Here is a 72,089-nt window from a genome sequence, read left to right on the forward strand (position 1 = left end):
TTCCCCATAATGAAAATAAAGATGGTAGATGTTTCTATCACTTGGTGACACTTGCCCATTCATTTCACTCTTTCTAGACATTGAATTTCACTAAGGCAACAACGATACACAACTAAAGTATATTCAACTCTGCTTTGCAATCAAAACAAAATAAAAAATAAAGAAAAAGTTATTTTAGGCATGAATTTCTGGGTAATGCTCATTCTCCTCATTGTCATGCAACTTGTATTTGCTTGATATATTTAACCACACTATGTATACTTAATATAAAATGGTATTTCAAAAAGCCACTCAATGGCTTAATTCATATTCTTCAAGAAAGAAAGAGCAAGGGAGTGAATTCCTTGAGCATCTATTCTGCTTGCATCTAGTTGAGTTCTCTGGGAGGATTTTCCTTCTCCATTGCTTTTTATGAACACATATGACGTGAAAATTTCAGAGGATTACACTTCAGGGAACTGAACCATTTTTGCAGTCATCCCAAGCCTATTCACTTTCATGGATGCCTAGGTATTATGTTAGGGGTTGAGCAATAGCAGAATTTATTTGCAAGCCTGAAATTTCTCTAGCAACCATTTGCTGGATTTCATTTAGTACATCTATGGGCCAGTAATTAATGGCATAAGTGTTATACAAAGGTATATGCACATCAATATATGCATATGAAAAAAATCTTACAATTAATAAAAGAGTTTAGAAAATGTCTAGATAGGAGGTAAATTAACAAAAACACTTTAGCGTTTTCTGTTCCTAATTCTAACCATTTATATAGTGCAAAAAAGGAAGACTTTATATTATGACTGTCATGATTTTTAGGAACACAGCTTCCCATATCGCTTGTTTTGTTTGGAATTCCTCACCACATAGGTCTTGTTTATTGATCTTGATACCCATCTTGTAGCTAAGACACAGGTGTGTACACTAGGCATACCCAACCTGGTCCATCTGTGCCAGCGAAAGCAGCAGTGCCACCTGCAACATACACACCTGAATGGCAGCAACCATACCTTCACCCGAGATGCTGCAGTGGCATTCTTTTCCTCTAGTCATGACTGACTCTGTTTCTGTTTCTGCTGTGCCTGTTTCTGTTTTCCCAGCTTAGTTCTCCAAGTTTCTAGAAAATTCTGTTACCCAGAATCCTTTCAATGATTGCTCCTTGTACTTAATTCAGTCAGAGTTGATACTTATTTTACAATTAATGCAAGTTCCTTAACACAGCAGCAATTCCATATAAAACTTGAAGAATATCGTTAAACACAAATGTGGGAACAGTATGGTAATAACCAAAAAAAGTACACTATAATTTGCATGTAGAATTGATAAACTGAGAGACATACACTGCTTGTGGATAAGAAGACTGACTGCTGGAATTATGTTAATTATTCACAAATTATACTTTACAGTTAGTAGAATTCCTATTAAAATAACAATGGTGAGTTGTACCCTAGTAGATTTATAATATATTATTAAGATAACATACAACTTAACACAAAATAATGGCTTTGAAAGAGACTGGATTGGCTAAAATCAGATTACTTAAATGTGTATATGTATACACACACACACAAATTTATAATTAAATGTATTAAAATAAATTATTTTCAACTCATATCACTGACTTAAAATATGAATGTATAAAGTTTAAGGGTAAACATTAAAACCATTCAAAACTGGAGGGAACCATAAATTAATATCCTTCTTATTTCTGAATGAAGACATATTAAGCTTAGAACTCAGAAAATAATAAAACTACAGAATACTTCAAAGACTATGAGTAAAGACATTTAGCAAAGAGGGAAATGCAAATAAATTACAAACATTTCAGAAGTGTTCTACTCTACAAGAAATAAGAGGAAAGCTCATTATTTCAGTAAGAAAATATCATTTTTTCCCAAAATTTGAATAGATAAGATGGAAAAAGGACTGAAATGAAGAGGATTTTACTCAAAATGCCTGAGAGGGTCCAACTGCAGGTAGTCTTATTAATGAAAGGCCAAAAGTGTAACATGTATACTCTTTAGAAAGTTATTTACTCAATATATCTGAAGAACCTTAATTTTAAGATACATTTATCCAGTTATTCCATGGCTAAGACCAATCTTAGATAATTATTATAAAAATGTACTTATATGAAAATGATCATATAGTATTGTTCATAAATTAAAAAGTATTCTAACCATAATAAATAATTTATGGCTCACCATGTAGAATTATTCAACTTGAAGTGTTAGTTTAAATAATTTAAAATAATGTATGAAAATGAACAATATAATGTAAAACTGCATATGAATTTGATATGAACTCTATAATATGCCTATCAATTCAGGGGAAAAGATCAGCATAAACTGAAGCAAAAAGAAAGACTGGGGAACAACTTTTGAGAAAAATGATTTGTAGAAATATTCAGATGGTAGGTTTGCATAAGTATTTTATTCTCTGTATAACTTTTTTATTTTTCATAGTATCATCTAGGAATCTGTATTTGAACAATATGTAATTTTACAATATGTATTTTACAAAGATATGTGTATATCTATATATACATGTTCGATGTAGGCATTTTTAATATTTTAGTGTATTTTTATAGACCATATTGAGCATTTATTGAAATAGAAGAATAGACAAGTCAAATGCCCTTTTGTTTAAATTTAAATACAATCACAAAAATATACTTACATTCAAAAATATGATATCTGTGTTGAGTGGTAATTTCTACAAGCTTATATGTGCTTACTCATGTTTCTGAACAATAACATAATCTTCAGAAAATTAAAGAGTGTCAACAGGGTCCAGGCAGACCAGGATATTCTAGTGTATGTCACATGCTCTTTTTTTTCAGCCAGAGTAATGAATATACTTGTTTTTTTTGTTTGTTTGTTTTAAAGGATATCAAAGGAATAAAGCATGCAATTGAAATCATTGGGGAGAGAAAGTGTCAAATAAAACAGCTATTAAATATTGGCTCTTACAGTTTGCTTAATTCCCATCACTTTATAAAGTGTCCTGGAGCATCTGATCACCACCCACGGTTAAATTTGAGGTCTAGGCCAGCATTGGAAATCTGGTAGCATATTCGTCTTTCTAACTATGCTAGACCCTGGTTCCAACACCAACCCTAAGGGATGAATATCATTTGCTGACCCTAGAAAACCATTATGTTCATTTTAGAGAATTGTTCACAGTTCTCAATAACAGATTATATGTGACTAAATTTTTTGTTCAGAGGAAGTACATTTTAAGCACAAGCTTCATGTCTATAGGCATCTTTTCAAAGGAGAGAAAAATAGAGCACTAAACAAAATTTTGATATTTTCTCAAGTTTATGAAAAGGGTGCAGGAAGTAAAATGCATAAAAAGAGAGCATAAGAAGGAACTCTTGGATAATTTCTAATGAAGAATTTTTGTTCACAATGTACTTATGTGGAGCTTCTTTTCCTGATGTCTTAGATAGTATACAATATTTTTTTTCAGTGAATGTAGCTATAACTTAGTATTATAGATCAAAGTTTAGGAACGTTAAAGTCAATCTGCTTTCTAGTTATTGAGCTTGACTTTCCTAGCAAGTGTGAGCGTGAGTGTGTGTGTGTGTGTGTGCCCAGGGACCCACCCCCTCCTCCATTATAGGAACAAGTCACTGCAGACAGCCTCCTACACGACTGGGGCAGACATGAAAGAATGGCATAAAAACTCTCCTCCCCTAATCAAATCTCGAGACCCTGCTGAAACTCTGTTGTCCAACCCTGCAGACCTCGCTTGCTCTGAACACTGACTTCCATTTTCCCACCTGCTGTCATTAGGCAAAGTCTTCTCCTGTTGGTAAGTCCCTAAGTAAACTCATGGGGAACTCTGTCCTTGGTATCTTCTTTGGGGTCCTTGGGACTAAGTTGGTAGGAACAGTGTGCTTGTGTGTGTGTCTGTGTGTGTGTGTGCGCGCGCATGTGTGTGAAATGACTAATTATATAGAAAATGCTAACACTGTTAAAAGAGTCACATGTATGTCTGCTGATTTATTTCCTTAATGTGCTAATGAGTATTCCAAAATGTATCCTCATATCCAGAAGAGGAGAGGAAAATCATTTTAATTGGATGGGGATTTACTGAGTGTCCATCCTGAGTAAGGCCAGTCACTACAGTTATCCAGCAATGAAGTCCTAGAGCCTGATGTCAAGGGCCCCACCGCCTGATTGGTGAGGAAAACTGCCAAATAATGTCGACACAATGTGAAATTAGCAATGGCAGAAATTTGTCTAATGTTTTTTCTATGAAACACAGCTCTGATAATGAGGAGGAGTGAGACCAAAGACATTATTTGAAGAATAAAATTGAATTTCCAGAGTTAAAAAAACACTGATAAGAACAGAGCCTTTGTAAAGAACGAGAGGGGATCCTTTAGGGATCTCATGAATTAAGTTTTCTTCGTGTGAAATGTATGATAGGGGTGTAGTAGAGTGTAGAAGGAAATTGAAGCTAAGCAGGTAGATAAGGGCAAGATCAGGGCTTATAACCCCGACTGAAGAGGCTGATCTTTTAAATAAAGTTTCAGAAAGTGAAACAACATTACCCTTAAGATGAAGCATTCATAATAAATTTCAAGGGATGAATTTGAACAACTTAGGGTTGGAGAGCAGGTAGCGTTTAGGAGGCTGTTACAACAATCTCTGTGAAAGGTTTTGAGAATCAAAACAAAGGAACTGTCAAGAAGAATGGAGAAGGGACAGAGATGATAGGAAGTAAAATCAATAGTAAATGCTATTTTGTAAGATATGGGATGATGATGAAAGATTTCTGCTTTTGGTGACTGAGAATTGGTGATGGTACAATTTGAGACATGGTAATAAAGTAACATGTTCAGAGGAAAGAGTGCTACTTTAGTTATGGATATGCTGTTGAATTTGAGGCAACTGGTAAATTAAATATAAAGCTCAGAACTTGGGGAAGTTGTTTGACTGGCTAGAGATGTTGTAGACACAAGTGTATGCATTAATATTTCATTAATTCTAATTTATTCAATTAAAAAATTAACTATGGTAGATTAATATGAACCAATATGAAATACATTAGAAGATCAAGAGCAAATAATTGCATTTAAAATAAAGTATTTTTAAGCATAACAGCTGTATCTTTTTGGACTCAAATTTTAAAAATTGAGTGTATAAAGAGTTAGGAATTGGCTAAATGCATCAAAGTTTACTATGCATCTATTGTGAAAAACAAAGGCCTGGTGTCCAGTTACTTTTCCTTTCCTTTCCAACCTAAGATCTATACAGGATACTGTGTTCAACAGTGAGAATTGTAGTTTTAGCAAAAGAAGTCTTGACAGGTGCTGATTCCTAGAAATTTGACAGTGGACAATGAACTTTAATCATGCTGAATGGTAAAATGAGGCGATTTGAATATAGGATCTCTCACACCCTTATTAGATTGAATATTCAACTTATTCATTTTTATCAAAAATCATAGAATATTTTAAATGAGAATATTATTTCTACTAATTAAAATGAATCCGTAGTTGTATTATTAAATTTGTCTCACTTTTGGAGAATGGAATGAGAGTTAAAATATGGTAATCTATGCTCTAAATTCATTATAAATGTGAACAGCCAAATAGAGTCCCCCTAGCCTCCTGCTACATATGAACTTAAAATCGCAAATGTGTAAGCAAGCTAAAAATAGACAGTCCCAGGCTATATAGCTTCTGATAGCCCATAATGCATAATGGATTTTTTTGGTCCCTCTTTTGAGCTAATTGCATTAGATTATCCTCTGTAAAAAAATCTTGCGTCCACACTTTCAGCCATGAAGTGACCAGTAAATACGTATAGAGCTGGGAAAGTGAGGATGCTGTTTTTCCTCTGTAGAGTGAATAAATCTAAGTAATTTACAATATATAGATATTTAACTTGAGACACAGAGAACTTAGTACTAAAGAACGTAGAACTTAATTAGGGCTTCTTTGAAATATCAAAGGGTTCAAGATCCGTGCATGTATAGCAATACAACGATCATATATTTCAAGACTTTGAGAAATATATCCTCCACCAACCCATCCTTCCTTTTAGGAGCATCTGGTGAACCAGAGAGATACCAAACACAGAAAAAGGATCAGAGACTCTCAAAAGGACAAGAAAGACAATTCACCAAATAGTAACAAAAAAAATAAAATGAAACAAGGGAGAAGAGCCTTGAATAAATCAATGGCTGGATGACTTCTGCATGATTTAGGAAAGTTATTCATACTCATTAGAAACCAAAATAATTTCATTAGCAGCCCTTATGACAGGCAGATAATGAAAGGAGTATAGATGGAACGTTCAAAACTCAGCAAGTGATTTAGTAACTTTTCTCACAATATACATTTGGGCAAAACAAAGAAATACCAAGTAATTGTTAAAACAGATAGGTGGATTAGTGATTGAGTACATACCTTTTTTTTCCCTGATGCACTCAACAGTACTGATGTGAACAGAATTTATGTGAACTAGAAGTTGTCATTTTTAGAAATTTGTGACGAAAGAGTTTTTATGTTGCTTTAGAGATATATTTCTAAGTTTTAGAAATACCTGCCACTGATGTGCTTAGCCCATTTATTAATGATGTGAATGCCTTGAATGAAAAGTTGAGAATATGCATATATATTTTGATGACTATTAGCTGAACCCAACTGACAAGATCAGAATGTATAATTATATATATTATATATATATACACATGTGTGTGTATGTGTGCATATGTGTATGTTTGGACACTGACTTGAAACAAAATATTAATTCAGTGTTGATTAGTATTAATTCATAAAATTGGATGCTAAGTTTAATCACAGAATGAGAGATACATGCATTTTGTTTAGAAGAAAGGTATGGAGTTAAGAGGTACATTAAGATGTTTTTTGAATTGAGCATGTGGGAGAAAATGTGGGTCTAAAACGTGCCAAAAATGAGAGTGAGATCATCACATGTCAAAGTTTGAAATAACCATCAAAGGGTTTATACAAGCTCATGTTGTAATTAAAATGAGAGTATCTAGAAAACTGCAGGGAGAAAGTCTTGAGCTTTTCTTGTTAGCTTAATCTATGCTTTGATTGTGCATTTTTAAAAATATTTCCTAATGAGGGCCACATTAGGCATCTGGTAGATTGTATCAAGTACCCCAATAGAAGACATGTTAGTAATATATTTATATTTCTGTGGGTGTGAGCCCATAGCCCATTCATACATAGGACCTCTGGAAGATGTTATGGTTACTTAAGGTGTGGCCAACAGAATTGGGGTGACTATTTATCTTTTTACTGGCAACTTTATGAAGAGACATCCACAGGGAGATGCTGGAGCAGCAGAAGAGTAGACACAGGAGAAGATCATCAACAACATCATGTGACAGAGGCAGAGATGCAAGTCAGGGAACCCCAGGGATTTCCACAAGCCAGCACCAGAATGCTCCGGACTTCAGGGAGATGGCAAGGCCTATGGACTCCTTCAATGTGGACCTCTAACCTCCCAACTGAGATCAATAAATTCCTGTTGTTATGTTAACCAGTGTGAGCATTAGTCACAGAAGCTTGGGGAAGTAAGAGAGCATCGTTGTGCTTTATCAGTAAACAATAAGGGTTATACTGGGGAGCTTGAAACCATCATAGATGAGGAAACTGGACATATGCCCTATAAAACAGAGAGGGATACAACTGTAGTTTTCAAATTTTGGAACGACTATTATTATGTGAAAGTGGACGTGTGAGCATGTGAGTGTGAGTGTATGTTTTCTCTATAATTCCTATGGATAGAACTGTTAGCAAGGAAGCTTCTGGAGGATAGATTAGTGAATTAAAGGTCTGGGGTTTAAAAAGATGAAAATGCACAATTATTATTCAATATTAGCCCAATATAAACATATGAAACATGCAGGCAAAAAAAAAACACTTTCAATTCAACAATAACAAAAATAAACAAATGCTACAAAAATATGGCAAAATAGGCATCCAACTATGTCTGAAAGAGTGAGGGGAACATTTATGGTGATGTGCTTGGATAAGGATGGGTTTTTCTTACTTCAAATAAATTAAAAGTTAATAAGTAAAAGAGTCTTCAATAATTTTATTCCTCAGTTACATCAACAGTTCCCAATTTTAGGATAAATTCAACAATGCCAGCAATATTTCTAATATGGAAACATATTATATTTTCATATATGAATAAGCATCAAATTTAAGTAAATATATAGAAAGGATAACATGTCAAATAGTCACTAAGTTTATTTACTATTTATTTAAATGCAGGACCCTTTTCAGCCTTTTAAATGGTATCTGGTCAAGCTCTGAGAATAATTTTGAAGCAATTACTGTTTTGCTTTATTTCCTTTCTTTCTAGCCAAATGCATTTTGTTAAGATGGCAATTTCCAGGTAGAATGAGTGCTAGAATCAGTATAGTATTTTCTCACATGAAATTACTCAAAAGAGAATGCTCAGGTGACAAAATTTATTTGGTCAGCTACATAATGAACTTCGATAGCAAAGAGCATTCAAAAGGGAAAATACTTGATGCCGCAAAGCGAAATATTTATTTGCCTATGGAGAATAAAATGGAAATTACGAAGTTATGGAAAAGTATTGATTTATAAACAGAGCTTTGCATTGCCTGTCAAAAACATTTTATCTAGTGGGATGTTCCATTTACTAGCTATAACTATGAGAATGCCAGTCTATTTTTTTCTTATGTTCATCTACAGTGCAAAGAAAAGCTATTTATCAATAAATTGTAGTTCATATATTTTTAAAGGTGATTTCTGCTTTTCAACTTGCTCTTTATCATTTGTCCTTTAAAAGGTAAAGGTCTGATGTGAGCATTGTTCTAAAACTACACAGCATGTTTGTCATAACTGCCACTGATTGGGACCTAAAAAATAAAATAAGAAACTGTCCTTTCATATTTATATAATTTCTCTGGATACTGCTTACCTTTCTTTGACCTTGGAGAGATGTACTTCTTATTTATATAACTTTGTATAGCTATCTTTAAGGCACCATTAGCTGCCTGTAAATTGTGGCTTTCTTTCAGGAAAATTCTATACAGACTTCAGGGATAGATCCTAGAAATATAGACTCAAATGAGACACAGTCGCAGCTCTCTAGGAACTCACAGTCTGACAACAGAGATTGGATTTAAATAAGTAAATTATAAAAACGTATAATGATAGGTTCAACTAAAATATGGAGAAGGCACAAGAGTGGTTCAAAAATGTGTACTATTAACACTGTCAGGGTCCATGGTACAGGACAGCTTTCTTTGTAAATAACATTGGAGATGAGTTTCACAAGATTTGACTACTGGGGGAATTCCCATATCAGGGGCTGTCAAGAAAGAAAGTTCTGCTCAAGGGTACAGAGTTTCTGTTTGAGGTGATGAAAAATTTGGGTAATAGATATTGGTGATGATAGCACACTATTGTGAATGTAATTAACACCACTGAATTCTACACCACTTAAAAATGGTTAAAATAGGAAATAGTGAATTCTGTATATGTTGTTACAACAAAAAGTTAGGGAAAGCAAGAGAGAGTGAGAAAGAAAGCAAAAGAAAAAATGAATGGAAGGAGAGAGAGAGAGGGAGAGAGAGAGAGAGAGAGAGAGAGAGAGAGAGAGAGAGAGAGAGAGAGAGAGAGAGAGAGAGAGAGAGGAAGGAAGGAAGGAAGGAAGGAAGGAAGGAAGGAAGGAAGGAAGGAAGGAAGGAAGGAAGGAAGGAAGGAAGGAAGGAAGGAAGGAAGGAAGGAAGGAAGGAAGGAAGGAAGAAAGAGAAAGAAAGAACTTTCCATTTCTCTCACTCACTTGCTCCCTCCCCTGGGATTCATGGCTAGAGAAATATGGGAGGAGTGGAGAACTAATGAGAGAAGCAGAGTACATGCTGACCACATCTCATGTTTCTGAAATCCACTTCCTGCCTGCAGCAGGTTCCGCTGCAGGAATGGATAGAGTCTTAAGTTAAAATACCATTGGGGTTTGTATTATTATTAAGCAAAAGCATCACTAAGCTGAGAATGTATTCTGTGACTTAAAATGAATGTAGCATGTTTTATTACAAAATACAGACCAGTAGAATCATGTAACTCACTTAAATTTATATTCAAGTGTGGGAAAAACTATCTCCACTGATAAATTCAAGGGGCAAGAGGAAGACAGGAATGGAGGTCCTTCACAATTCTTTTCCACAACTAATGCCTTTTCTTTTTTTTTTTTTGTCATTAACTCTTGTGCTCATCACTGAAGAGAGTTGATATGTTGGATCAAGCAGTACTTCTGATGTGTAGAAGCACACACACTTCTTTAAATTACCACATTTCAAATGTTTACAATATTAAATAAAATAACTTATAAATGGTAACTTGATGTAGAAAGTGTAAAGTGCATACTAAATGGTGTTAACACTCTACATGGAAGACACAGGTTCAAGAGACTTCTCCAAAAACCTGTCACAATGGTGTATGGTTTTGTAGGATTAATAAGAAAGGTTTAGATCTATGCAATAGAAAAGGCATGCAAAATATCATGTGCAAATCATAAAACACAAAAGAGGGAGGCACATTTCTGGAAATTTATAGGAATTTGCCTAGTTTGTATATCAATGTCTCATTAGAATAAATGATATGTTGATAGCAGACAGAGTCCTTAAAATAATAATTGACAACCGGAGGAATATTTTAATGAAAAGAATGGGAGAACTAAAATTTAGCCCTGAATTTTTCACCAGCTAGCTGTGTGTTTTGGAGCAATTTATTAAATATCATTGGGCCTTCATTTCCTCGGTTGAAAAGGAATCCAGCTCCATACATTCTCTTTCAGCTGTTGTTTTTTATGTTTGTGTCATTTACTTATTTACTTATAAGCTTAACTTTAAAAAAAAATGTTATCTCTGATATTAGTGAGATGTAGCCAATAAGAATAGGAATGGATAGGTGATATTTAAGAGAGAAATATATTTTATAAGCAATTATGCCTTAGTTTGCCAGAGTTGCTATTGCAGATATCATAAACTGGTTCCATTTAATGACAGAAATTTATTGGCTCATGGTTTTGGAGGCTAGAAGTACAAAATCAAGGCAACTTTCAAGACCATGCTTTCTCCCCTAAATCTACAGCACTTTGGTGCTGGGTTGTTACAATCCTTGGGGTTTCTTGAGTTGCTTCTCTGCCTCCTGCCTGAGGTCATCTCTTTCTCCATTTTCCATCCACTTGCTCCTTCTCAAAACCTTCTCTGACTTCTCTTTATACAGCCTCCAGTAATATGGATGCAGGTCCATCCTTCTTAGTTGGGCCGCACCTTAACTAAAAATAATTTCTTCCAAAGATCCTATTTACCATGGTTTCAAGCCCATAGAGACACAGATTAAGATTAACAACAGGTGTTTTGAGAGGCTACGTAATTCAATCCACCACAAACAGCATCATCATTTATCTAATAATCAAATACAAGAGTGATCAAAGGTTGATCAGTGGAATGGAACATATTGTGGGCGATGATATGGATATGAGGGTTGGTGAGAAATCTAGCACTACAGCCCTTGATGAGAAAATAGAATATCTCGAAGAAATTGGACCTGAAATTGAACTCCCATATGTTGTTGTTGTTATTATTGTTGTTTTAAGGAATAAAAAGAAGTCAAGAAAACTTTCTTGAATTACAATAAGGAAAAAATTAAAGGTAAATCATGACAGATTAAAAAAGGAAAATCCCTTCCTGGTTCAAGACAACAAAATAATTGTGAACATAGCAACATGACTCAGTTCTGTAGATATCTGCAAATAATTTAACTGCCTGGAACCGTGATTTACTTAGTACAAATTTAAAAGGGATTAATATACTTGTGTCACCAGAGCACACCTGAATTCAACCCAGCCGTTTAGAATTAGCACTTTTTCTCCAAACGTTTTATTTGTTTCACAATATTTTTGAGTAACCAACTTATGCCCAGTTCCAAGCTAGTGTTAGGAATATAATTGTGATCAAGACAAACATTGAGGAAGGATTAAATAACTAATTATTTAAATAAATAGATGGTGCAAATGCCCTAAATAGAACCTACCACATGGCATCCCTGGGGGTTGGTGCTTGGCAAAAGAATGTTTGAATGAGACTTTCCAGGCAGGTTCTCCTTGAGGAAACCTCAGTTCAGAAGGGAAACATAAGAGCTGAGGAGAAACAATGTGCTAAGAAAGAAATATAAAGTAGAAAGGAATCCAAATATAGGCTGGATCATAGGGTACTCTCTCTTATGAGGATAATCAGTAATTTATTCTCTATGACTTTGAAATTGGCAACTGTAGCTGATTAAGCTAATAGAAGAAAGAAAGAAAAAAAAAACCTCTTTGCTATCTCATTCTATTCTGACCATCTTCAGCTCCTAAGCAAATGCAATAATCAATTTAGATGATGTGTGTTTTACTCTATCGATTACACTCAGATCATTGTTAAAGCCAAATATTTATGACACCAAATCTCTCAAATAAAACAGTATAAACACATTAGACATCAGCTGTAAAGGAACTGTCTCGGTGCATGGAAAGAAAAATAGGGAAATATTTTAATGAGTCTTGTCACTAACCATGTAAAACTGCTGAACATGTTTTCCTTTCTCAGCTTAGCATTTCTGCTCTACTATGCTACTGAATCTGCCAGTTCAGTTGTAATTGTTCCCAAACAACTTTGAGCAGGGTCATCGATGTTCTGAATGACTTAATGTAACGAGCCACATTTCCACTAGGTCCGAAGTAAGCCTGACATGAATAAAAGGACACATTATTACTAGCTTTAATGAATCCAGGGTATAACTATATACAAGAGTCACAAACATATTTTCTAGTGTTCTGATAATAATAACCCGAGGTCTGTACATATGCCTGTAATTCTCATCCAAGCCAAGCTGGCATTCATAGATGATCATTTGGTATTTAAATGAGAGGGCCAATTATAAAAATATAAGCTGGGTCTGGGAAGAGTCACACATAACAATAAATGACACAGATGGTCAAAGAGATATCCAGCTCCCCTAATCACTAATTTTTCCTTCTCATTCTTAGACAATATTTACAAGAAGAAACACATCTTCAAAATGGTTTAAATATATGAACAGGCACGACAGGGTCTGTCCAAACTCATGCGGTGGATAAAGGTTGCCTTTCTGCTTCCAAGACTCTTTCTGTTGGATTTATCTTACAGCCCACACATCCTTTGCTTTGTAAATTTATTTCATTTTGTCTCCGTCAGAGATCAAATGAATTTTCACTATCTGTTTTTGAACACAGTGTATGAACTCAGTCACTTAATTATTTGCGTGAATTTTTGTCACAGTGATATTTTTTGAAGAGGCATAATTTAGGTCTTGTGGGTAGTAGTGCAAAAAATGTTTCCGTAAAAGGAGTGTGTACACTAGAAAACAACTCAAATATGTATTTGGGGGCCTGTCCCAGGTTCATGAAATAATTGTGGGATGAAGATTTAGATACCATTCATGTTAAGAAAATATTTTCAAACTTGAACAATTAAGTTTTAGAATTCAAAGACTATAAATAAAAGCCTGACACCAAGACAAAGAATAACTGAAGACATCTGATTGTACTCTGCCCCTCTCCAAGGAAATGTTTGTTCCTATAGGCATTCCTGAACAGGGATTTTCTGAGCAATTTTATTTAGCATCTATCTTTCTTGGAAGAAAAGTAGTAAAATGAGAGGCATTCCATGTAAGATAAACACTGATGAATTTGCAAATATACTGAGGAAGGCAGGCATATTTCTATTTTCTTCTGGGGTTTGCTGCCCCACAATTGCCATTTCAAATTATTGCCAACATAGGCATAGTATAAATCTGAATTTAATTATAAATACATTGTTCAATAAAACACTTTGGAATTATTGATGAGAAAAAGAACATTCTATAAAACTTGGGTTATAGTAAGTGTCCTTATTATTGATAATTTATGGGAAGGTATTTTGACATTTGATTATATCTTGTTGCCTTTTTTTTCAGAGTGGCAACTAAAGGTATGTGGTGAAAGCTGGATTGAGTAATATTACGAAGGTTTCATTTTATCAATATTTATTTGTGTCCTATATTTGGTAGGACACATTATAGAGCCATAATAATTAGCTCTTAATTCTAAGCTCATAATTACTAATAAATTATCTTTTAATTTTGTTCATATTAAGAGTAATATCAAAGAGGACAAGCATAAGACACATCATATACAAAATATTTTCCTGATGTCAGAAAAAATTGTTATTGCTTTCTGAAGGATGGGGAAACATACAAAGACAAACTACATCTAATTCACAAATTTTCCAAATTTAGAACCTATTTTTGAATATTTCATTCCTGGGTATGTGAGTCACTCAACAGGGTCTCTTCAGTTAACTAAAATTATACATAATTATATTCCCATTTAAACATTCATCCATAGTTTAAATTAAGAATTCCATGTATATATATTTTGAATAAGGAGAAACTGAAGGGTAAATTTAGAAATAACGTTATGACCTATATTTATTCACCTAATTAATGATTATTTCTTAAGCCTGCATTGTATTCTGGGCAAGTGCTAGACTTTGGGGATAGACAGGGCTTGGAGTTTACCACAGAAGTCAAGCCTTGAAAATAAAGTAGGGGGTGGGCCACTGTGGCTCAGCAGGTAAGAATGCTTGCCTGCCATGCCCAAGGACCCGGGTTCGATTCCCGGTGCCTGCTCACGTAAAAAAAATAATAATAAAGTAGGATACCCACTTTGAATTCCCTACATAGGGTAGTATCTCAGGTTCTCTCAGACTCGGAGAGATTTTTCTCTATATATTTTCAAGGCTTCTCAATAGACATGGTATCCAAACTGAAGGAATATTCTTTAGGGAGAGAATATGTGATTAAAGAATTTGAGCTCTTTGCTTTTGGCAAAAGAATCTTCTTCCCCTAAAGCAGGAAGAAGCAGCAGGAATCAGAAACCTATTAAACAATAAGCTATACTGGTCTGTACTTCCCTGACTCTAGTTTCCACTTGTGAATTCTCACGCCCTATTGCTTCTTGCTCCAACCACCCATTCCAACCACCCATTCTCAGATGATGAGTACTGATGAGAGCCCGATTTCCTGAAGCTTCAGACGGTCCAGCCCAGCCATCATCACAGCGGCACCACGGCCACCTGTGGACTTACACATCTCAGCTGAGGGCACTTTCTCTTGTGTCTGTTTCACTTTGTCAAAGCCTTGTCATGTTCCATTCAAATGTGAGAAAAAAAGTCTCTCATGTTCCTTTAGTATTTTGGTGAACAGGTATAAGGTATACCTATTAGTCTGAACATTTAAAGGGATGTTAGTCAAAATCTCTTCCATTTTTACTTTTTTGAACCTGTTTCCACAGGACTCAGCCAGGGCTCCATGAAAAGTGTGGCTCTGTAACAATTGTGCAAAGACAACATTCTGTTTCTTGTTATACAAAATCATCATTCTCCTAAAAATATAGTCTGTTATGCTGCAGAGTGTGTTTCTTTAAAGCTAAATTAACTCATAGGTGATTGGATCAAGGGTAAATGAGGTAACTGTATTGTGAAGGTTGTGTGGGTTCATACCTGATTTTCCCAAAATATTGGTTTGAAGTGATCAAGAGAAAGCATTTTCAGAATTAAAGAATGAATATCAGCCATAAATGAAGACATTTATTAGAAACCTGAAAGAACTGGAACTCTTACAGAAGTGTCTTTCTAAAGTTCAGGTAGAGTCTGGTTTAGTAGCTTCAAGAACTTCTGCAACTTCCATTGTGTCAATTTACTTGGGGAAATTATGATTGCAGATGACAAACCTACAAAGATGTTCTCTCTGTGTGTGTGTGTGTGTGTGTATGCATGTTTGAGTATGTGTGCGAGAGAGAGACTGAGACAGAGACAGAAAGACAGACTGAGGCAGAGAGACAGAGACAGAGAGAGAGAAAAGAGAGTGAGACAGCATTTTATTTTCAGCTTTGTTGAATATGTTCCTTTTAAAAGCAAATGCCCTCCAGGAGGAAATTGTTGGAGGACAGGCCGGTCTAAGGCTCCAAAATGCATGCTAAGTAAAGTCCAAGGAAGATTTCACTCCATATTTTATTGAGATTGTTCTTCTTTTTCTTAACAATTTGGGTGTAAAACTTGTATTTTTTGAGATGACTACCTCAGCTCTATATTTCTCTTAAGCCATGCTATTTTTACTGCTTGATTTTGCAGATTGCAAGACTATTCAGGAATAAATATGCAACATTAAAGCTGGTATGCCTGTACAGTTCATTACCAGCCCACTGTCTGCCTGAATCTCTCTTCTCTAGGGAAGACATCCTTCAAGTGAGGCTTTCCAGTCCTTTCTGCTGATGGACTCTAAAGCTACTTCCCCAGTGCACCAACAATGCGGGGGTATGTCTGACACCTAGCATTGTACTTCACTTGGTTTAAGATTTTAAACAAATGCCATGTGGATAAAAGGGGAAGCCTTGAAACAAAAGGACAGTGACAAGAAAAATATGCTTCTATTCCACCAACTTTGGTTTGGGTATATTTTGATCAGTGGAGTTAATGTCATTCCATTCCCCAGCCAAGCAGGCCCAACTTAAATATCCCCTAATTAACTGAAATGTAGAGTAAGCTGCTTTGAAACAGTCCATACCAGTGTATGAATTAAGTTCAATCCAAGCCATTCTGAACCGAGATTGAAGATTTAGTTTGTATAACATTTACCACCTGAATTATGCTCAGCATTTTCTATACCATAGAACACTCCATGCTACCAGGGTCAAAACTCAGACCGCACACTGTTCATGGTCCCAGATCTACTAAAAGTCTTTCGTTTTTTTTCCCTGAGCCCTAAGTTTTACTTTTTCTGATTTATTTTTCAATTTGTTTAGTCTATTCTCCAAATATTGGTGGCTGATAACGATGCACTTCCCTCCACTGAGTACTGACCGAATTGAGGGAAAAAACAAGAGTAAGATCTGTGAAGGTCAAATAAGTGCTTATGATAAAGACACATAGCTTACATAGAAAGTTTTTCAGTGCCAAGCACTTCTCCAAGTCCCTTTATATCCATTAATTACATTGATTCAACACCCAGATATTAGCTATTGTGATTATTTCATTAATACAAGGAAAAAACTGATGCATGACTTTTTAGGTAACTTACTCAAAGTCACCCAGGAGTAAGTAGTGGAGCCAGGATGGAAGGCAAGCTGTCTGGCTGTCAGCAGAGTGGGAGCTCTGCAACCAAACAGTGTTATCATCGGCCAGGCCTCTGGGAAAGTTGCGGCTTTTCACTACTGTTTTGATGAAAGCTGAGAAGTAATGGCCTGGAGGGACCATGGACAGGTTGGGATGACAGCTCGGAGCTGGGGCTTTCTCAGTGACCCCCTAGGTAGCTGACTATTACCTGTGCCCTCCATGTGCCTTACTGTATATGAACTACAATGAAAAAAACAAATAAAAATAACTCTTAGGTTGCGGGAGATTAGAAATTTTATGCCTGTTTAAAATGCAGGAATTGTTTTTGTAGAACTTAAATGTTCTTTTATGTTTCTACACTTCTGTGCTATGGTCCCATGTTTTCTGATGTCTGTGCTAATTTCTTCTTGAGTAGAACATCTACACCCTCCAGCAGATATTGATGTAGAGCTTTAGATAGTAAAAGCATCAACTCAATAATGCTCCCAAATGCTAATCCCATTTAAGAAACATTTTCTCTGTCTTAGTACAGTTCATAATATAAGCCTTTTGTCTTAAATTGCTTTTTTGTCATTTACTCTTTATTTGGGCTGTGTAGGAAAAAATATAAGACAACATGCTTAATAGTATTTCAAACAGTGAACATCATATACATTGCAAAGTATATTCTTTTTTTTTTTTATTTCAATGTCTATTCTAAGAGGTTACAAAAATTAGGGAGGAAATCAAAACTTAATTTAGTGGACTGATTGCATATATTCATCAATACCTCTTCCATGAATATGTAAGCTGTAGGACGGACTGTGGTAAGCACAATGAAAACCAACCAAACACAAAAGATTAAGTGAAAAAGAACAGAAGAAAAAGAATGTCACATTATCTCTACATGGTAAAACCATTTGTTCACTCCCATGAGTGACTCTGGCCAATTGCCCTGTTTTATTTCCTTCATAATAGAAATCATTTACCCAAATTATTTTATTTATGTTTCTACTTAGCTATTGATATCAGCTTTGCAACTGCTTCTTTATGGCTGGGTCATCAGCACCTAGACATTTTCTAAGATGGTCAATGAGTATTTGGGAGTGAGTGTGCTTGGGAGAAGAAGAGGGTCTCAATAAGGAGGAAAGGCATCAGGAGGTAAAACCATGTCATGAGAGGTAAGAACAGATCTGGAATAGGGGGAAGAATCAGGTGATATATCTGTTTGTTAATGCATAGTTGAAGATAAATGGACAATCCAGAAGTTTGATGTAAGTGGTTCACCTTGGGTTTCTCTGTTTAAGATCTGGCCTCATTTAAAGGATCAGTGTCAAAAATGGTCTATGGCCAGTAAATTTTAAAACAAATCCAAGTTTATCTTTCAGCACTCAGTATTATTCAATTTATTTTATATCTGAAAGTGTTTAAGTGAAATGTTATCACAGAGAAGTCACACATTCATCTGTTGGGTTAAGTACTTCAGCTTCAGAAATTTCCTCTCCAACACAATTCCCAAAGATTGGATAACATTATGTCATTTGTATGTAGGAGATGTAGTCATGTACTCCCCATTCTGAATCATCCTGACCAGTTCCTGACCCTACAACCTCTATAAAAATACACAAAATTAATGTTCTTGTGGCCTGAGTTTGAACTCTTGAGACACATCATATTTCCCAAAGCGCATGTTTTAATGTCAGCAAAAGTCATCCTGCCTTGGAACATCACAATCAGCTTTGAGGTTTCCAAGTTAACTAATGGGATTAATATTGCACAACTTCCTCCTAAAGTACAGAACTTTTGCCCACTTTATGATGGTCAAATTCACATTCACCGTGGACTTACTCCTGAGCAAGTTATACCTATTTTTAGTTGAATTCACTGTCATGCGTATCCTCTGGGATGGATCCTGAACCTCAAGCAGGATGTTAACAGCCAGGCAATTTCTAATCCCTGGAAAACTGAAGTACTGACACAAGGAAAGGAGCACCAAGGAAGTCTGTTTTTAAGGCCTAAGGCTCAATTTTAATGCAGTTTTATTGAGCTACATTCGCATCCTATATAATCATCCAGAGTGTGCGATCAATGACTCATAGCTTCATCATATAGTTGTGCATTTGTCACCACAATCAATTTAAGAACATTTTCATTACTTCAAAAAATAAAAAAGAGCACCCAAAACCCCCATATCCCTTATCAACCCCTATAATTTATTTATGTTTTGCCTTTGTTTTCTTACTCATCTGTCCATACACTGGTTAAAGGGAGTGCCAGTCATTAAGTTTTCACAAACACACGGTCACATTGTGAAAGCTATATAGTTATTCAATCATCTTCAAGAATCAAGGTTACTGGATTACAGTTCAACAGTTTCAGGTATTTCCTCCTAGCTTTTCGGATACACTAGAAACCAAGAAGAGATATCTATATAATGTGCAAGAATAACCTCCTTAGTGACTTCTCAACTCTATTTTAAATCTCTCATCCACTAAAAATTTATTTTGTTTCATTTTTGGTCCCCCTTTTGGTCAAGAAGGCCTTCTCAATCCCATGATGCTGGGTCCAAGCTCATCCCCAGGAGTCACATCTCATGTAGGGGACAGGACAGTGTTTACATATAGAGTTAGCATAGAGAGAGAGACTACATCTGACCAACAAAAGAGAATCTCTGGGGGTTTCCCTTACGTAAGTAGGCTTAGCTTCTCTGCAGGAATAAGTTTCATAAGGGCAAGATCCAAGATTGAGGGCCTAGACCATCAGCTTGGCAATCCCCAATAAGTGTGAGAATATCAGGCCTTCCCCAGGTGGGAAGTTTAATATTTCCACATTTTTCCCTCAAGGTAACTTTGCAAATACTTTTTTACTTTCTTTCCAGATTATGCTGGGATGTTGTGGGGCACCAAACTAACCTGTACAAACCAAGAAGATCTCATTCCCTATTCAAGTTTCCTTGTAATTATGGTAAAAATAAATCATACAACATGTTACAGAAAATATAAATTTTGCACACAAAAAACCATCTCTTCCTTTGGTCTCATGCAGAAGTTGAAGTTCTAAACATCATCAATATCATCCTTTTCACTTTAGTCTGATTTACCTTAGTCCTAACTAGATCAACTTCATTCATATCTCTAATAGAAGTCTCATTTCTTTCTTAGCATTTTTGACATTTGCTGTATTGGGAAATGCTGACTTCCATAGAGGCAGAACTCTAGCTCTGAGTCTCAGGTGACACACAAAGAATCAAAGTTCTAAGGAACTACCAACTTCTACAGAAAGAGCTCCATATCTCAGAAATTAGAAACAACCGTTACAACTCAGAATAAATGTGACAGCTGTTAAGAGTTTACAATCTAGGAACTTTTACAGTAAGCTTTCTCCTGATAATCTATGCTCTCAAATTCGATTCTCAGAGTTTGCACATTATAGTTAGTCAATATTAATGAGGCATTATTTTCTTTGTCTTTTCCCTTCTGGCTTTTATCACTCAACATAATGTCCTGAAGATTCATTCACCTAGTTGCATGCCTCACAACTTCATTTATTCTTGTAGCCATTCAATATTCCATCGTATGTATATATCACATTTTGCCCTTCTGTACATCAGTCAATGTACCCTTATTCACCATTACAAATGGCCATAAACACCAGTGTGCAAATGCCCATTCATGTCTCTGTTTTCGGTTCATCCAAGTATACACCCAATAACTGAGTTGCTGGATTATATGACAACCCTATACTTAGCCTCTAAGTAATCAATTGTTCCTGGTATAATCACATAGTTATGCATTCACCACCATCACTTATATGAGAAATTTCCATTGCTTCTGCAAACAAAGAACAGGGGAAAAATTAAGAATAAATATTTAAAAATAAAATAGAATGGGGAAGCAATATCACCAAGAATCCCATACCCCTCCTGTGTATTCCCCTCTCGTTGACATTTACCTTTGGTATATTGCCTTTACTATACTAAATGGAGTCATATTACAATGTTACTATTAACTATAGACACTAATTTGCATTGGTTGCATCTACCAAGCACCATTCCATTTTTCACACCTTGCAGTTTACATTTACTTGTTCTCCCTCATGTAAAAACATTCTTATATTTGTACATTTAGTCATCATTGTCTATGGTAGTTTCAGTAAGCTGTATAGTCCTGATTTTTATCCTGTCTTTCGTTCTGGTGTCATAATGCACCTAAACTTCCTCTTTCAACCATGTTCTCACTTCTCTTTGCTCTTTGTACTTACAATATTGTGCTATCGCCAGATAGTACAGTGCTATCCATTTCTGGATCTTTACAATCAATCTTCTTGAACATGCTGTACTCCTTCAGCATCCAATGCCCAATATCTCCCCTCTTTCTATCTCCTGATAACCTGTGTTCTCAACTTGAACTGTAATGTTCACTCATTAGTGTTAGTTCATATTAGTGAGACCATACAATATGGTGTCCCTTTGTTTCTGACTAATTTCACTCAATATAGTATCTTAAAGTTTCACCCACGTTGTTTATGCGTCATGACTTTATTCAGTACCCTTACTGATAGTTTTATCCTCACTCTTCCCAAAACCTCCCTCTCCTGTCTTTTCCTATGTGCCTGTAGCATTCCTTTAATATTTCTTTTAGAGCAGGTCTCTTGTTCTCAAACAGTCTCAATACTAAGACTCAATTTTGAAAATATCTACCAATCTTATGAATGCTGAGAATCATCAGCCTTCTAGAAACCCGAGCAAGGGTAGATATAATGAATTTTCATCTTCCTTTTGTTAGGAGTGAAAATCAGATGCATTCACAAGAAATCAAATTGCTATTAATGCTATGTGTGTAGAAAGTTTTGATAAAATTTCAGGACTTTTCTTGGCATGTCCATGCAGGTGGTTTTTAAATTGCCATCTAGAAATGAATCAAATATGCTCCAGAGTAAAAGAAATAATAAGCAGAAGTACTTTGAATTGTAAGGAAATACATCACCAGCTCAAATGAGCAGTTTGTTTCCACAGGTAAAGGAGAATTAGAACTGGCCACACTTCCCACTAGAAGTACTTGCTTTCACTGGTCATGCATTTATCACTTCCATCTCTGCTGCTGCTGCTGCTGCTTCTCTACTTGTCTACTTACAACATCTAAAGGATAATTGCACCACACAGGAAGAGTGGAAGAGATGAAAACTATTCTTTAATGGAGTAAAGAAGAGTCTAGGCTCATGAGATAAGAACAGCATTTCCACATTGTGGCTATTCAGGTGGAGATATTTGTCTTTCTTTCTTTCTTTATTAAAGCTTTTCCATCTACATAATTCATTTCTGCTGAAATGCAAAAGATACATTTTAGAACCAATCTAACCGCATCCTACTACAACACTCCATTATTAGTCAAGTCTAATGGAGCAGTTATTTATCTATAAACATACCAAATTACTGTGGGGAAAACTTCCGAGGATTACAACACCCAATTATTTTCATACATACCAAGTTGTTACAGTTTGCATATCATGCAGCAGATCATTGTTCAGAGCATTAAAAAATGTTACAATAAAATCTGTCCAGAAATAACTGCAAAGAATTCAAGGCAATTCCTAAAATATTTGAGTACACCTGCACTTCAATGACTTTTTACCTTGAGATTTATAGGAACAGTTGAAATAAGTTAAATACTTCAATCAAACACACATTTTGACAAAGGAGGTCATATGTTTTTTATCTCAGTATCCTCACTGTGTCTGACATAAAATATATACTCAACAAATAATTGTTTATAAATGTTGAATGGATTTTAAAATATGATTTTAAAATGGGATGATGTTTTTTTTCCTGACAGCTTTGTCCATGGACAAACCTATAGTCTTCATTTCATTCTCATGCCTGTGGCTAGAATGAGTTGAAAAAAAAAATGTGCATCTGATCATTTTAGTCTATTGATTTACTCCCCACAATGGAGTAAATAAATAAAATAGGACCATAAAATAGTCCTACCTCCATGGAAAGCTTACAAAGCCCTCTTCAACTAAATTCTGCTAATCCTCCAGGTTCATATCTCTCTACTCTCAGTATTAGATGCTATGCCCCATATATATATATATATATATAATGAATATTTTCAGTTTTTTAAATGATTACATTCTGTTACATGTTTATTTAAATTAACTTTAAATTTTGATACTGGTTATTTATAATTTCTGCTATCTAAAAATATCAATTATGTTAACAGATTTTACATATCTTTTCATTTACCAATTATTTCCTTAGGAAAAATTTGTAGAAGTAAAAGTAAAGAAACAAAAATGTATTTCTTAGTAGTTTGTATCAGACTTTTCAATTCTACTGAAGAAAATGTGTACTATTTTATGCCCAGTTTGCTTGCTACAATGATGCCCAGTTCCTATATCATAGTTAAATACACATTTAATCAAATTTTTATTTACTGGTAATCTAATATGTTCTCACCAAATCGTCATTGTTTTATATATATATTTTACAATAATCATCTCTTCATTCTTTTGGCCTTTTGCTGGGCTTGTGGTCAGGAATTATATTAACCAAAATAATAATAATTAAACGTGATTTTCTATTTCTGTGCTTTATCAGTACATTTACTAAATTCATTAAAATCTCATCCAAGTAAAATATGTCAAAATGACTGTTTGACACATTGCACTTGTGTGATTGATAGAATTTCTTATTGGCATAGACAGAATTTGTGGAGATATAAATTAAAAGTCACTTACTCAACCAATTACTCAAAGTTTAGTGAGTATAACTGAATGAAAGCTTTAAAGAGATAGTATCCAGGTGCATGAGTTAGCATGCTTTCCATGACAAGCGATGGATGACCCAACTTAGGAAAAGGGGATTTATCAGCTCATGAGACTTAAATGGTGAGAGGTGTATTAGGCTTCAGGCAGAGTCTCACCCTCTGCCACGTGACTGCTGCATCACTTGTGTTCATTTCTGCTTTCTCTTCAGGCTGGCTTGCCTTGTGGTCCTGAGAGTTATAATAAAGCAATATATCAGTTCCTTACCATACAATTATACTTTATTCTTTTAAGACAAAGGGAACTTCCTGAAATCCCCTTATCATTTATTACGTGTACTTAACATGAAAGGCTGAGATTCCAGATATTTCTCCCAGGAGTCAGTCTCCCAGGGCAAGAGTGAAAGGCATCGCCATCATGGGTTTGCATAGAAACAGAAATTGAAAGGCTCTTGAAGGAGTTTATTCACAGGAACCTTAGGTCTGCACGGTATTTCCATAGCAATGGGTGCAATTCCTTTTACTTAAGCCGTATCTCATTAGCAAGGGATACTTTGCATTAATGCAGATGGAGAAACAATCATTTAAAAGCTTGGAATTTTAGGTAGAGCTAAAGGGTATTTGCTCCCAATATGGTATTCTCACCATTATTACAAAAGTGAACCCAACGAGCCTTCAGGTCAAAAGATGAGAAAAAATTATGTTAAAAATTTTGGAGAATTAGCCACTTGAAACTATTTAATTAAAGAGGCATTATGTTTAAAATATGAATAAATTATTGTAAAAGAATTAAAGAATACAATGTATTTCAACTAGAGCACTTCTTTTTTTTTTTTTTTTTTTTTGAAGTAGAAGTATAGGGCAAATAACAAGGGCAGGGGAAAGATATTCCTTCTTCCCTCACCCATTGGAGAGTCTGAAACAACTTTTACCACCAGAGGGTTTTTTTTTTCCTTCTTGGTATTATTCTTTTGTGTATATGTTAGAGAAATTGTAGGTTTACTGAAAAATCATCCAGAAGATATAGAGCTCCCTTAACTAGGATACACCTTTTGTCTTTATATCCCTATGCTTAAAAAAAAAAACAAACAAGCATGGTTTTTCCTATTAGTAACACTTTGCTTAGTGTGGTACTTTGTTAAAATTCATGAAATAATATTATTATAATTATGGTATTAATTATAGTCCAAAGTTTATGGTAGCTTTTACTTTCTGTGTTGTATGGTCCTATGGTTTTTAAAAATTTTATCCTAGTAAAATATATGCAACCTAAAATTTTCCCTTTAAACTACATTCAAATATATAATTAAGTGGTATTAACTGTGTTCACGATGTTGCGCTACCATTACCACTATTCATTACCCACAATTTTCCATCATCTCAAGCAGAAACTCTACCAATTAACATTGAATCTATATTCTCTACCCCCAGCTCAACTCCTGGTAACCTACATTCTAGTGTTTGACTCAATGAATTCACTTGTTTTAATGATTTCATATCTGTGAGATCATACAATATTTGTCCTTTTGTGTCTGCCTTATTTTGGATACATTTGAAAACGTGGGTGGCCCTCAAAGACATCAAGTTGAGTGAAATAAGCCAGGTACTCATATTTTCTGTTGAAATGTTTCTGTCATTGGGGCATAGTTCTAGATAAGTAATTTTTAAAATTGTTTTCAGAATCATCTCATCATACACACAAGACCATAAAAGAAATACTATAGAGCTTTGACACCCATTCACTCATTTGTTGAAATTATTAATTGGTTCTACAATAAACTCTCCTGATAAGTTTTATGGATGATGCTTCCTAAACAAATGCTAAAAAAGTGACTGACATGCTGACCAATTAGAGAAGCTGCTACTCTTCCAAAGAACTTCCTATTTTCTGAATAATTACCCATGATTGAATCAATGGAAAAAACCTGCCTCTTACACTGCATTATCAAAAGCTAACTTATGGTAAAATACATTTAAAAACTATCCTGGAAATGGTAAGAAATACACTTAAGGGAGACAAAGGCATGCCCTGAACAGAGTTGGGTCCAATTTCCTAAGCAGGTTGTAATAACTGCTTTTCTCTTAAGCTTTAGGCCTCTATTTTGTTGGATTTGCTCTTATCACCAATAGTTTGTTCTCTTCATCTGTAGGGACTTTTTCTAGTACATTTCAGCCAGAAGGGCGGGAGAGCAGCTGTCTCCACCGGAGAAACCAATTATTTGCCAAATGGAAAGGCTTCTGTCTGAATTCATTGGCTGTTTTCCCCACCACCCCAGGGTAGAATGTAGTCATTGCAATAAACTAAGCCTTGTTTAGATCTGGACCAGACTTACTCTAGTTTTACAAGACCTAAAGATCGTATCTATTTCTTTCAAGTCCTCATATTTAGGAACAGTATTTTGTTAAGTAAGCAAGAGTGATGCACAGAGGTGGATTTAATGTGAAGCTGGCAAAGTTTAGAGAGAAAGAAAAAAGATATATAAATTTTAGTCCACACAAAATGTGGATCTATCCCCAGCTATACAAATTCACATTCTTTTAATCTCAGTAGAACGTAAATCTTCATAATCAATTACTACTGCAATCTGAATTTTTTTTCTATTTTTATGTCCTATTCGAAAGGTTCTAAACACTGAAAGGGAAGGCTCAGGATAGCATTTATATGGTTCATCTAAATAATTAAAAAGTTATAAATGGAATATTGAGGGATTATCCTTAAAGCATTGCTATTTGAAACCAAAATAATGAAGTATATAAAATTATTGTTAAATTATTTTTAACAATTCATGACACCAAACATATATTTAGTAAGTATTTTGTGGATACATAAGTGGGTGGATAATTTATTGAGTTACTCTTGCCAGGAGACAATAGGCTGAGGACTATTTCTCAGTTTGTATATCTTATATATTTTTTAAATTTTATGTACCACCAGTCTATTGAAGACTATAAAATGCTCCTTGATAGAAACAAAAAATTTACTTTTTTCAAATTCATTCGTATTTATAGGCATGTATTTAGGACAGTATTAATTGTTGCAAGTAAGCCCATGCAACGCTAGATAGCATGTACTCTTAGCTGAATAACAGTAGATGAGATAATCTCTTAATTTAAATGAATTTCATTCCGGTTGGTGTAGGTCTTTGGTAGAAATTTATTTTTAGGACAAAATCATCTGTGATATTGATTTTATTTTGCAAATTAAAAAGTCTCATAATATTTCTAAAGATTGATAGCAATCATATTCAATGGATTAGTTTTTTTTAAATGTCTTGTCAGTTAGTATATAAGCTGAATTTTTAGCTCACTTAAGTTTAAATTAGAAAAAATGCATATTCTATATTTATAATATTTATATGAAAAATAAGTATTTTTAAATGACTAAGTAAGACCTAGAGGAAAGTGACCTGGGCAGATATATACAAAAAAGCAGATGCATTTTAAGGAGGTAACATGAAGAATTTGATTAGATGAGAAAAATAAAAACACTCATGTCCTCAGATGTAATGTAACGGCAGCAGGAGAAAATTTTCTAGGCATTATTTTGAAATATACAAGGAATTACACTGAAATTGACACTGGGAAGAATCTGAAAACCATGACAACAGTTCTGTAAGGGGATAGTAATTTGGCTATACAATTAAATTGGAATGTGTTCAGTTAGCAGATTGTGCAAATAAAGAAGCATCTAAGCTCCGGGTGTGCACTTCTTGATCTTTCTTTTGTTTGCTTTTTTATGAGGACACCCCATGGCTTTTTGTTGTTGTTGGGTGGTGGTTGTTTCTCTCCACATTAAATTAGCTTCCAGCACTAATACATTCCTTAGGTTTATTCAGGAGCCTTCCAGGCTGCAGAGTTCTGTTTTGTCAACAGATGGCGTAAGACATGATTCTCCAAGCTCAATGACTTCAAAACATTTTGCTATCACTGTTTCAAAGTTAGTTTGAAATTAATTTCATGCTACAGCTGAATGGAAACAATCTTCATTGGATTTCAAATGCCATTGAGAAAGGTGACACTGTATGGGAATTAAAAGGAATTTTATTTTCTTTAAGGACAAAGAAAAAATGTGACACAAAATAAGGAAACCTATCACAGTTTACTATCTACATTCCTTCCATTCCTGATATACCACAATGCATCACTCAAATTATCACCAAAATATGAATGGCCATCTGCACACAGACAATTCTCAACAAATTCTTGCTTTGTCATTTTGTTAGTGTAAATTGCTGCGCTATCACTATATTGCATTTTAGTGCCATGATAATAGCTAATGGAAATTTTAATACACATTTGGATAGAAACATAAAAAAGAAAACTGCCAAATGTAATATAAGAGAAGAAAGCAATCACATTTGATGAATTTTAGGACTATAAGTCACTTTTGACATCTTGGCTCGTCCAAAGTCACTCAGGAGTACCTCAATTTCCTGTGCTCTTGTGAGTCATATCTCTCTGGTAATAGGGATGGATTAAATCTTGAGCACAAAATCTTGTTCTGCCTCGGCCTTTCTCTAGGGAAACTGAGAGAGGTATAAGCAAGATGACTTGGCTAGGAAAAGGAATTTTTTATTAGTACCTGGAGATTTGATGCCAAAACTTATTTAATTGATAACTCCTCTACTTGCAGAACTGGCTTGGAGATCTTTGCTTTGACTAGGAGGTTAGAAGCCTTGTCGTTTGAATAGCCCTCATATGCATGGTGAGCTGGTGGTGATGTTACTGTCGGAGGGAGGGCAGTTTTGCCTTTCCAGAGAGACAAACAAGAATCTCAAGAGCATTTTTAAAGATGAGAGAAGCACAGGGTGGAAGAAGCAAACGTGGTGAGGTGAACCTAGCAGCCATCAGCCTCCGCCTTCAACTCCTGTGGCTTCCTTTGTTCATCTCTGGACTATCTCATGCTGGGTTCTAATTGAAACTATGTTTATTTTACAATTTTATGTGACTTTTAAAATTTTTTCAAAAGCTATTTGATATTATTTTGCTATTTTATTGAATGCTTACTGGCAGAAATTGTTTTCATCAAGTGGAACGAAGACTATCTACCATTGGAAATTTTTAAAAATGTCAAGAAAAATATGATTTATTTGTGATATTCAAAGAAACTATCATATTATTTTGCATTATGCACTATTCCATTGTAGACACTCTTTGCATAATAATGCTGAACATTTATGAATAACTTAAACAATTCATATTATTAGTTCACTTAATGGCAGCATTATCTCAACTTTTTAAACATATATGGCACAGCATGAAGCTTTAGATGAATCAAGTCTATAGAAGAGATGTGCAAAAATTGGTAAAAAGAGCAAATAGTTCTTTTACTGCACACAGGAGAAAGGCTGGAATTTCTTGGCTGCTTTGTCCTTCCTTGTTTATGGTCTCATTTTCTCTCACTTTACGTTTTAGCACTCCTTTTCAATCTCTGTTACTTTGGGCTTCAAGAAAATTCATTTTGTACACTAAAATGTACAAAATGTAAAAAGGTTGCCTATTTTCATGTAAAGAAATATTTTTTCATAAAATAAAAGATTAATTTGTAAGGAAATCCTCAAGTGACAGAAGAGGACAGATAAGCAGAAGTAGTGAGAGGAACTTCAAGGATGCCCTGTAGAACATGCTAAAATTGATTTTGCATATAATACATGGAAAATAAATGAGAAATAAATGCATTTTTTAAAATTTTACTGGTTACGTATACTGCTTCAAATGATTTATGAAGAAATAACTCACGATAAATAACAGGAAAGAATGAAAGAATGTTGGATATACTTCTGTGGTCAGTAGTGGCATTTCAGACTCATTCTATGATATTACGGATGGCCTTTAAGTGCAAATGTGTAGCAAAATCCCCCACTTCCATTCATGGATGGAAGGAGGTGGAGTTTCTAGCTTGTTATGTAGGAGCTGGGAGCAGTTATAGAATTAGGAGCATTAGAAAAGAAATGTTTAAATTAAATGCCTCAAACAGAAGAAATATTTTGTTAAGTAGTAAAAAAGCAAGGATTGATAAATGAAATACAGTCAAAATAAGAAGATGCGAGATCATTTACATCTGCCTATTAGTGACTTCTCACTGCAGGAAACAAAAAGTTTAAGCCAATCCTAGCCTCAAAACAAAAAAGAAAAAACCTGCAAGCAACGCCAACTTTCATAAAAAAAATCAGCCCAGTTAAAATTATCCTTATCTCTAAGGTCTCACATAGGAAGATCTGCAAACCAAGATCACTCTTCTTAGAGCCTTCATATACAGGCAGTACATTAACCTGATAAAACTTATATTAGGGACTGTGGTAGATTGAGTAATATGCCCTGATTTAGATGCTGTCTTAATCTTAATTCACATTCCTATGGCTGTGAACCTATTGTGAACATTTTTAGCTAAGCGGTGGTCCAAATGAATGAGGGTGGGTGTTAATATGGATTACTGGGGTCCTTCATGATGATAAGAAATTCAGGCATAGGCAGAGAATAGGAGGACCTCTGGGTCCTCCACGGGGAGGACCCAGAGGCGGAAATAAGTGGAACTGGCTGCTGGAAGTTGCCAGGAAGCAGAGAACAATGGAACTGTGGAGAGAAAGGAAAAAATTATGCGGCAATGCAAAGCAGGGACACCACAAGGCTATAGATATGGTAGAGAAAACATCACCTAATGGACTGTGCAATTTTGGACTTCTAGCATCAAGCCTGTGTATCAGTAAATTGCCATTGTGTTGAGCCACCTCATTGTGTAGTGTTGTGAATGCACACTGGAAAACTGAGGAAGGGGCGGATGGATGAGGAAGCAATACAATAGCCTGATTTCGATGGGATTTCTTCAACTGGTAGATATAGAAATATAAATATTTGCAATAAGACATGATTAAATGCTTTAATACAAGGCCAAACAAACACTGCCTAAACTCTATTAGGTAGTACATAGGTATTTGTTGAATCATTATTTTTTAATGATGAACTATGATAAATGGCTACACAGATGCTGTGGAAACCAATAAAAGGACAAATATCTATCTCTTTTCTCTCATCTACTAATATATACTTACATGCTATGAATCTATGAAGTATTTTTATAAATTGGATGTGATTTATGTTGGATACTACATTTCCTCAAAAAGAAGCTGGGTTATTCTGTAGAGAAAGCAATTGCATGACCCAAATACTTGTATTTTTACTGGATTTTAATTTAACATTTTCCTGTTCTTGGTTCTCCTGAATTAACAAAATGAGTATTTTTCTTATGGTTAGTAATTTTGGTAGAAAGTAAATGATATTTCTACCACTGGAGAGTGAGCAAGTATACATGCCATATCTTCTAGAACAGTCCCATTAATTTTCTATAAAGATAACGTGTTATATAATAAATTTTAATACATTTATATGCTGTGGATTTTTCATGTAAATTGATTAACAATTATAAAAGAAAATTCATTTTATTTCATATATGCCATTTTTTTATTCAAAATTCTTACTGGAAATAAATTCCAAAGGATATTTAATAATTCAATGAGAAGGTAAAATGCTTCCAATTTACCTGATGAAAAGCATAAACTCTCCTCATATTTCTTGTTCTCCATTTAAATTTAAAAATATGTCATGTGTAATAGTTATTTTTACCTTTTCAATTCCAATTTCTTCTTTCTTCTGGTAATACAACACAAATACCCTGTGATTTTCTGTGAAACACTCACTCCAGATAGTCTGAAAGGACTGGACCTACTCACGCTTAGTAATTAAGGCCTTGCTCTCAGACCGACTGCCAGGCAGCGTCGCTAGTTCAGGAACGGGCTCCTTATTTGTTCTCGCCCAACAACAGTGTAATAATGGTAATAATAACAGCAGAGATTTTTCTGCAAGAGTAGTATGGTAAGACTGCTAAAATGTTTTTTTTTTAATTATTTCTTTTCTTTAATAATGAAGTTGTAGTTTTAGAGAGCAATTATGAATAAAATACAGACTTTCCATACAGCCCACACACACCTTGCATCGATGTAAACATTTCTTACAATTGATGATAACACATATTTATAATTGTACTATTAATTAAAATCTTTGGTTTAACTAGGGTTCATTGTGCAGTATAGGTCCAATGATCTTTAATTTTTTTTTCTGTTACCATATGTATAATGCAACATTTCCTCTTTTAATCATATTCAGTGCTGTTAACTGTATTCAAAATATTGTGCTGCCATTACCCCCATCCATTACCAAAACATTTTCATCATTCCAAATAGGAACCCTGTACATTTTAACTTAACTTCCTATTCTCTATCCCTACCGCATCTCTGGTTAACCTACATTTCAGATTCTGATTTTGAGTTTGCTTATTCTAATTGTTTCAAATTAGTGAGCTCATACAATAGTTGTCCTGTATCTGATTTATTTCACTCAATATAATGTTTTTGAGGTTCATTTATGGTGTTGCAAGCATAAGGATTTCATTCTTTTGTTATGGCTGAATAATATTCGATTGCATGAATTATACCAAATTTTATCCATTCATCAGTTGATAAGCACTTGGTTGCTTCCACCTTTTGGCAATTATGGACAAGGCCATTATGAACATCAGGATGTAAATGCCAGTTCAAGTCCCTGCTTTCAGTTCTTTTGGGTATATACCTCGTAGTGGGATTGCCAGGTCATATGGTAGTTCTATTTCCAGCTTTGTGAGGAACTGACAAACTATCTTCCACAGCAGCTGCACAATTTTCCATTGCCATCAACAGTGAATATAGTTCTATTTTCTCCACATGCCCTCAAACACTCAAAATTTTCTTTCTTTCTTTCTTTTTTAAATAACAGCCATTCTAATGGATGTGAAATGGTATCTCATTGTGATTTTGATTGTCACTTCCCTGATGGCTAATGATGTTGAGCATCTTTATGTGCTTTCTGGTTATTTGTATATCTTCTTTGGAGAGTTGTCTGTTCAAGTCCTTTGCCTGTTTTCAAATTGGGTTGCTTGTCATTTTGTTGTTAAGTTGAAGGATTTCGTTGTATATTCTGGGCGTTAATCCTTTTTCGGATGTGTGGTTCCCAAATATTTTTTCCCCTTCTGTAGGTTGTCATTTTACTTTCATGATAATGTCCTTTGAGCTACAAAAGTTTTTAATTTTGATGGTATCTCATTTATCTATTTTTTTCTTTAGTTGCTTGGGCTTCAGGTGAAAAGTCTGAAGAGGCATTGCCTAATGCAGGGTTCAGAAGCTGCTTCTCTATGTTCTTGTTCTAGGACTTTGATCGTTCTAGCTCTTACATGTAGGTCTTGAGTTTATGTCTATTTTTAGTTGATTTTTTGTTTATGGTATGAGGTAGGGACCTCTGGTTTTACAAATATAGATTCAGTTTTCCCAGCATTTTTTGTTGAAGAGACTGTTCTTCCCCAATTGAGATGGCCTTTGTCATCTTGTCAAATCAGTTGAGCATAAATGTGTGAGTTGATTTCTGAGCTCTCAATTTGATTCCCTTGGTCTATATTCTGTCCTTGTGCCAGTACCATTCTGTTTTAATTACTTTGGTTTTATAGTAAGTTTTAAGAATGGCAAGTGTGAGTCCTACAACTTCATTCTTCTTTTTCATGATGGTTTTAGCTATTTCTGGAGTGTTGGATGGGATTACATTGAACTATAAATTGCTTTGGTTCAGGTTGACGTATTTATTCTTCTAATCCATGAACGTGTAATATCTTTTCATTTATTTAGGGCTTCTTTGATTTCTTTTAACAATGTTTTGAAGTTTTCTATGTACAAGGCCTTTACATCCTTGGTTAGATTTATTCCTAGATATTTGATTCTTTTAGTTTTATGAATGGATTTTTTTTCCTGATTTCTTCTTCCAACTGTTCATTGCTTGTGAATAGAAACAATTCTAATTTTGAGGCATTCTTTCATACCCCACAACTTTGATAAATTCATTTTTTAGCTATAGGAAATTTGTTGATGATTTTTTTCACGATTTTCTGTATGTAGGATCATATCACCTGCAAATAAGGAAAGTTTTACATATTCCTTTCTAATCTAGCTGCCTTTTTTTTTTTCCCTTTGCCTGTTTGCTCTGACAAGAGCTTTCAGTACAAGGTTGAATGAAAGTTATGAAACTGATTTGAAGTCTTTCTTCTTTTTTAACATAACCATTTAGATTTATAAATTTCCCTCGCACCACTGCCTCCAGTGCATCCCATAAATTTTGGCATGTTGCATTTTTCATTTTCGTTTGTCTCATGATATTTCCTAATTTTACTTTTGGTTTCTTCTTTAAGGCATTGATTGCTTAAGAGCATGATGCTTAATTTCCCCATATTTGTGAATTTTACCTTTCAGCCTGGTACTGATTTTGAGCTTCATTCCATTGTAGTCGGAGAAGATACATTGTATATTTTCAATATTTTTAATTTATTGAGTCACTTTTTTGCAACTCAGTGTATGGTCTATCCTTGAGATTGATGTGTATGCACTGGTGAAAAATGTGTGTTCTGTTTTTGTTGGGTGCAGTGTTCTATGTATGTCTGTTGGGTGTAGTTGATTTTAAGTATCACTCAAGTCTTGTATTTCCTCTTTAATCTGAGTAATGCTGTATCCATTATTGAGACTGCTTTATTAAAATCTACTACTATTAATGTAGAGTCATCAATTTCTCCCTTCAAATCTGTCACTATCTGCTTCATATATTTTGGGGTTCTGATGTTAGGTGCATATGTATTTATAATTGTTATATCTTCTTGTTGAACTGTCCCATTTGTCTGTTTATCTTTGCCCCTTGTAAGTGTTTTTGACTTATAGTTTTTTTTTTATCCAATATTACTATAGCCATCCCAGTTCTGTTTTAGTTACTACTTACATGGCATGTATTTCTTTACATCCTTACACCATCAGTCTACTTATATCTTTGAATTTAAGGTGAGTCTCTTGCAGACAGCCTATATTTGGGTCCTGCTTTTCTATCCATTCAACCAAATTCTGACTTTTGACTGGAAAGTTTAATGATTTACATTTAAATTCACTACTGATAATACAGGATTTCTTTGGCTGTTTCACCATTTAGCCTTTCTAAGTCTTGTACCTTTTTTCTGTCCCTCACTTATGTTCATTCTTACTTTTATATTAATTTGGTTTTTTATGTTGTACCATATTGATTGCTTTCTCATGTCTATCTGGATATATTCATCTATTTTCTTTGTGGTTACCATAGGATTATAATTTAACATAATAGATGTAGAACAATTATATTTTCTTTTATACCAGTGTAATTTCAATAGGATGTATCTATACTTTTCTTATACTCCTCCATCCCCCAACCACGTTTTTGTACTTGTTACCATTCGTATATTGCATGCCCCAAAACATCAATATATCATTACTTCATCTTCTTGAGCATTTTTAAGATTTTTTTTTTAATGGCTTTGTTTGGCATATCGATGTTCTTGTTTCCATCATTGGTGTTTTCTGGATTTTTATACTCTTCCTTTAGATGAGCCCTCATTTACTTTTTGTCTGTCTTGTAATTTTTTGTGGCACATTGTGCATTTTAATATTTTAAAATGTTAACTCTGGGATTTATTTCCTCTGATGTTGTTTCTTGGTTTTGTAATCAACTGGTGATAAAAACATTTTCTTGAGCTTCATCCTTCCTATCAGGAAGGTCTTCCCAAGGCAATTGCAGTCTGCAAGGTTTTCCCTGTCTTTCTGGGCCTCTGTCTTGTCCGAGCTCTGCTTGTTAGTTGTTCTGGAGTCCCCTATATACAGGAGTTTGGTTATACCCTCTGTTCTCCAGGAGGCAGACTTCCCTCTTCCAGGTGTTTTAAGCTGACAGGCCTTTGTTCCTGATTGTCCACTTATATAGTTTTTCATAGTCCTTTCATTGTCTCAAGCTGCATTTGCCTAGAGAAATATCCTGGGAGGAGGGCACACTGGAGAAGGCTTTCCCAGCTGGAACAGGGCCAGGGACACACAAAGGGGGCACAGAACAGCTCCAAAGTGCCCTGGGGAAGGGGATCAGGAAAGGCACTATGAACTATTCCTGTGGCTCTTCAAAGCTGACGTGCCCCACAAACCTAGTCCTTTAGATAAAAATTCTCAATAGCCCTGAGAAAGTGCAGCATCTTTAAGTTTCCACTGTCACTACTTCTGATGGGAAGGATTGAAACAATGGCTGCCATTGCCATTGTCCAAAGAGGGCTCAAACAATAGTGGCCCTTAGAGCTGGCTCATAGCAATCAGAATCTGTTAAAAGCCATGGTCTGTGATCACCTGTGCACACCCCTGTTCTTCAGAAAGAGAACTTTTATGTCCCTTTCTGTCAACAGCAAGTCAGCCAGGGGATGTATCCTAAGGCAGCCTCCCATCAGAGTCGGGGAATGGTTGCTGGTAGCTGCCATGTGGAGAGAGCAATTTAGTTTTGTTTTTTTTCTTAATTTAATTTAAAAAATTTAAAAATTTTAATAAATAATAAATAATGTTTATTTATTTTAATATATAATAAATTAAATAAATAAATTCTTAATTTATCAGCCTCTTCCTCCCACTGTTCCCTGGATGCTGTACGGTTTTCTTCTGGCCTCCAAAGTTTCAAAATGGTTGTTTCAGTCAGTAGCTACCTGTTTAAAAGTTGGTTTTCTTGCAGGACTGAGTTCTGGAGCTCCCTACTCTGCTATCTTCTAATGATCCTTGGAAAGTCCTTTCATTTTCAGAGGGCTTGGCTCAAGTAATGTGCTCAGTCATTATTAACTGAACTGATTAGTATCGATTGCAAAAACAATCTTTAATCTGAATTAAGAATGAAAAGAGTTTTGTTGCTTTCTTCATTGCCCAGTAAAGGCTGTCTCTAATTCGTAAATTAAAGAGTGTATTCTAAACCCAAATACTTGAAATTAGTTATAATTTTCCTTTTTCAAATGGAATGATTCACATCTGTAAGAAATCCCTAACACAAGCTATATTTTCCCTGCTGTCCAAGGTCAAGGTCCTCAGTCAAGAGGTCACATGTAAGGGCTCTCATCAATGCTTCACAATACTAGTTCTGATGGGTACAAGTCATGATACAGGCAGCCACAGACTATCCACAGCAAACGTAAGGATGAGACTCTCCCAGTATTTAGCTATGCCAATTTCAGTTTGAATGAAAGCAATCCTTCCCTGGAGGAAGTTCCCAGAGATTTATAGGAAAATTTTTAGATAGGGCCATCTAAGTCAAAATTCTGAGCCTCATGTAAAGGGAAAGATGACCTCTAAGTCTAGGAATAAATGTGATTAAAATATATGACCCCATTGTCAAAATTGAGTATATTAGAAAAGAAAAAATAATAGATTTTTACTACGGATTCTAAACATAGTAACACTCTGAAATATTCTTGAAAAGGAAGTTCCAGGGAGCAGTGAAAAGCCATTCTGATTTTTTTCCATGATTGCCTGCCATTATTTATCCATTGGCTGCTAAGCTAAAATAGGCAGATGTCTCTGTTTGATACCCAAGCCTGTTCTTTAATGGGTTGGCTCTCAGTCCACTACATTTTGTCAGATTACAGTATATTCTGAAGTCATTTCTCATCAGGTCCCTTTTCAGTGGCTCCGCCTGCTTCCCAGACCCTGCTGCTCTGTCCCAGTATTGAGCACATAGAAAGAGGGTCATCAAATCCCCACCAAATCCAGGCCAGTCCAATCTGGCACCTGAAGAGTAGGTTCAGCTGTTAAACCCTGGAGGTAGAAAGCCTTTTGTTTAGTGCCAGAGCTTTTATTAGGCTAACTCATTCCAGAACATATCTGCCCAGGGTACAGAAAGCTGGTGGTAAGGAATCTGCATGCTGTTTGTTTCTATAACTGAAATTCTGAAGTTTTGTTTTGCCTTTTAGACTAAATCAAACTTTTTTCCTGTGCCTAAATTTTTTAATCTTCCAATTAGAGTTACACCTTCACACCAAATGCCAAAATGTTTATGTACGAAGATAAAAAATGGACAGGATGAGAGAGATTGAAAAAGTGAATGGTTTTATTTTGGGAAATATTTCAAATATAATAGAAAGTATTGTGTTTGAGGTAGTATTTACTTTGACATTGTAATTTATCTTGGAATGTTTATATATAGGGGAATAATCAAGAACCATTATCTGCCTTGTATTTAAAACTTGAGATAATACTTTGAGTGATATAAGATACACATGAGATAGATATTCTGTGATATCTTGTAAGCTAGTTTTTGGAAAAGTCTGGCAAAATTTGACAATAGAAAAATAATATCAATACTATCTAAATTTGTTTAATAGAAACCATGTGTACTACATTTGCTTCGAAGATTGAGGTCAGAGAGAATGGAAGGAGCCCAATAGATTTCATGATGATACTTGAAAGGGCCTTAAGATATTAGAAGAATTTGAAAACATTAAAGAGAGAGGGAAAATGTATTCCAAAATGAGTTTGACCTTGTGAAACCTTAGATAGAGAACCCAATCAAGACTACCCAGGCTTCTGACCTACAGGATTGTGAGATAAATAGCAAATGTTGTTTTTAGCCAATAATTTTGTGGTGATTTGTCACACAATAATTAAAATTAGTACCCAAAGCTTGTTGCACAACAGAGTGTACATATGTATACCTAGAAGCCTTAAATTCTTCTTTTTTTTATTAACACATTCGGTGTTATTTTAGAGATACTCATTGTCTTAGTTTTCCAGGGCTGCTATGACAAATACCACAAATGGGTTTGGCTTCAACAATGGGAATTCATTGTCTCACACTTTTGCAAGCTTGAAGTACATGATGAAGACATCAGCATGGCTTTTCTTCTGGAGTCTGTAGCATTATGGTGCTGGCCAGACATCATATGGTGATGTCTCACTCCTCTGCTTCAAGTGATGGACTGCATCCAAACTTCCTTCACGTATAAGGACTTTAGTCATATTGGATTAAGGTCCACCATGAGTTAAGATGACCTTAACATCTTCAGATATCTTATTTACAAATTAGTTTACAACTACAGGACCTGGGACTTGAACATGCTTTTTTTGGGAGATATGATTTGAACTACCACTCTCCTTCTATGTGGTATGTCACAATTTGTAAGAGTTTCCTCATTGCCATAACCAAGGAGTGGGCCTGTGACACACAAAGAAAGGTCCACCTAATGCTTTCTTCTCAGACTTTGTATCTTCGATAAACACAAAGAGTAGAAATATTTGGAACTGAATTGACATTAAATTATCACCTTCAAAATCTAACTCATGATTCCTGAGTCCCCTTTGATTCTATGAACTCCTTTAAATAATTTCAGCAAAATTATTTTTGAAAATAAACAATGCCATTTTAAGTTTCTTGCACCTGAAGAATCATATTATTATGGTCAATTTGTCATGTGAAATAATATTTTGAAAGTTTAATCCTGATCATTAAAAATATTGAAACCAAGATACCATAGAAACCATCTATCTCAATCTTGTAGGATAGGGTTTGGAAGTCAGTAAAACAGATAAATAGGGATGAAAAGAAAGCTGCTTTTTTCAATGTGGAAAATAAGATATGCTGCCCACTAGTATATTTTGGGAAGAGTCCAGTGGCTGCTGTGAAAGGAGATGACTCTCTCAAACTTTCCAATCACTTGGAGTTTGTGCTTTCCATATACTTTCCAAAATCTCCAATTACCCAGATGACAATGGCAAGTCTTTGATTACAGAGAAAAAGTAAAATGAAACGTTATGCTTCAGATACCTGGGGAAATATTAGCATGAATTAGGGTTAAATTACAATTCCCCATAAAATGTATCTGAGAAGGACCTTTCCTTGTTTGGCTCCTATTTAGTCATGAGAATTATTTGGCCCAACTGCATGGCTGTCAATTTCAATTCATATTGATAAATTCCCATTCTCTGATATGTAATGAAGTAGATGATGAGTGTCTAACTTTTGATGTGTGTGTATGTGAGATCTTAATGTTCCAGAGCCAGAATTCCTTTAATTATTCATGTTTGCAAGGGGACCCACTAGAAATGTCACTGTCTCTCAAAGAACAAGCCCAGAGGCCCTAATTAAGTAGTTAGTACAAATCTTAAAAACCTGTGCAGATGTCCTTGACTGTGGCATCTTCAAATTCAATGCCCACATAATTTATCGTTCCTAATGTGTCTTAAAAAAGAGGTAAGTTTATTTTTATAATTCTATTCTTATTATTGCTCATGCTTACTGGTTATACATTCTAAATATCTGCATTCCAACTGTAGCTCTTTGATTATTTTGCTCACAAAATTTGTTCCATCAGTGTACTCTTGCATAGTGCAGCATGTAACATGTCTAGTTAGTCATTACAGTCATTAAGAACTGATAGATGAGAACCCCTGTGTTGTTTCTTTCCTCTAAAATCTTTCCTGGAACCACAGCATTTCCATTGTTCCAATAACTGTGAACAATAGAGCCATGAAGAATACGACATGTCTGCTAGGTCTAATTTCTTTCTCCTTTTATAACCTTTCATTTGAAGCTATGACGGTAAATCTAAGGAAATTTTCAAGCTCAAATTCCTTGCTTTAATGGAAATGAAAAGCCATAAACAGTTTTTGAAAAAGTGTCTCTTTTACACACTCAAGGACAATAAATCCCTTGCTTTTGGTTTGATCCAAAAGTAAAGGGAAGTCTGTGGAATTTAAAAGCAGAAAATTCTTGGTTTGGATTCCACTTCCTCACTATGCTGTGTGATCTTGAACTAGATTGCTAAACTTTTTATAACATCAGTTTCCAATTATACAAATGCGACTAATAATAATTTATGCTACATTTTATAAACATCACCTATTTACAGTTGCTTTAAACATTGCAGACAGACTCATTCCTTAGTAACTGCCTCCACCCAGTAACTTGCTGTAGAACCCCATTCACCTTGGATTCTCTTTTCTGTTGCAGAGAAGAGCACCTGTCTTGCCATGCTCAGGAGGATGTAATAGTTTTTAAGAGTTTAGAAAAAGAGGATGTAATAGTTTTAAAAAAGAAGTTAACTGAATGCCTTTAGAAAAAACATCGTTAAAGTAATAACAATTAGTTATGGCATTTTAAAACTCAAGTACTTGATTGGAAGTTTTGAAACTCTATGATCTTGGAGTAGTTATTGTTCTCTCTAGATGCTGCTTTCCAAGAGGATTGCATGCAGTGATAAATGCAAAGCAAAAGCCCAATGCAAATCTTAGACATGATGATTTTAGTTGTTGATATTAACATCTTATCTTATGCTATTCACCAATAACTTTACCATATGTCACTTACTGTATGTTTCATGTATCTTGATCATTAGTAAACTCTGCTGTTCAGTATTCCTCTCCCTTGACAGTTCCTTGCCATTTCCATAAGAAAATATAACTCCCAGTCTAGCTCCCTTGCATCTGGATGGTTCTAAGTGATAGTTCCAGCCAATATAATATGAGCAGAAGTGATATAGTAGGCTCTGGACAGACAGTTTAAAAAAAAACACCCATACCTAATAATCGAACAGGTTAAGTATATTTATCCTTTGAATTTAAAAAGTGGCACAAGTAATATGGAACAACACATTCAATAACAGCTAAGGAGAAACTCATATTCCATTTTAGGAAAAAGAAGAACCTCTTCTAAAAAGAGTGTGGTGGAATCTTACCTACTGAAAGATGAATAATATCTCTAGAGGGGAAAGATAGATCAGGCTTGAGGAAGTGTGCTCTGGTGAAAGGAAATATTTGAAAAACAGTTCTGAGGCATGGTGGGGGATGATGAGATTGATTAGCAAAGGAAAGCTCCATATGCTTGGAACAGAAAGAGTGAAACAGGAAAGAGTAAAGAGAAGTTCATCATTTCAGTATCAAGACGCTTTTGGAATTTTCTCTACCTACTCTATAATATGTTATGGGCATATGTTCTTTTGAAAGTTAAAGAATGACTTTCAGAGCTGTAAATTAATTTATAGATCTTCTATCATTCAGTTTTAAAATAGAGCCCTCTGGCACGGGGTGAGGGTTGTGATATTTTGAATTCACAATTGCTTGATAAAAAGAGACCCTCTTGCTCTTCTGATGGGGCATGCTGGGTTTTTAATAAGACCCAGGCTTCTTAGTGTTTCTTTTGCAAAGTTAATGTAATAGTGGCATTCCATTCTCTTTTGTTATTGCTAAAATTGATGATGAAGTACAAAAATCACAGAAAGAAAAAACTTGCTAGAAGAATTATGTTTTAATATATACATATATGCATATACATATATATATAAACACACACACACGTATGTGTCTTGAAATTTGGCAATAAAGAGTGTGAATTAAAACATGCCACTTTTTGCAAAAAGCCTACAAAAAGTGAATGTCCAATTTGTCACCATAAAGAACCGTGGAGAGAGACAAAGATCAATAGAGAAGTCCATAATTAGAAAAATGTTTTTTCTTTAACATAGCAAACCATTTTGAAAAAAATGAACATTTTCATAGAAATCTTTGACATCACTTTTTAAACATTAGTGGCAGCTTTTATTTTCAAGTCAACAACATCTTCATCTAAGTTAACATTGCTCCCCTTTAAAAATGCCAGGTGATTTGAGTATGTTTTCTATCCCCTAGTGGGAAATAGTAAAATGACATCTGCTTGATTCTTTCTCTGGGAGGCAATGAGAGAACTATTTATTCTTTCTTATGACAGAATAAACATAAGAGGAGTTGCTTTCTTCACCTGGGAGTATGCAAGTCTCTCCAACCACTTTCAAACGGAAGAAGTATTACAGTGCCCTTTATTCACAGTTGATAATTTAGTCCATAGACCAGCCAAGTGAAATTTACATACAATATATTTTATTGTTCAAAATAGCTGTGTAAAAGCAGGTTTATTATGCCACTGGAGAGATGAAACAATCAAAGCTTAGAGGTGCAAGATCACAAAACTCTTAAGGTATCAGATGAAATAATAAAAACTCGTGATAGATAGATAGATAGATAAAAGTCTGGGGTGAACACTCTATGAAATAATGAATGAATACGTAAATGGATTAATTCATTTACTCTTCATAACAATCATATGAAATATTTCCTGTCATTCACTCTGGATGATTATGTAACTTGTTCAACTTTAAACCTCATCTGAGCCCAGGCTATGTGTTTTCACAGCCTATGAGGGATTCCCCCACCCCACCCCCACACATATTCTCTCATGAAAAGGGAGACCTTCCTTTTGTACAGCAAACAAGTATAGGAAAGGAATGAGTTTCATTGGAGAGAATATCAAATTCTTCAATATCATTATCCTTCCATCACACTTCATGAAAAAAATAGAAGTTTTGACACTGAAGTGCTGACCTCATTTTAAATCCCAAGAGATAGATAGTTATTTTTAATACACTGCCCTAATTGGATGTGGTGATCCAAGGTCAGCTTAAAACTCCAGAGACAGCCCAAAGTATCAAATACATTTGACAGAATAATCTTACAGCAGCATTTCTTTATTTGAGTTTAATGGCTCACCTAAGGCCAGCACTCCCTATTAGGTAAGACTGGCGTTCTTCGGTCAGGAGTGGAAGAGGGTTTGGGAGCTGCAGAGAGAAGGAAAAGACTGGGTTGGCATAAAAATACTCACCTTTTCAGAAGGATACTGCATTTACAGTTTCATCCCACAACAATGGCATCAGAAATCTCCCTAGCAGTTTTTATTATTTCTAGAACTTAAAAAAAAATGATAGTAACAGGTAATTTCATTATGCCAGTGAGACTATGACACAAAGTACTGCGTCCCATTGTAGTGGGCATCAGAGTTGCAGAAGAACTTGCATAAGTTTCATGAGAATCTTTATTTCTATTCAGGACCACTCCATACTGGAACCAATAGAATGTAGGATGACTTTTTGAGCTCTCCAATGGTGACCTTATCCTTATTCTGTTTTAATTTTTTCTAGCAGATAAGAATGCAGTCCTAAGGCCTCCAAGCACTTTGTTTTAGGTTTCTGAGATAAATTCATACATACTAACTTTCTCATATTGAATAATCCCAACTTTGAAAAAAAATCATATAGAGGATTCAAAAAAAATTAAGGTCATTTTTATGTATTCTCCAAGCCTATATTAAATATTAAAAACAAGAAATAGTCCCATTGAAGTCAGGAACAAAAAAGACTATTCTCCAATTTCAACTTTTTTTCTTGAAGTTTTCCATTCCAAAATATTGAGAAAAGTAAGATAATTGTTTGTTTTATGCTGGTTTAAAAACTTGTTTTACCCCATAAGGGCATTCCATAAGTAATCCACTAAACATGATCATACAAAACTCAGTAGCTTTCCTATGTACCAATAGAAACTAGAAAACCCAGAAATATAAAGACCATATTTATTTCATATGTATGTGAGTGTGTTGTGTGTCTGTTGGATGTCAGGGAGTGTTATATCTCAATTTTTTTTCAAAGCTTCAGACCTGTGTTTACAAATAACTACTTTCCATATCTCCTTGGATAACTTATAATGCAAATGCAAATATGAAGTCTTTTTTTTTAATTTCCTCATTGGTCTTAATGATTTGTTAATTTTAAAATTTACTTATTAAAGAAGTTATGAGTTTACAGAAGAATCATGCATAAAATACAGGATTCCCATTTATCACCCTAATAATAGCACCTTACATTGTTATGGAGTATTTGTTACAATCGATGACAGCACTTTTTTATAATGGTACTAATAACTATAACCTATGGTTTAACTCAAGGTTCACGGTTTCTATAGCGCAGTGCCATGGATTTTTAGAATTTTTATTCTTCTACCGTATATACAGTCTAACACTTTCCTCTTTGTTCACAATGTTATGCTACCATAGGTGATTTTTTTTTGGTATGCTGTATGGTGGGGTCACATTTAGTTCTTTTTCCATGTGAGTATCCCGTTGTTGCAGCACCAGTTGTTGAATTGTTTTGTTTGTTTGCTTGTTTGTTTTCCTTGTTTGTTTTTTTGGGAAGTACATGGACCGGGACCTGAACCCAGGTCTTTCCTCTGCATGGCAGACGGAAATTCTACCAGTGAACTAACTACCCTTGCACCTCCCACCAGTGATTTATTTTTAAGCCCAGTGTCCCCAGCTCAGAACATGCATCTGCCATCTACCACTTATTTCAGGTCATTTCATCAGTGAGGCTTGGTGGTTCTGTCGCCTGCAGTCGCCTCTGTCTCTCCATTTCTTCAGAAGACAACACAGTCACAGTCTGTCTCCTGCAAGAGGCTTCTGCCTCACCTGTTGTCTACTTTTACTCCTGTCTAATGACTGCACAGCAATCAGAGAGACCATTTCAAAATATAATTTCATAAAATGTCCCTTATTGTTTAAAACTCTTTAAGGTCTTATCACTTCCAGGGTCTGGTCTACACAGTCTGTCTAATGGCACTGTGTGCCGTCCCCCTACACCCACACTTTACCTTTCCCACTGAATCCAAGTGTTTTTTTCTCAGTTTTGAATTCATGACTAAAGATCCCCTTGTTTAGAGTTGTCACAGATTCAGTCCTCTCTGTGTGTGAAGTGTTCCTCCCCGCCATAACCCCAGAGCTTGCCTAACTCCTATTTATCTTTAGATCTGAGTATAAATGTCACTTCCTCAGAGGCACATCCTTGAACCCCCAATCTAAGTTAGGTGATTCTTTCTTGCAGCACCCTGTTCTCCTTTTCTTCATGGGGGTCACTATATGTGTGTTTGGGTGAGTGTGTGGGGGTGTATGCGTGTGTGTATGTATATTGTATATGCGAGAGAGATGGAGAGAGAGAGAAAGAGAGCCTATTAAATCAGTGGTGAAATGACACACTTTTCTAATTATACTGCTCAAATAATCGATTATTTATTTGGAGAAACATTAAATAGATTCAGGCACTTCAACCACAAACCAAAGGCCAAAAAGGAGAGATTAAATAGTCGAAACAAACAAATAAATAAAAATTATTAGAATGAACTTTGGCTGCCTTGTATTCAGTTTTAGCATCGCATATAATGCAGAGCTATAAAATAAAATGCTGACACGTTCATATATAAGCAAATTTATGTATACCTTTATTACAAATATTATAAGCAACATTAGCAGCAAATGTCTGAGGAAATATTTTATTAAAAAGTAGCATGTTAAATCAGTGAATGAAAGAAAAATGTTTTAGTAAGCTTAATATGTAAAATGTTATTTTAAATAAATTAGAAACATTAATATATAAAAGTAAACATGGAAAATAGAAAAATTAAGTTCCAGAAGTCAAGTATAAATTGTAATATTCCTTCAACAATTGGCTTCATTTGTTAAAAAAGAAGCAAAATAATATAGTAATGCAATTTAATTTTATATACTGTCTAACATTTTAATTACTATACACTATGAATTGCAAATGTTCGCAAGGGCTTGAGGAAACTTACTCCTATAGATCTCTCCTAAATACTGAAATTGTTAAAACAACACCTGGAGAGCAGTTTGGAAATATCTCTAAAAGTTTAAGTATATATTAATTCTACGGACAGGGATTACACTTAGAAGAATATGGGAGAGAAATGCGAATAAAGCATATATGTAAGAGTTACAGCTTAATATTTTAAAAATACAGACAAGTTTTAGGATCACTGTAACTCCCCCAAATGGTACACGCATACAATGGCATCGCTCCCAATCATTCAGAACAATTTTGTAGGCATATTTCTATTCATCAAGGGAACAGAAAATGTTATTAAAAGATTTTGTAGTGTCTTAAAGACTATTTGGAAAATGTAAATCTTTAATCTAAGAGTAATGGAAAGTCTTGAACAATTTCAACTCAGAAGTGCCATGATGAAATTTACTTAACCAAAAAAAACCCCCAAAACCTAGGGCTGCAATATGGAGATAGCATAGAGTAGCCCAAGAGAGGGATGTGGGTAATTGATTTCACAGCTTTGCAAAAATCCCAACAGGACATGAAGATAGCTCAGGCTGTAGTGATGATAAAGGCAACAGAGAAAAGGAGATGCTTGCAAGAGATCTTTAGCAGGTGCAAATAATCATTTCTAGTGACTGACTGATAGTGAGGTGGTGGGTTTGGGAAGGGGCCAGTGAAGTCTGCCAGGATTCAGCTTATGTGGTTGACTTAGTCTCTTTCCTTAGATTAGGAAAAATGGATGTATCCCAGGTGTTTGTATAGCTACCTAAAATTGTCCTCAACTGCTCAGTGAATATTGTTGCAGTAGCTAAATCCTAAATCATTCATTTGGAATTCAATATTCATTTTTTATTAGGAACAATGTTATATATGTTTCTTCAGATCCCCAGGCAGCCTCTAAAAGCCTACTTAATCCTGGAGGACAAGTTTAACAGAGAATAATGGGCAGGAACTGAAAGCGTATAAGTTTGGGCAAATAATACTGAGTTATAAAAGGGCAGTTTTAGGGTATCTATGTAGAAAGGAGTTATTAAAACAAAACTCACATCATGTCTAAAGGCAAAAACAAATAGAAATGGCAGAATTCATACATGGACAAGATGGAGCTATGAAATATTGTGCAAAGCAAGTGTATGAATATAATTCCATAGACAAGAGGTACCATTGAGAAAACATCCAATAGGGTTCTAAAATGAATTACTGTTATGACATTTTTAAACATAAGTTGATTTTAATGCCTTTGTAAAAATATGTGATCGCCCTATCATTACCCAATTAGACTGGGCAAGTAAATTTTCAATATTAGAAAATGTTGTCAACTTTCCTCAGAGTATACCACAATGCTGGTTTTATGGTTTTCTGTTGGAGAGGCAGAATGGCATATCTAAGCCAAAGTAATATTGCATAGTACATCACTGGGGGTTTTCTTTCTTTCTTTTTTTTTTAAGTAGATTAGTAGAGTAGCAGCTGCTCAGATTGGAATAGCACATTTCCATTAGCCATTTGGAAGTGAAAAAATAAATATCAGAGGAACCTTATTGGAGAATAGCTGCCATTTGCGAGTGTGTGGCATTCCAGGAGATCTGACTCTGCACAACTGCACAGTTGTGTGCAAACTCACACTCTGGGAAAACTCACTCAGGATTTCCCTTGTTCAAGAAGGGAGATGGGTGTGGGATCCTGGACCAAACTTCTAAGCCCAGACAATGTGCTCATTGAGAAAATGGCATCTGGAACTAGAACACATGAACTTGAATCCTACTATACTCTTTATTAGCTGTGTGTTAATAGGCAAGTAACTTAACAAATTTCTGCTTCAGTTTCTTCCTCTAAGAGCTTATTGCATAAGGTCATTGTAAAGACTTAAATATGTAAACTGTTGTGTACCAGGGCCAAATCCATTGGACTGCCTGTTTTGTAAATAAAGATTTATTGGAATGCAGTGATGCCCATCTGTTTGAGTATTATCTAGAGTAGAGTTGAGATAGTAAAACAGAGATGATATGTCCCACATACAAAATATGTAAATTTCTAGAACAATACCTGGTCATATTTTACAGAATATATTTTATAATTTTCACCATGACCTCACGAAATAAATTTCTTTAGATAAGGACACTGAAGCACAGATTGTTAAATAACTTGCCAGTCTTCTGACTTTAAGTCTATAAGAAAATACCTTGGGCTCTGCTACTTAGGGGTAACACAATCACATCTTCACATGAGAACCCCTCTCCAATGAATCACCAGGAAAGTGGGAATGCAGGTGCTTTCAGGTTTGTTTTATTGTTCTAAGATGCAGATAGGAGGTAAATACAGGGGCAATAAATATAATGATGGGTTAAGGAGTTAAATCAAACATATCAGCATTTCTTATTTAACTACAAGAACAACACAACCTCCTGGACATATTGATACAGCAGCTTTGGATGAAATTCAGTAGAGAGAATTAGAAAAGAATTTCTGGAGGGACAGTTAAAACATAGTTTAGAAGAGAGAATAGCAAAATTTTCTGTAAATGGCGATATATATTTGACTTTGAGAAACATAATGTCTCTGCTACAACTGTTCAACTCTGTTACAGAAATACAAAAAGGAATGGGCCTGGCTGGGTGTCAGCGGTCTACTGGATTTGACCCTCAGGGCATAGTTTAGCAATTCCAAGATCAGGGCATGAAGACAGATTGGATGAGACAGTGGCCAGAGTCACAAGAAATGCAACATAGGAAGAACCTACAGGGACAGATTTCATTCTGGGATTAATTTAGAAGCAGGGATATGTGTTAGACACCAAAAATTGACCAAGACAGGACTATCCTAAATATGAATGAACCAGATGGAATGGTCATTCCAAAGTTATGGGCACATAACAGGTACAGATATGAGATTGCTTATGTAAATATGCATCACATAGAATTATAGCATTAGGGAATATTAGAGTTAAATTTTGTATTCAGGTAATTTAGGCTAATATCCCAACAAGAAAACTAGAGGAATATCCCCACCCTGCCCCCAACACCTCTGATGGGTGACTGCTCTGTGTGAATTATATTGGTGGATATGTTATAAGAGTCTACCTCCCATTGATTCATAGTTCTAATTATTTATAAGTCATTTTATCTATTGAGCCAAAATTTATCTTCATTTTGACTGTTACCTAATCAACATGCATCCTATTCTACCTAGTAGTCTTTCCTATGTTTAAAGAACCTTGCCAATCATGTTTCTTCCTGGTTTTTTCTTCTTTGGAAAGAGCTTCTCTTTCTTTGGAAAGGATAGAATGGAATGGAGTTCATACATGTGCATGATTTTGAAGGCTCCTACAACATAGGCATGTAAAAACACACAGTATAAACCCTATAGCAGAGGCAGTGATCTCTATTCTGTTCATTTTATTAATACCCAACTATACATGATGTGAATCAATATATTATAGATATATAGATTACTAAATTTCAATCTTCTGGATGTACTTTGACCTATTTCTCAATGGAAGTTAATGCTTTGTAAGACTAAAGTAATACAGTCTATTCTCATTGTTCATAGTAGTTACATTCATTAGAGTCACTGCATGAGTGAATACTGATCCATTGCTCCTAGGGGAATATGGCATTATGTTCCTGTGAGCCACTGTTCACAGTATTTTCATTAACCAATCAATACATAACCTTGTTTTAGGTGTTTTTGTATAAAGACATCTTATCTAATATATGTTGTTGATTCATTAACACTGAACTCTTGGCCAACAGCACTATAGTTCACAGCTGAACAAAGCTAGCTAACATGCTTATTTTCTCTTTAAGGCACCTCTCAGCTTTCTTGCACTTAGGAAAATGAGGCAGAACTTCAGCACTATACCTGGGAGCTACGTTAAACAGAGAAATCAGACCCGAAAGCCCATAAAAGCTAAAAGCTTGGTGGTAAATCATACTGCAAAAAGACTACTTGCTTCCAATAGGAAAAGTAGAACCAGAAGGCAGAGAGTCAGCTGGCAGGACCTCAGCTGGAAAGGACGAATCAAGCAACTGAAATTTTTCATGGTTCTGTGCATGTTCAAGAACGACCAAGAACATGCCACAAACATTCATTTTTGGATTACAAATAAATTTGAGCATGTAGGTTATTTGTAAATATGTAATCCATGAACAGTGAGGATTGGTTGCTTGGGGGCATGGTGGTGTGCCAGAAGAGCAGACTGAATTAAGAGATACATGTAGACAGAAGGAGAAAGGATAAGAAGTCAGAGGACATCATGTGGCCTTCTATTTGTATTTAAAAATAAGTAGTTTCTGGATTGATGTATTGAACATGGCAGATACTCAGGACACATGTTTCAGTGATCACTTAAGTAATAATAATAAACTGGATAAAATTAGTATATTTAGCACTTTCATTTACTAACATAGTCCAAATGGAATCATGTACACTCATGTTGTCAAAACACTTCTAATCAAGTTGAATATTTGGTGGGAGGAAGAAATATACTTGGATATGAATTATAAGCATGGTTAAAAATTGTCTTAAAAGGCACAATTATTTTTAAATTGTTTAAAATCATTACATTTTCGCAAATTCCACCTCATACGTTTTTTCTGGGATTGCAGATTTTCTCATCCTCACAAGTGATGCTTTCTCCCCATGCCCGCCTCCTTTATCAACTGAAAAGCATACTATTTACTCTACAAAGCCTTGATCTGATTGGACTTCTTCCTCAAGGCCTTATTTGATAAGGTCCATCAGAATTCATTATTCCTTTCTCAGTATTCCCACAGCAAAACTTGTATTAAACAAATTAATTTTCTCATGGTTTACTTATTTATATGCTTCTGCTCCCCACAAGAGGTCATCTTTTTAATGGTAGTGATTCTTTCTAATGCACCTTTTAACACTCCCTGGGCCTGGCTTAGGTCCTCTCACAGAGTTGATGTCAAAACATGCTAATGAAATCGAATTGCATCCTAGGGAAACTCTGTGCTTGATTGTGTGACATATCAGCCATGAAAAATGTTGTATGGAATAAGATTTTTCAAAATTAAACCTAATTAAAACTAATTTTCTTCTGAGAGTCATTTTAGAATTTCACAAGAGCCTTTGTGATAATTAGAGATGCCCAGGGGTGTCACCAAACCAGATGCGGAGATCACTGCTCCATCAAACAAGACCCTCCCAAGTTGTCCCGTGCAGAGATTAGTATCACCAACTGCAAAATATGCCAAGGTTTATTAAGTGAAGATCCCATAAAGGTTGGCAAATAAAGTTCTGCTTATGCAATATGGATAGCATGTGGTTATGTTCCCTTAAAAAGAAAAGAATTAATAAATAAAATTAAAGTCACAGTGTGTTTATTCTCAAGAGTGTCCTCCAAGAATGTTTATGGAATGTGCAGAGCACTTAATTCTAGCATTTAAAAGAAATACAGCCTGAAGAGTATAAGGAGAGAAGAGTCAATTTGATCTTTTGGACTTGTAATAAAACACAAAGATGACTCTGTGCTCACACATAAATTATATAGCAATCAATATTTAAACTTTAGCTCTATTGTAATACAGTAGCTCCTATCATTAGTCTTCATTCACAGTGTAGTCTGGGTTAGACTCAAGCCAACTGGGATAGAAAAGAATGAATACCAAAAGGACAAAAGAACTCTACTCAACTCAGGAGCCCTTGGGGTTTGCACCATATGAAGAGGTCTTGAATTCCCTGGGGTTCTAGCTATCATGGTACAGAGAGAGCTGAAAGGTAACACTTCATTAAAGTTAAAAGATGAAAAGCTGTGGATTTAATTGAATTAGATGACAGCACACATGGACAGAAGGGGAAAGCGTACCCACAGAATCAGTGCTCTCTGGAGGGAGATGGTTTAATTCCGACTGTCATCAGGCTATGGGAAACGTGGCTCTAGTAATTTCATTTCTCTCAGGAGGGCCAAGGATCTGTGCAGGGATGGACATATGGTATAGTCAAAGAAGCCTTCTGCTTTCCGAAATGTCTATGTAAATAGGAGACAGCCTGCCCTGGCACCGACTCAGAAGAACGAACTTTCTGGATTAAAACCTGAAATATGTTGAAGAGCATACCAAGATAAGAAATAACTCTGCTTTATTTCTTAAGTATTTAAGCAATTCTATCTTCCAGTGGTGCCATAATGCGGTCTGTAGTTGGCAGTGGGGTAGCTGTACACAACACGGAGTGAACCTGGAAGAGTTTACGCCCCAATTAAGGGGTGAAACTTAATCTACACTGTGGGATTTACTAAACAACCCGCTTAATTTGTGAAGCTTAGTTTCATACAGAAATCTAGCTAAGAATAAAGAACAACACAAACATTTCAGAGAAATGAGAATCGTTTAAGCCACATCAAAAGTTCAATAGCATTTTAATAGCTACTAAATTATTCATAATCACCCTGTCTCGGAAAATAAAAACAAAGCAGAAGAAAATTATCTGTCAAATGATAAATGTTCTTCTGTTATTTAGCCAAAAATTTTCCAATTTGATATCAGATTTTCTGTTTTCAAAAATGCAAATTATTATTTTTTTAAACTATCTCAATGGTATTCAAGTGCCAACATGCTAAGAATGCTTGATACATTCTAAATTAAGTTGTTATAAATGAAAAAAGTGATGCATCAAGAAAAATAAGTGCTAATTAATTTTCACTGTTTGGAGGGAAAAAATTGGAAACCTTGAATGGAAATTTATTGAATCAAATGGTGGCTTCACCATGTCCCCTTTCACAATATTTCAATATGGTAAAATCCAATATTGAAGCAAAATAAGAAATTAGCAATCTCTTTAAGTTATAGCACAGTGCTTTCGTAAGTGACTTATTCATTATACTATTGACTTCTTTGGTAGTTACAGGAGAAAACTGAAGCTATCTGTCAAGATCAAAAGCTAAGCAGGGCTTTTCAATAAAAAATGATAATAATTATAATGATTATGAAATATCAGTTCTCATCATTCCTTGATAATTATAAAATCTCACTCCTAAGCATAATATTGTAGGAATATATTGTGCACATTAAATGCATATACAAAATTATAGTTGCTAAGAGAATGAGAATGAGATTCAATAAACAATTTATTTTATTTCATATATTAATGAATAAGATGGTAGAACTAATGATATTCTCTGACAAGTGTAATGAGATAAAGTATGCTTCATTAATTTTGAAAAATAAATTTGATACTCTGATATAAAGCAAGTTAAGAGCCTAAACCTTGTCAAACTTGATAATCAATTTTAATATCTATATTATTTATTTTTTTAATTGACTGTTGAATTTCCTTTGTTCTAAACTAATGTGAATTGTACCTGTGGACTAAAAGGTTTTTTCAAATTATTTTAAACTAATGTCTCCCAAACTTGTTGAAATTCTTCATTGTTATATTTTTAGAGCAGTTTAGATAGGTCTCTATAGTTTAAAAGTGCCCAGGTAAGGGGGACACACTTGCCATATGGTCATCAATGAAAACCCAGATATTAGAAAATATATTTTCATGGTCCTTTCCCATTCAGTGCAAGATATTAGGATATCCTAAACAGTTTTGCAGCTATTTCCATAATAAAATCACTTTAATTATATTTGTATAGATTTGTGCACAATTGTCTCTAACTTTAATTTCTTTGCTTTAAATCACACCTGTGAATAATTTCTCAAATTTAACCAGGAAGCTAATTTTTTTAATTCCAAATTACCCTGTCCATTAGTAATTCCACTTCCATGATTTTCCCAAATAGTACATTGTTATGTGAGAAATGTTCTTTCAATAATACACTTTTTGTGATTTGCATTTCACAAGAAGCCTTTATTGCTATATTCATAACTAAAATAAAACCACAGAAACAAAAATGCTCTCTGTAGCAAGTGCAATAAACAGAGACACATGGGGAAATGGTACATGGTTGTATTCTAAACACCTCCATTCCAACTTTTGTCTAATACAATATTCTTCAAATTTCCCATATTGTTTTCTATAGAGTTAATATTATTTGCTGAAAAAAATGTGTTTTCTTCTTGCTATGTTATTGTCAGCATATTACTTTGCCTATCTCTATCATAGCAAGAAGAACAATTGTTTTGAATGTCTTAGAACTTTTTGTCGTAAGATATTAAATAAGTGCGGTGCACTGAAGTTTAATGTATCACAGAAAAGTATGTTTTTGAAGTTAATCCATTATTGCGGGTGTGGATTATAAGTAGGATCTTTTGGTGAGTAAGATCTTAAGTTAAAATATGACCCACCTCATTAAGGTGGATCTTAATCCTCTTACTGGAGTTCTTTGATGAAGAGAACGAAACTTAGACAAAGAGAGAGAGAGAAAGCCATGGAAGCAAGAAGCTGAAAACAACAAAACCAGGATGAGAGGGGAGAGATCAACAGATGCCCCCCTGCAGCTTGCCATGTGGTAAAGGCTCCAGGCGTGTCGGCAGCTTGTCTTCAGGAAGAAACCACCGTCTTGATGATAACCTGATTTGGACATCTTCATGGCCTCAGAACTGTAAGTTTGTAAGTGAATAAATTCCCATTACTAAAAGCCAGCCCATTTTGTGGTATCTCCTTTGAGCAGCTTAGCAAACTAGAACAGTAGGAAATGCAAAGGTGGTTTCTAAGTATTTCCTATGAAGTTTAGTGAATTTATAAGGTCCTGGACTGAATATTATATGATTAAACATCACTGAATAAATTTGCTGTGTTTTCTTCTAACATTATCTGTTTGCTGTGGCTCCATGTTATCATAGGTAAAATCTAAGGGTATGCAAGATGAGCTACATAATCAATAACAATAGGCATAAATATGTACCTAAATAACCATTTCATAAATTTTTTTGCTAAAAGTTGTTTCAAATCTGAACAGATTATCACTTTCTTGTAACCTTATCATGTAGCCACCACTGAGGGAGCCCCAGGACAAGTGAGATTGCCAGCATTCCCAGTGTCAGGTTTGCTTGGGCTTGTAGTGTTAGGATTGCCTGCAATTTCTTTGGAAGACATCTTTTTTTGTCAGACACAATATTTTTAAATTGCAGTAAAACTTACATCGATTGAAATTCACAAGTCTTAAATGTATTCTTACATGGATGAATGAATGAATACACCAATGTATCCACTCTCTAGCCAAGGTATAGATAGCACAGTTGGTCACTCCCAAAAGTACCCAGTGGTGACACCTTACAGGTCATCTCTACCACCCACAGGCTGTGAGTCTCTGGTTTCTGTCACCATAGATTGTTCATTCTTGAACTTATATGAATGGAGTGATGTGGCCGGTACTCTTTCATGTTTCACTTTTTTTGCTCATAATTATGTTTTTGAGATTCATCTGTGTTGATGATTGTTTCAGTAGTTCTTTCATTCTTTCTTTTTTTAATAGTTATGAGTAAGATTGAATTGTCTTAACAATTTATATGTCTGTCCTCTTATTGATAAGCAAATGATTTGTATACAGATTTTTGGTGCTATAGAAAAAACAATGTATATTCTTTTATAAGTATTTTTATAGTTATGCATTTTCTTTACACTTGGGTAAATACTTAGGAAAGAAATTGCTGGAGAGGTGTAGGTTTAACTCCATAAGAAACTGCCAATGGATTTCCCAAAATGGGTGGAATATTTTACATTCTCATCAGTAAGATATTAATGCCCAGTTGAGTGACATCCTTCCCGAATTTTGCAGTGTTAGTTTTTTAAAACTTTAGTCACTCTGGTTCATTTACAGGGAAAATTTGTAGTTTTTAGCCTTCAGTTCATGAATAACTAAAGGGCACTTTCAGTATTTATTGATCATTTGCACTATTTTTGTGCAATATCTGTTCAAGTCTTTGGTCCTATTTTATTCAGTTGTCTTTTTTTATTGATTTGCAGAAATTCTTCACATTACCTGGATATAAATTTTTATTAGAAATGTGGAAAGAATTTTCTCATGATTTGAGGAATGTCTTTTCATTATTTTTAACAGTGTCTTTTGAAGAGCAGTATTTAATTTTGGTAATGTTAAGTTTATCTTTATTTTAAATTTTATGTACAACCCTTTGTATCTTCTTAGAATTTTTTTTATCTACCTCGAAATAATATAGTGTTAGCTTTTATTAAGTCTATTCATCTCAGGTTAACTTTTGTGTAGGATATAGGGTAGATATTAGGTTCATTTATTTTCTATTTTGTTATTCAATTTTTCTAGCACCATTTGTTGAAAAGATTTTATTTTCCTGATTGAACAAACCTTATTGCCTTTGCCAAGAATCAAAAGATTTATGTGTGCCAGGTCTTTCATTATTTGTACTCTTCATTCTTTACAGTGGACATATCTGCATATCCCATGCTAATGGCACAATCTCTTCTAAATGTAGCTTTCTAATAGGGCTTACAACCAGATAAGGTAAATTCTCTGTTTACTTTTTTTCCAAGATTCTTTCAGTTATTGTAGGTTCATTGCATTTTCATATACATTTTATAATCATCTTGTACATTTTTCCAAACAGACTGTTTGGATTCTCCTTATGATTGCTCCAAATCCAGAGATCAATTTGGGAGAACCGACATTGTGTTGGTTTGCCAGGTTGCTAGGCTATTTTACAAGTAACGTGACTGGGGGCAGTTAAATTACTTTGGCTACTGTACTGTGTTGCTTTATTTTTCATTATACAAATCTATTTAAATCTTGAAGCTAGTCCTAGGTAACAAGCTCTAATTCTCTTGTTTGATCCTTTCAGGGATCTCAAATGAATATTGGAAATGTTCGAATTTATTATCTGCTCTGGCAGGCTTGCTCTTCTATATTTCCCAGCTCTATGCAATGTTTGCTAGGTCTTTGATGGTTCCTTTCTGTTCATGTGAAGCCAAGCTCTCAGAAAATGACCACCCTTTCCTTCTTTCCCCCAACAGTACTTGTCCCACAAATTCCAGCTGATTCATCAGCATAGTACCCTAAGCCAAGACACCTTAGCTCACTGAGATTTGGCTCTCACTGGACTCTACTTTCCATGAATTTCCTGTACCATGGCAGGAAATTCAGCCAACAGCTGGAGTAATGGTGGGTTCACTTTATGTGCTTCTTTTAACTGTCAGAAATCTGAAATCCTGTTTAATGTCTGTAAATAATTCCTTTATATATATATTTCCAGTTTCTTACTAATTTTCAGTGAGAAGGTAAATACAGAGCCAGTTACTTTGTTATGTCCAGAGATGGGAATTTTGCAGAAATTCTTTTAAATCATTTGCTCATTTCTGAAGATCCTAAAAGCACTTAATTTTCTTCCTTGTAGAATTTCATAACACAAATCATCTGACTTAAGAACTAGTCAAAATAGTTGTTAATCATTTATTCAAATGTCAGTAAAATTTAAATTCTTCTTTATATTAGATACAAAATAAATGTAAAAATCAATTCTAATATTCAATGACCTAGTGCTGTGAGGGTACTCTACTCCAGAGAGAATTACTATAGAGGGCTAAACCACTTTGTTTTTGTTGTGAATAAATTCTGCTTCAGAATTCCAGATATGTGGGGAGCTGCAATTAGAAGTTAATTGCATGCATCAACTTGGCTAGGTTATGGTGACAAGTTGTTTGGTTAAACAAGCTCATGACTGATTGTTACTCTGAGGCCATTTCATGGCTTGTTTTACATCTATAATCAGCTGAATGCGTCTAAAACTGATGGTATCTAAAATTAACAAAAGAGATTGTCCCCTAATTAGGGGATCTCCTCATCTGGTCATTTGGGGTCTTAAAGCCAGAACTGAGGATTTCAGAAGTCTTAAAAAAATAGTTACTTTCTCTACTTCAGCCTGCAAGTCTCCTGGAACATTCAACTTCACCTTTAGCAGAATTTTAAATTATGGCCTTCCTTACAGAGTTTGGACTTATTAACCTCCATGGTGGCAAGAGCCGGTTCCTGTAATAAATCTCATTCTCTCTTTCTAATTGCTGGTTAGGGCTTCCCCAATTACAAAATTTTCTTTAAATACACAGGTAATTTTTAAAGTATAGGGTGCTATACATTTTCTTTAAAAGAATTGCTGTAACTCTTTACTTTGAAAACAAAATATTTAAAAATGTGAATTAAATTTTAAAAAAGCTATTTTTGTAATAGATATTTTAGAGTGGCGATTCTATGAATCTTTTGATTGTGCTTCTAAAAATGTTCAAGAAATGAAGTTTATTATTTTCATAGAACATAGGAATTCTGTGAAGTGCAATGGACGTAGGCTATGTGTCTCTTTCTGGGGCATTTCCAGTACCTTAATTCTTATGGTTTACAGTGATGGAGTTTGGAATTCATTTGTACATATAAAATGCATCCTAGCCACGTTGAGTGGAAGGTGGATGAGGACCTGATGCAAACTGAAGCAGTCTTAGTCCCTTCTTTTGAAATGAGAACATGAAAAAAATTATCTCTAATCATGAAACGAAGCTCAGTTAGCAAGGATGATGAAGTGATGTTAGTTCATTCTTAAAACCGAACTGTACCTCCTACAGTAAGCTTTATGAGACCTTTTGAGATTCTGCTCATACATTCTTTTATTCTACATTGCTTTTCAATTTGGTTTATTTTAATTACAAACTTACAATAAGAATGGTAGTTACTCATTTAATTCTGTATGTTTAATGTTTTTTCATTATAGTATAGGGTTAAAGGACTCACTTTCCCTCTCTCTACTGCTAGCATTAGATCAGAAAAAAATATAATAGCATCAATGATATAATATCTTCCTGAAAGGCTATAACATGAAGAAGATAACTCTATTGCTTTAAATTTTCAATCACAAATCATACCAATGAAAACATAAAACTCAAATTTGAGTCAATCATTTTATACTTCAAGACCTTTAATAAAGCCACAGACTGAACATTATTGTACTTTCTGCTTATGCACAATAAACAACGTCTTAAATTTTTCTCCAAAATAGAAAATTAACTGCATTAGTTTATTTTCTTTATTAAGCCAAAATTAAAATTGATCAACACTTTTAATTTTATTAGATTCTAATTAGAGAAATAATATATGAATATATTCTCCTTATCAAAATTAAAATATGGATGATAAAGGTAAGTACCCCAAATTCTGACATATTTCATTCACAGAGGTTTTCCCTATTATCAGTAGCATGTATCAGATTCTTGTTCTTTTGCCATACAATGTATATATGACTACAGATACATGTAATATATGTTATTAGCTTGTATTTTGTTTTGTATTAATTCTGTAGTTTTTTAAATTTTATTTTATAATTTTATAACTTGCTTAAGATCATAGATTTTGGAACTAATTTTCCCTAGGTCTGAGTTTCATCTCTGTTACTTAATAGCTAGCTTAACTTGGAGAAAATACATGTGTTTTCTGAACCTTCCTTTCCTTGTTTGTATAATGGGGATTTAAAAATTAACTGGATTATTGATATTATTGTTGATTCAGTTACTTAAAATAAGTAACATGTGTACATACCATGTATTCGTTGATTGCTAGTTTAAATATTATTGTTTAAAAAAGTTATTAAATTACTTAAATTTAAACCCTTTAAAATTTGTACATTAGAATATAAACTACTGGGCAGTGCTACGGTGGCTCAGTGATAAGTTTTCATCTGCCATGCTGGAGACCCGGATTCCATTCCTGGTGCCTGCCCATGCAAAAAAAAAAGGAAAAAAAACATAATAAAAGAATATAGACTATTGGCCTTAATTAATGCACAGTATATCATATTTATGAATATACCCTAAATTTTTTAGCAGTTCTCCTATTAGTGAAGTTTTGAAATACTTCCATTATTCCACTGCTACAAATTATGTATCACTGACATTTTTCTACGTCTCATTTTATAATTTTTTTTCTATCTAACTAGTGTATATATAAAAGAGTATAGATGTTGGATCATCAGGTATGCCATTCTTAATTTTGGTAGATTGCAACCAAATCATTCCCATAACCATAATAAAAGAGAATATTCATTTTATCCATAATCATCTACACTTGTTATAAACCTACATTTTTGGCAATCTCATGACAGAAAATAGATATTCTTTAGTTTTAATTTTTTAAATAATAATGAGTTTCTTAATCATGATGGATTTTTAGTTTTCCTTGTATTGACTTACCTGTGTTTTCTCATCCCGATTTTGCCCATTGAAACATGAATGGTTGGAGTTAATCTTACTAATAAGCAGGTTTCTTTGATATATTTTGATACAGACACACTTACTGATTTCAATATGTGTAGATTTGTGCATGTATTTACAAGAGTGTATATTCACACACAGACATGCATAAACTACATACACTTATACATACATGTGTTTTCTGATCACTATAGTGGATCTAGAACTATGACAAATTAAAAATCTGCTTTTTTTTATTAGGTAGAACTTCTCTATCTATTTGGATTTAAAAAATGTAGTAGTGGGTTGGTATTAAGATTGGTTTATGATTATTTATCCTCTATATTTTAATTATTTTCTGCTTTCATATTTTGAAGGATATATGGCATATGTGCTGCATGCACAGTGGCATGTTTAGAAATCAAACCCAGACTCTGGACTTCCTTGAATGTCACATATTAAGGATGTTATCTGACTCCACTTTTGCCAGCTTACACCATATTTCTTTCTAAAACATGTTTTCACTGAGGATATATACCAATTTTTAGAAAACTATGAAGGGCATTTAGTACATTAAACCATATAAACACTGTCTCTATTATTTCTAAGTAACAAACCAGCCCCAAATTCAGTGGCTTAAAAGAACAGTCACTTATTCTTTTGTATGTATTCAAGAGTCAGCTGGATCTAGCCTGATTTACACTGACTTGTACTGACTTGGCTCTGAGCTGTAATTTGGGTTCACATCTGTTCCATGTTTTTCTCATCCTCCTGGGATCAGTGGGTGTGGTAGAATGAGTTATGTCCCCCCCAAAACACATCCAAATTCTAATTCCTGATCCTCTGCATGTGAGCCCATGTGTAAATGGACTCTTTGAATAGCCTATTTAGATGAGACCAAATTGAATCATGGTTGGCATCATTCCAATATGCCTGGAGTCGTTATAAGGAGAATAACTCTAGGCAGTGACAGAGAACATGAGGAATAGAAGACAGAGGAGGAGATAGAAGGAGACAGATGGCCACGTGATGAAAGCAGAGATCGATTTATGGACTATGGGCAAGCCCCCACCAGCACTTCTGAGAAAGCGCCATTGCCAACTTCTGGATTTTGGACTTCCTAGCCTCCAAAACTGTGAGACAATAAATTCCCATTGCTTAAGCCAATCATTCTGTGACCTTTGACCTAGCAGCCCCACAAAACTAAGACATGGTTTTCCCATGGTTATGGTAAAAGCTTTAAAGTTCAAGTCCTACGTTGTTTACTACATGTCTGCTAACATCTCACTGGCCATAGAGAATTTCATAGGTCAAACCTATGGAGAAGTATGCTTTACTCACTGTAGCATGTGGAGTAGAGTAAATATTTGCAGAACCATACTCCAAACTATCACAGATAGAACATGAAAGCTCTTGTCCTTTGTGTTGCAATATGAGGTTAAAATTGTTAGTCAAAGTTACGTTTCTTGTTCTGTGTACAAATTTTTAACTTTAGAAAAGTATTTAAAAATGTATTTTAATCATGGTAATTGGAGAAAATTTAACCAAAAATGAAATAATTGGTCATTCTTCTTTACATTTTTATATGTTAGCTTATTTTATAAATATGAAAGTTATTGAATTTTAATGATTCATTTAAAAATTAAAACATTGCAGAAATATGCCAATTTTATTAAGTAAAAGATATCAATAATTACACAGGATGTTTTATCTGGTCATTCATGATGAAGAAAAAATATTTATTTATCCTGCTCATTCCAAAATACAAATTTAATATAATTCATAGACCCATTGTCTATGGTACAGCTGAGATGAATTTTCAAATAACCTTCATTTAACACAGTGATTATTCGTCCTCTGAATTAGTTCAGAATAAAATTCATATTCAAACTAAAGATTTTTTATTCACTTTGAAAAGTAACAGAAGAAAAGTGTTAACATTTGCCTTAGGAAGTGAAAAATATGCCATAAAAATGGCAAATGTTGTAACTTTCACCTCTATTATGCTGGTCTTTCTTTTCTTTTTGCAGACCTGCTAACTAAAGCACTAATTCAAATAGTTCTTTTCAGAATTATTAGAATAGGATATGTGAAAGGGTAGACATAAAAATACAAGCCTGAAACCACTCCTTATTTTTCTTAAAAAGAGTTGGTAATAATTTCCATATGAAATATATTTGGAATAAATATATTAATCATAAAAATACGTATCTCAAATTTTTAATTAGAAACTGGTATGAAGTAAGCATATATGAACCAAGGAACTTGTTTTATAACCCTAAGCTAGTTACAGCACATTGCTGGCTCATTGTATTTGCATTGTTATTGTAAGATGAGATTTTTTAAATAAAATGATTATTTTAGAGACAGTTAAAGCATCTGCTTCCTAACTGTGAAAACTTAAAGTTTGGAAGAATTGTCATTTTTATAGTACAAAATTAGAATACTCATGTATTCTTAGTCTCTTTTGTCAGGCGTTTACATATTTAATAGATGTATATTCATTACTTAATAGGTAGGATGCACTATAATTTATGCTGGACAACAGCAGTAAACAAGACAGGTCTGGTCCCAACTTCAAAAAACAATCTGGGTTGAGTGAGCAGCATTAAATTAATTATTACATAAATTAATATACAAGAATAAAGACGTATAGAGATTATGACAATGTGTAATAAGAGGTACCTAAATTATTCTCAGGAACAGAGACCTAAAATTAATATAGGTTATGAATTAATAGAGTAAAGGGGAAGTTTTTCCCAACAGAGTAAAACCACATGTGCAGCAGCCCTCAGAGAGTAGCTTAGTATGTCCATGGGCTCAAAGAAACTCAGGTGGGCTTGAGGATGGTATGTGAGGGAAGCTGTGAGGAATGTTATTGGAGGGATCAGCAGAAGCTGAAGAATCCATGTTTTGGATTCTCTCCTTATGCTAAGTGAGACTGAAAACCCCTGAAATAGTTTAAGAATGGAAGTCCAAGGATAATATTTTATTTTAAAGACTGGACTAGGTGCATTAGTGAGAAAGATATAGGAGTCCTTTATAAATATTTTAAGAATGCTACTACCAATTTATCACTCTTATTGAATTCTGCATTTGTCTGTGGCAGGCAGTGTACAAATAACATCTACTTTTTTGTATTATTTTCACACAAGGACATTAAAAGGCAGACACTCTTGTCACTCTTTTACTTGTGGGGGAATTGAAGCTAAGAGAGGCTAAATAATTTAAGTCCTCTGGGAGAGAGACCTAACTAATATGTCCCACAGAACCTTTGCTTTTAATCACATAATATGTAGGCCAGGATTTAGGCAACGAGTTAGCAAGAAGTCAATGATTTGAAATTTACATACAGGTTTTAATTAATCAATTGATGTATTCACTATATGGGTAAAGAGAAGAAAAGTTTCCAGGTGAGCACCTGTACCTGGGAGCATGGGGTAAGTAACACTGTAATGGACAAGTTATGAACTGAATTGCCAGTGAGATACCAAAGGAGAGATACATGCAAGGAGGTTGGCGACAACATTCTGTAGCTCAGAGGGAGGTTTGTTCTTCCTCCAGGTAAGAACTGGAAGTAATGGGTATATAGATGTTCTTTGAATTTCAAGATACAGTTAAGAAAGGAAATAGGGTAGAGAGAAAAGTGGAGGACCTGGGTTTTGTAAGGAGAAAAGCAACCAAAATGTACTAACATAAGCAACTGGTTAGAGTCAAACCAGGAAAGAATTCCCACCAAAGTTATGGTAAGAGAATATTTCAAGAAAGAGTAAGTAACCAGCTTTTTCAGGTCCTGCAGGCTTTCCAGTGAGATGACCATTAAAAGAGTTAGCAATGCAGGGGGTTTTATAGGGTCCTAACAAGGGCGATTGTCTATGAGGTTGTGCAGGCAGGAAAGAGAGTGAATAAGAGGAGAGAAGAATGTAAACACTAGTTTAGTGAGTTGTGAAGGGTCAAAAAGAGATAGGAAAGAAGCTGAAAGGAATTCCGGGCTCAAGGGGATTTTGTGCTTTGTTTTGCTTTCTAAAAGGGCCTGCTTTTATATAAGATTCTACAATGGTTCCATACACTAGGGTAACTTTCCAGAAACCTAAACCTCCAGATGGGTCTCTGGACAAGATAAGTCCTGAAATGCAGAGGGCCCAGCCTCTCCAGATTATCAACTAGTTCCATCCCCCATCCCATATTATCAACAAACCCTTCCAATAAGAAAAAGTTAGAATGGGCATTGTACTTAAAGAGTGGGAGAAAGATCAAAGGTGATGGTGGAGTTATACAGAGAAAGTAAGGTTTAACAAATGAGTATGAGTAGCTAAAATTAAAAATCTAAAATTGTGGAACTCCAGGGCGGTGCAACAGCGGTGCAGAGGCAGAATTCTCACCTGCCATGCCAGAGAGCTGGGTTTAATTCCCCGAGCCTGCCCATGCCACAAAGGAAAAACAAAAACAAAATACAAATCTAACAACAAACAGCTGGACATTCTTTGGCAAAGGGCAGCTCTGACCTGATGGGTACCTGCAATGTGGTCTTTTCAGTTCTTTTCTTGCTGGTGGCTGCAGGGATACACTCTCCACACGCCCTCCGACACGCTCTCATTTTGAAACCATCACTGCGCACCCTTCCATGATGAAGCTATCTTGGGTTTTCTTCCTTTTCTGTGGTGTTTGTCTTTCATAAACTAACTGTGAAAGCCACTGCTCAGACGACTTACGTATTAGAGCTCCTGATGACTCTCTTAATTTTAACTTCAAAGCCCTGTGTGCAGATGAATCCCAGTTTTTTAATCTGTTTCAGGAACACAATCTTGTATCCACAATATCAAAATCCCAAAAAACTCAGACAACCAAAAAATTTTTTTAAATAACTCATTATGTGGCAAAACCTAAACTTACCTGAACTCTTTTCATGGCTAAACAAATGGACGCTAAGTTGTTCATAGATGTATTCATTCCAATTGGTGAAGATGTTAATACGTTTTGTGTTTGATTGCAAGTAGCTCCTCTGTACCTTCGTGGGGGTATCACATGAAATATGCACCTTTTTATAATCTGAAAAACTCTTAAATCCAAAACCTGCCTGGCCCCAGGGATTTTGAATAAGGGCTTATAGGCTCGTAGTAAGGAAGAAGGTTGAAAGGCAAAGCAGATAATTCACCATCTCAACCTCCCCATTTCAGAAAGTTGACATTTTTGTTTTCTTATCTGTCATATCTATGATTTGAAACTAAAACATTCATATATGCCAGACCTAACAATGTTTGTCAACCAAAGCATATCTCCTTAGGCTCTCTGGACTGTGAAGTTTGTCGTTGTTTTGGAAAAACTTAACAGTTTTGAGGTGTGATGGTCAGGTATATTGTAGGATGGTTCACTACTGGAATTTGTCTTATGTTTTATGATTACAGTGAGGTTATAGGTGTTTCAGAAAAAGAACACAAAGGTAAAATGCCCTTTTCATCATATTATATTCAGGATAATACTGTCAACATGATTTATAACTGTTGATGTTGACTTTGATCACCTGTCTGAAATAGTACTTTTCAGGTTTCTCCACTTTTAGTTTTCCCTTTTCCTCCTTTCTATACCATTCTATTTGGAAAGAGGTCAATATGTGTAGGCCACACCTAAGGAATAACGAGTTATGCTCCCCTTCCTTTAGGTTGGAGTATCTACATGATGTATTTGGAATTCTTCTCTATGGGAGATTTGTGTCTTCTCCCCCATTTTGTATTTCACTCAATCATTTATTTATATAATTATGACTAAATCTGTAACTATCTGCATTCATAATAAGCTAGACATGAGTTCTTCAGAGGGAATTTGCTGTAAGTTAACAATTTAGAGAAGATAAGTCTGAGGCCATAACGTGTTAAATAATGAGTTTCAGCTCAATGACCGTGAAAATTGTCTAATTTCAAGATCTTTGACTCATCCTTATTCTTACATATTTATAAATGAAGTTTACTCCAAAACTTGCATTTTATATGTTGTCATATTGAAAATTGGAAAGACATATTTTGAAACACTTTTCTCATGTAATATACATATCAAATGCCCTACATTCCTTCTTCAACTTTTCCCTCTTAATGTGCAAAGGGGATTGATTTTAAACCGTGAGAGCCTATAGTTATTACAGCATCCAGTTTTACCTTAATTTTTTTTTAGATTATAGGATTTAAAACTGACTTTTCCTTATTCGGTTTTTGAATCTCCAAACTCAAGTATATGAGTCGAAACCTTTTTGAGTATTGAAGAAAATTCTGGAGCATCAGTAATCAATGGTGGGTGATTTTTTTTATTATTCTGAGTTCAATATGAAATCAATATGCGCTAAGATATCTCTGTGTATGTGTGAGTGTGTGTGGAATGAAGGATGCTTAACTATGATTAAGCTATTCCTGTAATGGGAAAACAAATTCTAGTCATCAAATATAGGGTGTTTTCAATTTTCAGTGTTTCAAAATAAAAAGAAAGAAAACATTTTCTTATATTAGGAATCTATTTGTACTTTTTAAAATTTCCAATTTCAAGATTAGATGAGAAAACAAATGTAGTACAAAAAATCTCAGTAGTTTCAAGAAGGGGGAAACCTATTTTGTTTAAAGTAGTTGAAATAATGTATTTTTTTGGCTTTTAAAAAGGGAAATTTAATAAGTTGCTAGTTTACGGTTACAAGGCCAAGAAAATGTCCCAATTAAAGCAAGTCTAATAGAAATGCCCAATCAAAGTCACCCAGGGAAAGATACCTTGGTTCAAGAAAGCCGATGAAGTTCAGGGTTTCTCTCTCAAGTGAGAAGGCACATGGTGAACACAGTCAGGGCTTCTCTCTCAGCTGGAAGGGCACATGGTGAACATGGCATCATCTGCTAACTTTCTCTCCTGGCTTCTGGTTTCATGAAGCTCCCCAGGAGGCATTTTCCTTCTTCATCTCCAAAGGTCACTGGCTGGTAGACTCTGCTTCTCATGGCTTTGTTTTTCTGCTCTGCTTTCTCTGAATCTCTTTCTCCAAAATGTTTCCTCTTTTATAGGACTCCAGTAAACCAATCAAGACCCATCCAAATGGGTAGAGACACATCGTCACCTAATCCAGTTTAACAATCACTCTTGACTAAATCACATCATCCAAGGAGACGATCCAGTCACAGTTTCAAACATGCAGAATTGAACAGGGATTATTCTACTTTTATGAAATAGGATTTTGATTAAAGCATGGCTTTTCTAGGGGGCATACATCCTTTTAAACCGCACAATCAGCTTCATTCTTATCTCTAAATACCAGGTTTTACATATATAAAACAGCCTCTCAAAATTCAGAAATGGCAATTTCCACACTGGACTAAATGTGACTGCTATAAGAGTTTTTTTACCTCATTTTTGAAATTCTTGCTAGATATAAAATTCTTGGTTGGCAGTTGTTTTCTTTAGCACTTTAAATAGTTCATGCTACTTCTGTATTAGTTAGGGTTCTCTAGAGAAACAGAATCAACAGGAAACACTCACAAATATAAAATATATAAAAGTGTCTCATGTAACCGTGGGAATGCAGAGTCCAAAATCCACAGGGAAGGTTGTGATGCAGACAATTCTGATGGAGGGTCTGGATGAACTCCACAGGAGAGGCTTGCTGGCCGAAGCAGCAAAAGAGCTTGTCTCTTCTGAATCTTCCTTAAAAGGCTTCCAGTGATTAGATTAAGCATCACTCATTACAGAAGACACTCCCCTTGGCTGATTACAAATGGAATCAGCTGTGGATGCAGCTGACATGATCATGATTTAATTCTATGAAATGTCCTCATCACAACAGACAGGCCAGCACTTGCCCAACTAGACAAACAGGTACTAACACTTGGCCAAGTTGACACATGAACCTGACCATGACAACTTCCTTCATGTATGCATTGTTTCTGATGAGAAATTAGCATTTAGTCTTACTTGGACTCCCTTGTATAATCGTGTTGCTTTTCTCTTGCAACTTTCAGAACTCTCTCCTTGTCCTTGGCATTGGACAAGTTGATTACTATGTGTTTGGGCAAGTCTCTTTGAGTTTATACTGTTTGGAATTCATTAGGCTTCCTGAATGTGCATATTCATTTCTTTTGTTAAATTTGGGAAGTTTTCTGCCATTATTTTCTTTAACTATTCCTTCTGCCCATTTCTCTTTCTTCTCGCTCTGGGATTCTCATAATGCACAAATTGATACTTCTGATGGTGTCCCACAGAATTTGTAGGCTCTCTTCTCTTTTTTTTTGGCTCTTTGAAGGGGAATGTAATAAGTTGCAAGTTAACAGTTTTTAGACTACGGAAATGTCCCAATTAAAACAAGTCTATAGAAATGTCCAATCTAATGCATCCAGGGAAAGATACCTTGGTTCAAGAAGGCTTGTCTGTCTGCCCACAGACAGACAAGCACCACATACTGGGCAAGATAAGAAAAACAGAGCCCAGAGACTTCACAGGAAAGTCTTCCAACCTACTGGGTCTCACACTCAGGGAAAACTGATGCAGGTGATTCCTTCCCCCCGAAAGGAGGCCAGCTTAGTCCGGGAAAACCTGGCTGGAGTATGTAATACCTGTGTAGACCCTCCTAAGGGTGGGGATGGAAAAGGCACATTACAAGCAGAACAAGAAACAAGAAAACAAGAACTGAAAAATTACCCTCTGTTAAACAAATTTAAGCTAGAGGCCCGGAAAAAGCTGAACTGAAGGTCAATGAACAGATAGACAACAAACTCATCTAGCAAGAAAATCCTAGGTAAGATAAGTGAAAGCAATCTCCAGAATAAGCTGATTAAGGTAATTAAATGTCCAAACCCCAGCAAAAAATAACAAATCACACCAGGAAAATTGAAGATGTGGCCCAGTCAAAGGAACAAACCAATAGTTCAAATGAGATACAGGACCTGAGACAACTAATTCTGAATATACGAACAGAAATGGAAAACCTCTTCAAAAACCAAATCAATCAATTGAGGGAGGACATGAAGAAGGCAAGGAATGAACAAAAAGAAGATATGGAAAGTCTGAAAAAACAAATCACAGAACTTATGGGAATGAAAGATACAGTAGAAGAGATGAAAAAACAATGGAAACCTACAATGGTAGATTTCAAGAGACAGAGGTTAGAATTAGTGAACTGGAGGATGGAACATCTGAAATCCAAAAAAAAATAGAAACTATAGGGAAAAGAATGGAAAAATATGAGCAGGGGCTCAGGGAATTGAATGATAATATGAAACACACAAACATACGTGTGGCGGGTGTCCCGGAAGGAGAAGAGAAGGGAAAAGGAGGAGAAAAACTAATGGAAGAAATGATCACTGAAAATTTCCCCACTCTTATGAAAGACCTAAAATTACAGATCCAAGAAGTGCAGTGCACCCCAGAAGAATAGATGCAAATAGACGTTCTCTAAGACACTTACTAGTTAGAATGTCAGAGGTCAAAGAGAAAGAGAGGATCTTGAAAGCAGCAAGAGAAAAACAATCCATCACATACAAGGGAAACCCAATAAGACTACGTGTAGATTTCTCAGCAGAAAACATGGAGGCAAGAAGACAGTGGGATGATATATTTAAATTACTAAAGGAGAAAAATTGCCAACCAAGAATTCTATATCCAGCAAAATTGTACTTCAAAAATGAGGGAGAAATTAAAACATTTTCATACAAAAAGTCACTGAGAGAATTTGTGACCAAAAGACCAGCTCTGCAAGAAATAGTAAAGGGAGCACTAGAGACAGATACGAAAAGACAGAAGATAAATTAAAACATTTTCAGACAAAAAGTCACCGAGAGAATTTGTGGCCAAGAGATCAGCTCTGCAAGAAATACTAAAGGGAGCACTAGAGTCAAATACGAAAAGTCAGAAGAAAGAGGTGTGGAGAAGAGTGTAGAAAGAAGGAAAATTAGATATGATATTTAAAATACAAAAGGCAAAATGGTAGAGGAAAGTACTACCCAAACATTAATAACACTAAATGTTAATGGATTAAATTCCCAAATCAAAAGGCATAGACTGGCAGAATGGATTAAAAAACAGGATCCTTCTATATGCTGTCTACAAGAAACACATCTTAGACCCAAAGATAAAAATAGGTTGAAAGTGAAAGGTTGGGAAAAGATATTTCATGCAAATAACAACCAGAAAAGAGCAGGAGTAGCTATACTAATATCCAACAAATTAGACTTCAAATGTAAAACAGTTAAAAGAGACAAAGAAGGATACTATCTGCTAATAAAAGGAACAATTAAACAAGAAGACATAACAATCACAAATATCTATGCACCGAACCAGAATGCCCCAAAATACGTGAGGCATACACTGCAAATACTGAAAAGGGAAATAGACACATCTACCACAATAGCTGGAGACATCAATTCCCCACTCTCATCAATGGACAGAACATCTAGACAGAGGATCAATAAAGAAACAGAGAATTTGAATATTACAATAAACGAACTAGACTTAACAGACATTTATAGGACACTACACCCTACAACAGCAGGATACACCTTTTTCTCAAGTGCTCATGGATCATTCTCAAAGATAGACCATATGCTGGGTCACATAGCAAGTCTCAACAAATTTAAAAAGATTGAAATCATACACAACACTTTCTCGCATCATAAAGGAATGAAGTTGGAAATCAATAATAGGCAGAGTGCCAGAAAATTTACAAATACATGGAGGCTCAACAACACACTCTTAAACAACCAGTGGGTCAAGGAAGAAATTACAAGAGAAATTAGTAAATATCTTGAGGTGAATGAAAATGAAAACACAACATATCAAAACCTATGGGACGCAGCAAAGGCAGTGCTAAGAGGGAAATTTATTGCCCTAAATGCCTATATCAAAAAAGAAGAAAGGGCAAAAATTCAGGAATTAACTGTCCACTTGGAAGAACTGGAGAAAGAACAGCAAACTAACCCCAAAGCAAGCAGAAGGAAAGAAATAACAAAGATTAGAGCAGAAATAAATGAAATTGAGAACATGAAAAAAATAGAGAAAATCAATAAGACCAGAAGTTGGTTCTATGAGAAAATCAACAAGATTGATGGGCCCTTAGCAAGATTGACAAAAAGAATAAGAGAGAGGACGCAAATAAATAAGATCAGAAATGGAAGAGGAGACATAACCACTAACCTCACAGAAATAAAGTAGGTAATAACAGGATACTATGAACAACTTTATGCTAATAACTACAACAATGTAGATGAAATGGACAAGTTCCTAGAAAGGCATGAACACCAACTTTGACTCAAGAAGAAATAGATGACCTCAACAAACCAATCACAAGTAAAGAAATTGAATTAGTCATTCAAAAGCTTCCCAAAAAGAAAAGTCCAGGACCAGATGGCTTCACATGTGAATTCTACCAAACATTCCAGAAAGCATTAGTACCAACCCTGTTCAAACTCTTCAAAAAATTGAAGTGGAGGGAAAGCTACCTAATTCATTCTATGAAGCCAACATCACCCTCATACCAAAACCAGGCAAAGATATTACAAAAAAAGAAAACTACAGACCAATCTCTCTAATGAATATAGATGCAAAAATCCTCAATAAAATTCTAGCAATCGAATCCAGCAACACATTAAAAGAATTATACATCATGACCAAGTAGAATCCATCCCAGGTATGCAAGGATGGTTCAACATAAGAAAATCAATTAATGTAATACCCCATATCAA

This window comes from Tamandua tetradactyla, chromosome 18, assembly GCF_023851605.1.
Source record: "Tamandua tetradactyla isolate mTamTet1 chromosome 18, mTamTet1.pri, whole genome shotgun sequence".
In the NCBI taxonomy this organism is placed as follows: domain Eukaryota; kingdom Metazoa; phylum Chordata; class Mammalia; order Pilosa; family Myrmecophagidae; genus Tamandua; species Tamandua tetradactyla.